Source organism: Lactuca virosa, chromosome 2, assembly GCF_052849685.1.
Source record: "Lactuca virosa cultivar CGN04683 chromosome 2, Lactuca_virosa_CGN04683_v6, whole genome shotgun sequence".
In the NCBI taxonomy this organism is placed as follows: domain Eukaryota; kingdom Viridiplantae; phylum Streptophyta; class Magnoliopsida; order Asterales; family Asteraceae; genus Lactuca; species Lactuca virosa.
The window spans coordinates 64,382,245-64,454,333 of NC_136427.1; the positions used below are offsets into that span (position 1 = coordinate 64,382,245).

General features: G+C 35.9%; 1 protein-coding gene across 1 annotated transcript; it reads right to left on the minus strand.

Annotated features, from left to right (window-relative positions):
• Window positions 1–16,487: 16,487 nt before the first annotated feature.
• On the minus strand, window positions 16,488–32,320 carry LOC145159140 (glucomannan 4-beta-mannosyltransferase 9-like). Its single transcript, XM_079078057.1, has 10 exons — window positions 31,658–32,320; window positions 31,465–31,563; window positions 30,389–30,641; window positions 20,481–20,591; window positions 20,263–20,399; window positions 20,066–20,179; window positions 19,785–19,984; window positions 19,511–19,705; window positions 16,974–17,098; window positions 16,488–16,801 (listed from the first exon to the last, which is right to left on the minus strand). The coding sequence occupies exons 1-10, from the start codon at window positions 31,985–31,987 to the stop codon at window positions 16,716–16,718; spliced, it is 1,650 nt and encodes a 549-aa protein (XP_078934183.1). The 5' UTR covers window positions 31,988–32,320; the 3' UTR covers window positions 16,488–16,715.
• Window positions 32,321–72,089: the final 39,769 nt, after the last annotated feature.

Consider the following 72,089-nt stretch of genomic DNA (forward strand, 5'->3'; position numbering starts at 1 on the left):
CAGAGAGTCTGTTGATCATAAGATATATCGAGGAATGATTTGATCATTGATGTACCTCACTGCAAGCCGACAGGATATTGTGTTTGCTATGGTTTTATGTGCTAGATACCAGGCCGATCCCAAAGTATCTGTGACAACCGTCAAAATTTGAGACAGTTCTAGATTTGGATAAACTTAGTTGCACGTATAGGCACGACACATACTAGACATAGTAACTAGAAGCTAAGTTATAACCTACTAGAAAGTTGGAAACAATTAGAAACGATGGATAGTGTACTTAGATTTCACATTGATACCTGACTTATATAGTTACTTTCATTGTAACAACTATTCAAATTCAGGTCATGCCTTGACTTGAACACCTTTTCGTGACTCATATATACACATCATGCACTTGACCTAGTAGTAGAAATTAGGTCTGAGTCTCGTAAGAGCTTAAGTAAAAGTTGAAACTAGGACTAGTGTACTTGATTCTTCAATTTCTCATGAATCTCGGAATCACTACATAGAAATGCCAATAAATAGATAAAAAAAATATAAATTACACATATTATTTCTAACTTGAAGAAGAGTTATGCAACTCTAAAATAGTTTGAAGTCTCAAAATTTAATTAATTTTGATATCCAAAGACTTACAAACTCCTTCAAACCCTAAAAGCCTAAAAATTCTTAATTTTTATAAATCTGATATCAAATTTTATAAAAATGGTTATGAAACTTATAATAACATCATAGAAAAATTAAAATTTGGAAATACAATCAAGGAAGATATAAGTTAAGATATTCAACATATATCCCTAATTATTAGTCTAAAAAAATCAAGAGTTTTATGCATAAAAACATGGTTAAGTTGCATCTTTTATAAATATTTGATATTTTTATAAAATATGTAAATTTTATAAAGATAATAGAGAAAGAAAAGGATATTACACCTCATAAATTCGGCCTCTCTCCTCTCCATACATCTCTTCCCAAAATCATAATCACATCCCTCATTTCCCACACTCCACCCTTCTCTTTCTCTCTTTAAAAACTTCTCTCCTCATTCTCTCTAGAAAATACGAAGTTAGAAGCAGAACTTGTGGATAATTCATGAGTCTACATGGATATCGGTATTTTGGTGGATGATTTTGGTGGAGTATAATCCCAAAGAGATGACGAGGGAGATGAGCTATCCAGAGAGATAGAATCTCTCTTTTCTCTCTTTTCTTATCTCTAAAACCCCCATTCTTTCCCCCTCTCTCTAACCCACAAAAATAATCAGTCAAGAACATCATTTTACTCAAAAAAATATTCATCTAGTGTTATACATCAAGGTAAAATCAAATCCCTCACATTTCATTTACTTTACCTTCAAATATTACAAGTTTTCTTGCATTTTCTTGTTCTTCTACACCATTCTTTATGAACCTTCATGTTCATAACCATGAATGTCACTTTTGATAATGATGATGGTAGGATTTCACCCAAAAACAACATGCATTTTGTAAATGGTGAAGTCCCATGCAAATTTTCAGAAGATAACTTAATTTTCTCAAATTATTATAATTATTGCAAAAAAAATAAAGCAATAATTCACATAAAATACTTTTTGGTCAATAAATTCTGGAAAAATTCTGATATTACTCATACACTGATTAAAGATGTTTCATTAAGTTTCATGCATTTATGTGGCTATCTTCTATTGATTTCGAATTTATTTTTGTGGAAGAAAAATAAATAGTAAATTTACGTTATCAATATCCAAAGCCATATTTAACAATTTTTAAATCTTTTGGACATCGTAAAGACTCCATGCAAAAATTTACAGATTTTTCCATGAGTATTTATTATTTTTCCCGATTTAATGAAGGTTTAAGGGGTTAAATTGGTAATAAATAGCTACACTTCTCTAAAACTTATAAAACCTTACGAGAATATCTTATAATACATATTAATCATGAATAAAAAATTTAATAACTTTCTCTTACTGTTTATTAATTTTTCATGAATTAATGCTTATTTATGATAATAAATCTGGGACAAATAGTGAAACTATTCTAAAAATAATAATAAATTTCCATAACATCGCAGTTTACCCAAAAATAAAAAGTTTGGGCAGTTTTCTAAATAGTTTAGTATTTATTTTAAATTTTTAATAGAATAAATACACAAGAATCATAAAAATAGGTTAAGTTGTTCAAAAACCAGTTCTGATAACTATCCCAGTTTGCATACATCAAATAAAAATTTTACAAAATTTTTGAAGAATTATTGAATCATTTTGCTATTTATGTTATATTTCTTACTTTAAATGTACATAAATCCAAACTAGTACTCCAATATATGAAAATCAATTTTGATAACTTTCCCAGCTTATGTACACTGTATATGAATTTTACAAAACATTTAGTAATTTTTATTTACTGTTTAATAATTATTCATGAATTAATCCTTATTTAAGTAAATAAAACAAAGAAAATATTTACACTGTTTGGAAACCAACTTTTATACTTTCCCAGCTTTTATATGTCTAATAACGCTAGTACAAAATGTTTGGGAAATTTTAGAAGTTGTTTTCTAATTATCTCTATTTTTGTTAGAATAAACACACAAAAATAATAAAATGAGGTTAAACTGTTTGAAAACCAATTTGAATATTTTTCCCAGTTTATATACGTTGTATAACAGTTTTACAAAAAGATTGCGATTTTTTATTAATTGTTTATTATTTTTTACGGTTTTATGATTTTTTTCAAGGAATTAAATGGTGGAAAAATAGTTAAACATATTTAAAAATCATGAAAAATTACAAGAGGGTTCTAAATTATAGTTAGAACTGAAATGTAAAGTTTGGAAATTTTTAGAACTGATTTGATTTAGTTTTGGATTTTTAGCTTGTAAAGCATTTCCAAAAGTGCTAAAATGCATTACCAACAATAACACAAAATGGGATTTGTCACTTCCAAATATTAATAAGTCAATTGGTATATGGAAATCTGAATTTTCATAAAAGTATTTGCAACTTATACAAAACCTAACTTTGACACAATATTAGCATAATTCTATTGTAGAAGTTAAGTATACTAGTATTAGATTTCGATTATAGACTCATTAGTGTGTAACATCGTTGTCGGAATCGGTATTGGCACAAGTGGAACTTAGTTCAAGGCATCATTTGCATCATCTTAAAGCATTGTAAGTATTCACGACTCCCCTTATTTTCGGTTTTTATGTTTTGGGGTGGAAAAGCATGTCGGAAAAACTATTTATTGTTCGTTGTATTAAAGTTGATTTGTATCAAACTTGATTGCTATATTTTCCTATGTATGTCTATGCAACTTGAAACATGAGGCCTTATCGTCTTAAGTCCCTTCCCTTACACTTTACTCCAACCATTAACTCTTTGAGCCAATGGTTATTATGGGTAGTGCTATTACGAATTGACAACTCCTCACTCGCCCGATTGCTTGAGTGCATGATACTATATTCATCTATGGAACGATAAGCATAGACCTTGATAGGGCATCAATCATAGGCTTGGTTGTGAACTCATTGTTTTCTCATATACATACAAACTTGTTTATTAATTATAGCAATGAACTTTGTTTCTTATTATAGCAATAAACTTTTTTTCTCATTATAACAACGAACTTTTGTTACTAGAAACTTATTTACTTGTTTTAGCATCGAAAGTGTTTGCTCCTTGTAGCAACGAACGTGTTTGCTCCTTGTAGCAATGAACTTGATTGCTCATTATAGCAATGAAACTTGTTTACTTGTTTTAGTAACGAACTTTATTTCCCATGATAATATGAACGTTGCATCTCATTTGGGCAACATACTTTATCTCTCATGATGACAACGAACATTGTTTATGCAAACTTATTTACTCATTTTTGCTATATATTTTTATTTATGGAAACTTTTGTCAGAACTTTGATTTCGATTCATGAAACCAATATTGTTTTTAATCTGTGAACTCAATAACTATTTTTATAGTTGACGCTCGTTTTACATGCTTTTTCAGGAATCATCTAGTAAGAGGCACGTAGAGACACAACACTTGTAGGAGCATTTTCATGTGTTGTTTTTCAAATAGATTGTAATATATTTTAAAAAGTTGTTCAAAGTCATTGTACATTGTAATTCTTTTTAATGCTATGGTTGGTGTTGTCTTTTAACTTTTGCTATGAGACCCTTTGTACTGCCGTGTCCCGTGTTTCCGCTTTAGCGGGGTGTGACAGTATCTCACTTGACCACATTCAAGCAGATCTTCAGGTATCTCAAAGGGAGTAAGGCCTTGGGTCTCTGGTACCCTGCGGGTAACTACTTCAGTCTGCAGGAATTCACAGACACAGATCATGTTGGGTGCATACTTGATCGAAAGAGCACTTTGGGAGGATGCCAATTTCTGGGTGGAAGACTAGTAAGTTGGTCTTCAAGGAAACAAAATTGCATCTCTCTCTCAAACGCAGAAGCTAAATATGTGGCCGCAGCCATTTGCTGCTCTCAGGTCCTCTGGATGAAGACACAACTTTTGGACTACAGGTACAGGATGTTGCGGGTGCCAATGTATTGTGATTTGGAAAGTACGATCGCCATTTCACACAATCCTATTCACCACTCGAAAACGAAACACATAGAACTACGCTATCACTTCATCAAAGACCATATCCTCAATGGTAATATTGAAATCGTCTTTGTTCCAACTCATGAGGAAATAGCAGATGTTTTCACCAAGGCACTCGACTCCACAAAACATAAAGGATTTTTGGAAATGTTAGGGATGATGAATCTAGACCCGCAGTACTTCTTGAAAGGGTAAATAAATAAGACTTTATAGTCTTCGGGTGTGAGTAAAATTGTTTCTTTTCTTTTATCAAATCAAAATTCTTAAAGCACTTTACTCATCTTTATCTCGTTCTAGAATAACGGATGCAATATATACTTCATAGATTGATCCTCGGTACGCGTTGTATACTGATGTCACTTATGTTCAATATACTCCTCGGGTCTCTTTATTTCTTGTATTTCTAACCTTTATGATCAAGTTGCTCTTCAGTTCTCATCTCCCGCAGACATGTTAATCAACCCGATGTCATCACTCCACAGACGCTTTAAATGTTATTGTGTGCTACTTAATGATGTTGAAACATTCTTCAGCATTCAATTTGTCGCATACGATAATTCAAATGTCACAACTAGCATTTTTAGCTAGGAAATTCTATTTTCATGTAACCATCAATTCTTGTAAAACTTGTAATCTAAGTGGATATCATGTTCTATGCTCAATCAAAATCAACCATTTGAATAAAAACTCCTGAATGAAGTTCAAAACCTAATTCAACAAATCTCATATACTAAACTATGGGTTTGAAAACCCTAATATCCTGGCTCAAACATTTTAACGAGTCATAAATCATTTATTGGGCATAATAGACCAATAAAACTTCAACTTGATTCTTTTAAGCTAAGAGTCTTCATTTGGGCCCTAATGGGACCCATATTCATTAAGTAATAGCATTTTGGGCCATAAGACTTCTCATGGGCCGTATTGGACCTAAAATGTATCACTTTGTCATCATGGGCCTTTTGGGTCGTAAACTATCTTCTCGGGCTTCATTGGGCCGTAAACCCTCATAAGGGCCCAATGGGCCGAAAATTCTCAGCTTGGGCCTCATAACTTCGAACATAAGCAAGCATGGCCCAAACCTTCCTTTCTCTTTTCCTCCTCTCTCATTCTCGGCCCATTTTTTTTTAAAAAAAGGGGGAAAGACTTAATTTACTCAAGAGCTTGACACCTCACTATTGTTTAGAGGTTATCTATACAATTGTCTCACATATATCCATGATCACCTCCCAAATCCTCCATGTAGCAACCAACTAGCCTCCTCTCCCTTCCTCTTTAAGATTCTCGGCCTCCCACCCTTCAATTCAACTTCAACTCATGCCTAAATTACTCTCTCTAAATCTCCAAGAAACTCCTCCACATTTCCTTCAAGAAAACCGTGAGGTAGTGAGAGTTTTTCAACAAGATGTCACCAAAGTTCATCCCTCTTGGTAAGTACATCATATTCAAGATGTTAAACTTCCTTTTTATGCTAACATCTTCCTCAAGACAACACCATTCTCGTGTTTATATTCTTAGGGTCACCTTGTTTTCGAAGATCCTTCCCAAGGAACACTCCAGACCGAAATCTCTCTCATTCTTCTTCCAAAACCGATCCATCAACCCAAATGTGAGTTCATACCCCCTATTTTTAGTTTTTACTATGTTTTGGGAGAGAATACAAGTTATTTTTTGTATATCTATGTGTATATGCATAACTATGTGTGCTTTCATGACATATTTGGTGATTATGTGTTGTTTACTTCATAAATTCGAAAATATGTTAAAAATATGAAGTTTATCACTTAGATCTTTATAAAAACTATGAGAAAAGTATGTGTTGTCTTATATATTACATGTAGACTTGTAGATATGAGATCTTATACACTCAAAATAGCAAAACAAGTGTTGTGTTCAAAAATCTATAACCTAAACTCAAAACTCTACTTTTAACAGAAACGTTTTGGTCTAATTACAGACTGTTTTGACCAGCTTGCTTGTAATATTTTTCAAAACTGTTTTACATGCAGAACGTCCAGGTTCATACCTTTAAAATGACTACTCTCACGCGTTCATACGATTTTTCTACAAGTTTTGGCGATTTTTACAAAACTGTCTATCATTTCAGGAAGGATTTCGGACCAGTCTGTGAAGATGAATATTTTCACACTAGTTTGATATCACCAAAAATTATAATAAACATTTTGAAGAAATTAGACTCATTTTCCAAACACTCAGAGTTTACGGATCTAAATTTCGACTTACGATGATTTTTTTATAATTTTTCTAAAATAGGGACTGAAAGGCCAAAAATCAGAAAATTGTTTTAACTTACTAAAAGTACTTATAGTTTTGTTAGATGCAAGTTTATATGACTTATGTATACTTTTAAAACATCTAGACATGTTAACTTATGTGTAATTATATATATATATATATATATATATATATATATATATATATATATATATATATATATAATTACAGAAAGTGGTCTTTTTAAGTCAATTTGGCAATTAATTGGGCTAAAATTTACAAAACAATAACAAACGGGATATACATTCACATCCTTATTGGGCCTGGAAATAATATACATGTTTAGTGGGCCTTAGTTGTCCGCTTACATGTTTATTGGGCCCGGAATATACCTTATATGTTTATTGGGCCTTAGTGACCCATTTATATGTTTGATAGGTCATGTATACTCTTTACATGTTTATTGGGCTTTGTTGACCCATTTACATGCTCGTCGGACCTTGTATACTCCTTATATGTTTATTGGGCCTTAGAGACCCATTTATATGCTTGATAGGTCCTGTATACTCTTTACATGTTTATTGGGCTTTGTTGACCCATTTACATGCTCAACGGACCTTGTATACTCATTATATGTTTATTGGGCCTTAGAGACCCATTTATATGTTTGATAGGTTCTGTATACTCTTTACATGTTTGTTGGGCTTTGTTGACCCATTTACATGCTCGACGTACCTTGTATACTCCTTATATGTTTATTGGGCCTTATTGGCCCATTTATATGCTTGATAGGTCATGTATACTCTTTACATGTTTGTTGGGCTTTGTTGACCCATTTACATGCTCGACATACCTTGTATACTCTTTATATGTTTATTGTGCCTTAGTGATTCATTTATATGCTTGATAGGTCCTGTATACTCCTTACATGTTTATTGGGCCCTGTTGACCCATTTACACGCTCGACGGACCTTGTATACTCTTTACATGTTTATTGGGCCGTGTAACCTAAATACATACACGGAAACAAGTCGACGCCTGAAAAACATCATGACAGGCAGTTCAGTAATATCTAGTACGGTTATAACGACTCACTTAAAGGAATTAACATTTACGGGAAACCATTCTCTTTTCTTTTTGGATAACACGGTAACATACTCGCGCTGTTACTCAACTTTGGGGGTTGTGATACCAGCATACTCTTTCGCAGACAACATCGGGTTGTCTGGGGTCATTCTCTTTATATTCTCTTTATATTCTCTTTGTCATTCTCTCCATACTCTCTTTACATTCTAGCAAACAGTAACACACATGCATTAATAAAAGATTGGACACAAACATATCAAACTGTTTTTCTTTTCAGAAAATATCGGATTTTCTGGTGCTTACAAAGTAATACAAATCATTTTCTCAAACATGCTTATGAACTCACCAACATTTTTATGTTGATCTTTTAAATTAACTTGTATTCTCAAGAAACCGTTGAACAGGTTGGGCAGAATGAATTCATGGATATTTTGTTTCATCATACTTGGACTATTTTGGCATGTAATATTGAAATACAATATTTGATGTAAACCAATGACAGTTGTAATATTACATGTGTGATGATGATCATGTTATGTTTCAATTATATACTCTGTGATGATACTACAAGAATGAAGTCACCCAAGCCCTCGGACGTTTCCACCGTCTGGTTCAGGGGTGTGACATCAGATTACCTTTCAAAAGACTTTCCTCAATCAGGCCCATTTTTGGATAAAGGATAAATAAACTGATTTTCCATAAACGAAATCCTTTTTGAAAATCTTTTTCGCTCAACCAATCACATCATGCAACCGTTGTGGTCACATCCGTTCCACTTTCCCACTTTATTCGACGAACCACAACATTTTCACCACATGATTGTACGACATGTCATAATGGGCCTACAACTCATTAAAAGCTCCTCTTTTCCCGAAAAAACATTTTTGTTTATTAATTTAATTTTAACAGATAATGGTAAAAACCCAAAGGTTTTTTGCTTTAACAGTTGTAATTAAATTGTTCTTAATTAAATTTGAAATATGGAGGTATAAAAAACCCCTTTTCTTCCCCAATAAAGCTTTACGCTTTCTGAAATCTTACAGACGAACTCCTTCTTCTTCACCTTCTTGCAAAAAACCCTTTTCTAGCAAGTTCTTCAAAATCTTTTCCTGCAACAATGGTGAAATTTGGTGTGTCGAAGAAACAATCAAAGGCTTTTGGATCTGCAAGACCAACTGCGTCTGGATCAACAATTAAGGATCTCACTCCTTCAACTGCAGCTAGTAACTACAGAGGGTTTTTTTGATGAGCATGATAACTACAACGATTCAATCAAGATCATGATCAAGTTTCTCCCAACTCATTCTCTGTTTGGTGCATTTGACTCATTCATTGAATCTGTTCCTCAATTTGTTCTCTTCAAATGTGCATTTTATACTTTTAGGCCCAACGACAAACCCTAAGAAATCCATCTCCATTTAATCAATGATTCCCTGGTTGTCTTGACCAAGGAAAAGTTCCTTGAAGCTATTAATTTGATGGTTTCACCTTTAACGGAGTTCTACTCTCCGAGTACCAATGAAGTCTTCTTTGCATTGTACCAAGTGGGGTACCATGCCAAGCTCAAAGGGATTGCTGAGTTCAAGAAAGGAAAATTGCATGCGGTTTGGCAATATGTGTATGTGATTAGGTGTCTATCAGGAAGAAACGGAGGCACAAACAACATAGGAAAGCCTCTACTTGACATTGTTTGGAGCATCTTTATAGGCAACCCAGTGAACTATGGGCACATCCTCTGGGAGGATTTTCTTCAGTACGTGTCTAAAGGGGCCCCGAAGGAAGGAATGACTGAACTCACTTTGCAAGGTTTTGGTCTCTATCCTTAGTGGATCTTCATAAGGATTCCAATCTCAGACTTGGAAATGACACGAATCTCTTCTATGCAAGAGACCTCAAAAGGTACAATCATTCTAAGGACCAATCTGTCTTCGGTCCTATTCGTCGTCTTCCTATGTAAATTCTTGAATCAATTGGACTTACTAACATTGAGGTAGCTGACCACATATTGGCTACGACTGATATTGCCCCATATCACTCTTCCCCGCCAAGGTCCTTTCAGCCTACCGAAGTCCAAAACCCGAAAACCAAACCAAAAAGGTTCAAATCCTTAGTTGTCACAAAACGAACACCCGCAAATGTTTTCATAAAGGGTGTTGGTGCTTCGAAGAAAAGAGTAACCAAAACCGCAAAGTCTACTCCTCAGGTTCAACATTCTCCATCCAAGGCTCATGACCCACCACTAAATGTCATCGATGTAGTTTAAATGAGCCTTCGGAGTCCGGAGATGTTTTTAGGAGGAAAAAGTTGAAACTTACCCACAGTCAAGGCCAACAGCGAAAGGAGGAAAATGTCAGAGTCTCTCCAAAGACTCCCGCAACCGTTCGAGTCCCTGCTAACTCACCTGCAGTTACCCAATCTAACCACTCTAATACAGTAAATGTATCTGTTTCATCTCAACATGGAGACAAAAACCAATGTGGATTCCAAGTGGATCCAGATGATGTTTCTCTCCCTAAGGTCTCCATGGCTTCACGTCTACACTTTCTCTCTCCCGAGGAGCTGAACTCCATTTTCCTTCGTGTCACACATACACAATAAACACAAGTTGCACTACATGGTAACTTTGTTTTAGACCAAGAAGACCGAGGAAGCTCTGGAAATCTTGTTCCGCCAACATTACACACAAGCGCTTTAGGCAAGGTGAGCAAAAATATGCAAGGATCCATGAACCCGAGGGACATTTTGGTGCGACAAGGATTTGACGGTTATGCATATGATGACTCATGGTCTCGTTACCGCCCAACAACAGAATCTGGGCTGAGGAAATTTGAAGCCTTCTAAAGGGCTCCTCAGGAAAGGAAAGCTCAACAAGGGCAACAACAACAACAACAGAAAGAACAATTCCTTCTCCATGTGGCCAAGTATTGGGCCACTATGATCAACAACGCGAAAACGGTGCATGATATCCTTTCAGTTCAACAATGGCTTTTAAGATATGGAAAACACCATACAAAAGGTTCAAGAGATGGAAAATGTTGTTGGTCCTTCAAATCCTCCCCCAAACAACGAAGTCCATGATTCAAATTAAGATGGCACTACCATTGAGATCAGCTCTGCACCAACCTTTGCCTTAGATGAAAACAACATTGATGAAGTCCAACAGCCTCTCCCTTCAGATAACTTCATCATGGTTATAGATGATGAAGAGTCCAGTTGTTCACAACACTCCACCTCTAAGCTGAAACAAAAAGAAGAAGAAGAAGTTACTTCTACAAACCCGCAGTCCACCGATGTCCCCACTACACAATCTTTAATTGATCGAATTGAAGTATTGGAAACCAGAGAACAAATTACTACAGAAAGAACAATTCCAAGTAGCTCATTGAGGAAACTCACTAATGATCACAAAGAGTTTATCTACAAGGCAACGAATCTTATCGCAGTGGTGAAAGAGCTCAAGACTGAACTTCTACAAACCCTGTAGACTCAAGAAGGCAATTCCAAGTAGCTCATTAAGGAAAATCACACTGCTTATGAATCAGGGTTTTCGGTTCTTCAAGAAACAATCAAAGGGTTAAGGCGCTCCTTACCTTCCAAAGCAAGTGTTGATGAAATTCTTCGTCTCACAAAAGAAATTTATCAAACACTTTCTAACCCGGAGATTCCTACCAACAAAGTCATGTGTGCTCAAATGAAAAGACAGTTCAACACAACCTTTCAGAAACTCGATGATTTGAAGCATTAGTTTGAGGAGCAGATGGAGCCTTCTTCCTCAAAAGGGGGAAGTGATTAAGATAATGAAGGTTCATCCTCCTCAGAGCTCTTCAAAGACCCAACTCCTCAGGGTTCTCCTCGGCAACCAAATCCTCAGGATTCTCCTCAACATCCAACTCCTCGGTCTTCTCCTCAAAAACAAACTCCTCCTCACTTGTAGAATCTAGAGGAAGAGATGTCATCCTATCACACCGATGACTCCCCCGCAACAGCTCAAAAGAAACAAGACTGGAGCGCTGTGAAATTCACAGACGAGATTTGGATAGCACAAGGTTTTGATACAACCTTTGATGAAACATTAATCAACTCATGGGTAAACACTACCTGCAGACTCCTAGACTTCGATTACATTCCAGTTCTTAGATATGTTGAACCGCCTTCTGATGGCTACTGAGATATTACAATCTCTCCAAGCTCCAAATACTTCTCAGTATTCCAATCCTTTGAACTCACCATAACCGAAGACAAAAGGCTCCCCAGGGAATTTGAGCGACTGAATCTCTTTCATGCTAAACACGGTGGAAAATTCCAAGACATCTGGTCCAACGACAGACCAGAATGGGAGAAAAAAAACAAGGTCATGAATTTTATGAAGAGTGAATTATTTCAATACACTCTGTCCCGAAGAGGATGTTATTATGTAAGATCACAAGCAGACTTCGTTTTCATGAATCCTGAAGAGATCTTCCTAATTCCTCGGGTGTTCCAGCTGAAGGCAGGAAAGTATCCCAAGATGAAAGTTGCTTTTGAAAGGGCATGTGAGTTCCTTAAGACCCTTGTGTGTGATTTTGGAAAGATAGATGCAGAGATTCATCCTATTCTTGCTAACAAGTTTGATTTTCCTCCCTTTGATCATGTTCCAACTATCACTGAAGGATTTCAAGAGATAAACCTTGGTGCAACAATTTTTCCAGAGCTCGGGATGGTATACAAGAAATCTGAAGATAGTCCAAAATTCTTCATTCTAGTTACAACAATTCATCGTTTAACTAAGAAGAAACTGGAGATCACCTTGACCTCAGTGAAAAAGTCCAAACACACCTCTGAAGAAGTAAAGTTTGAAATTTCAAGGAGGATCAAATGGCTTTTTGAAGTCAGGAAGTTTTGGTAGATCATCATCAAGTTCCTCAAGATGAATCAATGAAGAAATTAGCTGAGAGGTCACTTCGGGGAAAATTTTTTAAACAAGAAAGTGAGCTTCTTCAGCTAAGATGGACCCGTAGACCTCATGCCTTGTGAACCGAAGAAGACTTACCCGGAGACTACTTTTGTCAACATGTGAACCCGAAAACATGAAGATGACCCGCAGATGAACCTTACATGAAGACTGTTATAATTTACCTTTTTACTGACTTTTCTTGTAATCATAGTATTATCCGGTGTACCATTCAAGGTCACCGAAGCCATTTGCATTATGTTATTTTATTATTTCCATGTAACTTTTGGGACTCTATAAATAGAGCTTCCCACTTCATGTATTCTTACCGCTTCAGAGCTTATCAATATAAGATTGTTTAGCTCTATATCTCAAGTTATCTTAACTAATACTTAAACTGATTCCTTCTTCACTTATGTTGTTCATCATATGCTAACTTGTGTTTACATGCAAACCATGTTACGATTCAACTAAGTGTCTACTTGTGTAATGGTTATTGATATAAACTTGTTGCTATTTACTTTCCTTACATTTCCGCAATCTAACTTATCTAACTTTTACTGTTGATCTAACAAGATCCATTGAGATTAACTTATTCTGCAATTTATTATCTCGTTACTAACTTTTATCAAGTTTTTCTCTCAACATCCTTTCTACGAAGACCTCGTAATGACGCCATGCAAAAGGATGGACGAAGTTAGGAGTAGAGCATTAAGGTTCATACGGCTCAAAGAAGATAAGGAGATCCAAAAGAGGAGCAACCCACCAAACTCATACGATCACCCTAATAGGAAGGCTGACTCCTCGGACCAAAGATCCTATAATTCAAAACAATATTCCAAACCTGATCATCATAGGGCTAATGCTCTTGAAGATCAAGGACAGTAATAATACTTTCTTAAGATTATTGACTATTGCTTTTCTGTGGATATTTCAGGTATAATATTTGCTATGTAGGATCTTGGAGACAAAGCAAGATGGCCAAGAAAGGGAGAAAAATCCACCACATGGAAAGACAAATCCAAATGCTGTTTATACCATGAAGACTTTGGTCATATCACAGAGGATTGCATAACTCTTTGGAAGGAGATCAGCTACCTCTTAGGCAAATGATACCTCAAAGTAATCCTTGGAAAAAGAAAAAAAAGATCCAAAGATAAATATCAGGATCCTCAGAAGATCCTCGACAAACCAAGATCCCCTCCTACTAACGCCAAGGTAATCAATGTGCTCTCTAGAGGATCGGACATTTGTGGTACCTCTTATTTTATAGCAAAGAGTCACGCCAAGGTGTTAAAAACAGAAAAAGAAGAAGGGTCATGGAAGAATACGTCAATCACAAACGAGAAAGAGATCACCTTCGACGAAGCAGATAGACAAGACATCCAAGATCCTCACCATGATGGATTGATGATCACTCTTTACATCACCAACCATTTCGTCAGAAGGATCCTTGTCGATGGAGGATCCTCAGTAAATATTATACTCCTAGAAGCGTTAAAAAGAATGAATATCCCGGAGTCTGAAATAGTTAGAAGATCCTCAATGTTGATTGGATTCAGCGGCGAAACCAAACACACAGTCAACGAGATGAAGCTACCTATCTACATAGAGGGGGTAAACTCTATGCAAAGTTTTTGTGTAATTGATACGTTGTTCTCTTATAATGTTATACTAGGTAGACCATGGATCCACAAAATGAAGGTTGTCTCGTCGACGTATCATCAGTGTGTGAAGATGCCCACCCTATGGGGGATAGTAAAGATCAAAGGATATCAACAAGAATCCAAAGAATGCTACAAGACTTCGATGAAATATTCAACAATACCACGACAAGCATAGCAATTAAAGCAGTGGGCACGAGATGTGCTAGAAACAGGAGAACAAGTTGTAAAGGAAGTGCCCCTGAACCATGAGGATCCTGAAGACAAAATTCTCATAGGATCCTTAATGCCTAAACAGATTGAACAATATCTAATAAAGTTCCTCAAAGTTAGAAGCAATACATTTGCATGGATGCATGAGGACATGACAGGTATAAACAAAAATATAATAACCCATCAACTTAACATTGATCCATCTTTCAGACCAATACACCAAAAGATAAGGAAGTTCGCACCAGATAGAAACCAAATTATACAATAAGAAGTAAAAAACTTCTTAAAATAGGAATGAAAAATTAGGTGAAATTCCCAAGGTGGCTAGCTAATGTGGTCGTGGTACCAAAGAAGAATGGTCAGTGGAGATGTGTGTAGATTACATCGATCTTAACAAGGCTTTTCCCAAGGATCCTTTCCATCTACCACACATAAACTCCATGATAGATGCGACAGTGGGTCATTAATTATTAACATTCATGGATGCATCTGCGGGATTCCAAAAGATCCAGATGGAACCATCCGACCAAGAGGATACAACATTCATAACTCCAATAGGTATCAATTGTTATACTGTCATGCCATTTTGTATTAAAAATGCAGGTGCAACATACCAAAGGCTAGTAAACAAGATGTTCAAAGAGAAACTGGGGGACACCATCGAAGTCTACATCGAGGACATGGTGGTCAAGTCTAAGAAAACTAAAGATTATATCAAGGATCTTGAAGAAGCCTTCGACATACTGGACGAATATAACATGAAGCTGAATCCCTCCAAGTGTCACTTTGGAATCAGATCAGGAAAATTCCTTGTATAAAAAGGCCCCTTCTCCTCCAAGAGAGGGGACCGATACTCAACATTAACCTTTATTTACACACTTTCTCGCCCTCTCATCAAAACCTAGAACTGACTTGATCGTCGGAGCATCATTCTGGGACATCCTCTCGAACGACGACTGACGATCTTGTTTCCTTTGCTGTGATTCTCAGGCCCCCTTTTTCCATCCCTCATGAAGCAGGAGACGAGTCGGAGACATATCACAACAATATATATGCATGAACATATAGACGTGCACTAATACAAGTGCATATTCATGTGCAGTTAGTCATGCCCATATGTATATACATGAACATATACATGTACTTATAATGAATCATCTATGACTTAACCATACTTGGTGTATACATTTATGCACCATTAGAAGTTCCTAAGAATTTAAACATTATAAAATTGAAAATTCAAAGAAAAAAATGAACCTTTATTTAATATTTATTCGAATAGTTATTTAAAACAGATACTCAACATTAACCTTTATTTACACACGTTCTCGCCCTCTCATCAAAACCTAGAACTGACTTAATCGTCAGAGCATCGTTCCGGAACATCCTCCCGGACGACGACTGACGATCTTGTTTCCTTTCATGTGATTCTCAGGCCCCCTTTGCCATCCCTCACGAAGCAGGAGACGAGCCGGAGACATATCACAACAATATATATATATATATATATATATATATATATATATATATATATATATATATATATATATATATATATATATATATATATAGACGTGCACTAATACAAGTGCATATTTGTCTGCAGTTATGCATGCCCATATGTATATACATGAACATATACATGTACTTATAATGAATCATCTATGACTTAACCATACTTGGTGTATACATTTATGCACCATTAGAAGTTCCTAAGCATTTAAACAATATAAAATTGGAAATTCGATGAAAAAAATGAACCTTTATTTAATATTTATTCTAATAATTATTTAAAACAAAAAAATATATAAAAATGGACATGAATACATATTGAAAAAAAGATACATAATTTGATAATTACATATAAAACCTTCTCCTTCAAATCTTACTTGAAGCCACACTTAGCGTTTTCTTCATTCCTTGTCTCTTTTTATGCTTATTTGTACTTTTCTTCTCTGTATGTAACTATCATGATTTATTTTTTGGATACCGCGAAAAATGTAACAATCAAATGAAGTTGTGTTTTCTGCAGCCGCATTGTTTTTTTGGATTCAAAAAAACCTGTAGAAATTAAATGAAGGAAATGGAAGTTTTGTTTTCCCTAATCCCATTGTATGGTGCAACTAATAAACTAAAGGATCAGGTAAGAAAGACCAAGTGAATGTCGGTCAAATGGAATTGACAAAGAATGTAATCTAAGAGTTGGGAACTTGAATACCAACATAACCCATACCCATTATGACGAACGCTATAGATTGAAGATATAGATAAATGTAGTAATAATACTTGCCAAATGCAAGATCATAACAACCAGATACAAAGAGGATAATGCCCACACAAAGCTCTAGCATAAGAATCCTGAAAGGATACAAAAAATATATATTATTAATGTGTGTGTATATATGTACATATATACAATCAAGATCAATTGAAAACCAATTTTCTTCTAGTGGATCAAATTTTATCAAGAGATATGGTTAAATCAATCATTATCCAAATTAAATCCTATTATTTAGTAACTTAATAATTACAATTAATTTTGAATTCCACTGTTTGGGAAACTAATCAATGGTTTGTATTTGGCCGTACATTCACACAGTAATGATAGTCTATACATGAACCTATATATAAGTAGAGATGTCATTATAATTGTCAAGAGTCACATTCGAAAATTAGTTTTCAATGTATATGTCCAGTGAGTAGTTATTGTCTTGAAATATATTTTAAAGATAATTTCATGTCTTGTTAGTGGGCTATTATCAGTTTTGAGAGTCATTTGAAGCATGCCATTAGATTTTGTATTATAGGTCTACTAAAGGACAATAGTATCAAAGATTTTCTAAAAGTCATTGTTTTTAAAAGAATCATGTTCATTTAAAGGAGTCTTTGATCTAGAACTTTATAAGAGCGATTATGAATTTTAAATAGCTCTGCCCATGAATTGTATGAAAACTAAAATTCATTACGTTGCTTACGGTATGAGTCAAATGAAAACCATTGGTTTTTTTGGTGGGTGATTTGTGTATTGCTTTTTAGGAATCATGTAATTTGTCATTAAGTAGGATCATTTGGTGGTTTAGAGATGGATTGATATTAATAGATTTGATAAAGAGAAGGATCATTTTATAGTAGTGATTGAATGAAGGAAGGCATAGGGTAGGATGGTTGTGAATGAAGAAAGAATTTAATAGTCCAAGAGATCTAAAATACCTGGTCAAGAAATAAAAAAGAATAAAATAGGTGATTCGCAGAAAAGGGAGTAGGGATTGTTGATATATATATATATATATATATATATATATATATATATATATATATATATATATATATATATATATATATATGCAGTAAAGATGATGAGAGCATTTAAAGATGAAAAATGAGAGTTTTGTGATGATTTTCCAATGAAATATAATTAATGATATTGTATTTGTTTAATCGATATTGCACTAGTGTGGAGTGTTTACTATGGAATTAATTGTAGGTTAAGAATTGAAGGGTTGGGTCATTGATGGCATAGGTGGTGGGGTTATGGTTAATGGCAGAAACCTCCGCCTCTTACCTTCGGAAACCACCGACTTTAGAGTGCAGTTCATTGAGTTCAAGGATGGAAACCTCCGCCTCTTAACTCAAATACTTTCGTTGAGTTGGTTCAGAAATGTTTGACGGATTCTCCACAAGTTGTGTCTTCAAGACATCGGTCTCAATCCAGATTTCTGCTTTAGGGTTTAGGTTTGATCACTGAAGTTCTAGGTATTCCGTCACCACTAGGATTTCAGATCTTGATTTTGATTCTTACTATAGTTTTTTCGACTCCATTAGAACACATCTCGCTATCAGTTTGTTAATAAAAACCCAAATATTGATTTCAATTTGGTAAAAAGGAACACATGCGTCATCTTGTTATGTATGTACTGTTTCACCTTCATACCACCAATCATTATCATCTTTAGATAATGGGACCGACGATTGAGGTTAGAATAAGAGGAATGGGTTTTTATGTCAAGGTGGTTACGATAATTTTTTTTTTATCATGGTGTTCTTGCTGAGAATAGATTCATGGTGATGTGGGCAATAGATTCTCGTCGGAAACCTACCCATATAGGTTTATTTTTTATGTCATGGGTGCTTTTTGTTTTGGTCATCTACAAAACTAAGGGCCAATATGAATGTTTGACTTTCAAATTACATCTTCATGGAGTGTTGATCGTGTTTTTGGGTAAATGATCGAATGCAATGACGGTGGAGAAAAAAAGGTGAATGAGAATTGGGGTATTAAGCAAAATTCTTTGTCAAATGGATGTACTCCCACGGTGAAGATGAAGTTGGTTTTGATTGTTTGTAGATGGTGGTGGAAGTAGGCAGACGATGGTAGTAGCACTAGTCGGATGGTGGTGGTAGATTCTTTGTATCGGTGGTAGTGGTCTTAAATGTTAAGAGATAAATAAGGGAAAAGGTATAGGATATAAGGGTATTTTTATCATTTCATAAACATTTAACAAAATTTTGTTAGCAAAGTTGGTCACAAGGACAATTGATATCTTAAGTTTTATCGAAAGGGACTACTAAATGAAAGGTTTGCTCCAAATGGACTATCTATGCAAAAATTAACTCTAATAAGAACTATATTAGAGAAAAACTGAAAATAATTAGGACTATTTCTGAAATTTTGAGCTATATATATATATATATATATATATATATATATATATATAATGATTCTTTAGTTTAGTCATCCATATAAAATTTACTATTATTAAGATTGTGCACCTTTCACTTAGTTTGAAGCCTAGTCTTCCATGTTGCCTGGTTACAGTTTTAGCCTTGGAAGCACCCCCATGCTTCTCAGTGACAACCCATTCATTCACTCTTTGAGCCTCCAAAATTCCGATGAATGTAGCCTTGGTTCGATGGAGGGCCATGACATTCTCAAAGACTATCCAAAATACCACCAAATAAAAAGACCTGTAAGGTAAGAATAAAAATGGAAGTAAGAACAACCATAGCCTTTTAGAAAGGGTACTACGAATTATAGAATGAAAACCTTGGAGTTCCAACAGCATTCAGAATGGTTATGACGGTTGGGATATAAATCGTACCCCAAGTCGGAACCTCGACTTCAGGTATCCACACACTCGCAGGAATTACAACACAATAGAGCACGAAAGTAACAATATGAGCCACTATCTTTCTTACAAAGAAGAAACTATATATCACATGTAGCTTCTTCCACAATGTAACTTTCTGAATAAAGTAGTAAGATATTCACAACAATATCCATTGAGAGAACTAATCAGTTGCGGAACTAATGGAAAACAATATTACCTCATTTATCATGATCTCGTAAATCATTTTCCTGAAGAGGTTTGCTGGACCGCAAGACCATCGATGTTGTTGGTAACGATATGCTTTCAATGAACTAGGCAATTCGTTCTTAACCTATGTATCAAACATAAAGATGTATTTAACACAAAGCATGGTTGTATTATGTCGTAAGTCATAAGATTTTAATCTTTCTTTACCTTTATTGAACCAAGGTATAAGAACTTCCAACCTTTAAGACTAGCTCTAACTGCTAGATCCATATCCTCCACTGTGGTACGATCTTTCCATCCTCCAGCCTCGTTAAGTGCTGCCATTCGCCAAACTCCAGCAGTCCCTACGAAAACGTAGGAGATTAAACTTGGTTTTAAAACCATACATATGGTGCTTTGAAATCCTATAACACCTTTTTAATTACCATTGAAGCCAAAAAATGCATGTGTAGAAGAACCAACTTCTTGCTCCACTTTGAAGTGGTAGTTAAGTGACATCTCTTGCATTCTTGTCATTAAGCATTCATCAGAGTTCACTAAAACATCATAGCATCATAAACTGTATTAACTTTTATGCGTTGATATCAGTTTCTTGGAACTTTATATAATTGATACATAACTATAAAATGTTGGAATATGTTGACTAGAAGATTTCAACATAAGATAACCAAAAGTTGAAACACACTAATAAATAAACGTAAGCAGCAAAACATTAGTTTCAAATATTCACATTTATTATAATAGAAGACTAATAGTATTTGAATTCCAATGGTTATTTTTTTTCAATAAGAATGAAACGATAATTTGACTTTCTAGCAAGTACAAAGATAATGAATGGAATTCAATTTATCTTCCTTATCTTATAAATGATAAAATTATTGAAATAGAGATTTTGGTGGATTTTATTGGAATCCAAATTTGTTGATTTGTTAATTTCTCCATATCCCTTCGGATCCCTTCGACATACACATACGTATTAAGGATGAGAGGGAATAGAACTCAGCCCTACAAGTAATGGTATTATGATAAATATCTCCTTAACTTACTAGAGCTAAAGAGTAAGAAAGGGCGTGTCTCTCAAAAGAAATTGCTCTGCATCCTCCTTAACTTATAATGTTAGATTCATCAATCTTCTATAGGTTTATAAATTGCTCTTCATCTGCTTGGCTTTTTTGTTTTAATATATTTTGTTGTTAAAAATTTATTTATTTGTTGAAATATAATTATGTATTGAACCATAAAAAAACATTTTTTCTGTAAAGTCTACTCATAATAAAATTGAAAATAAGATTTTGACAGAAGTTGTTACTTGTTTACGAAACTAAAGATAAACTTTAAATTATCAGACATATTGATAAAAAAATTTAACAAACATAATCAATATAGTTCTTTTATAAAATAAGATTTATGGTAATTATTTTTGACAACTATATATATTTGATGAGAAATTAAATATCGTTCTACTTTCCTTCTGACATATCTTTTAATCTATTTGAAATGATGACAAATATATTAAAATATTATTAATCTTATCTAAATACGACACATGTCACCGTTTCACATATGTAGAATGATAAATAAGAAGAAAATATATGAGGATATTTAAATTCTCATATTTGATACTAGGTGTAAGACTCATGTACTACATGGGTTAATTAAAAAGTTAAATTTAAAAGTCTAAATATTTAAAAACTTTGGATTTATAAGAAAATAAGAAAAATAATGAATTATTAAAATTGAATTTTCTTTTAAATTTAAATAAATAAACAAAATAAACTAGTGAGCTTTAATTTAGGAATTTTGAAATAAAAAGTTAAATCCATTATTGAAACTGATATTCATTTATTAATACATTTATTGTAATTATTATTACATTAAAATATTATGTGGAATTTATTAAAATAGAAAAAACCATAAAATGATAGGTGGAAAAGAAAATTAATTCAAAGTAATCACAAAATGACATTTGACAAATTGAATGAGAGTGTGACAAGTGGCAAAAAAAACCTTCATTTATTAAAGTTGATTGACCTACTCATTTTAATGACACTGATTTAGAATATGAACAAATAGTTTAAAAGTGTTACTAGACTCATTTTAAAGTAATGATATTATGATAAATATCTCCTTAACTTACTAGAGTTAAAGAGTAAGAAAGGGTGTGTCTCTCATAAGAAATTGCTCTGCATCCTCCTTAACTTATAATGTTAGATTCATCAATCTTCTATAGGTTTATAAATTGCTCTTCATCTGCTTGGCTTTTTTGTTTTAATATATTTTGTTGTTAAAAATTTATTTATTTGTTGAAATATAATTATGTATTGAACCATAAAAAACATTTTTTCTGTAAAGTCTACTCATAATAAAATTGAAAATAAGATTTTGACAGAAGTTGTTACTTTTTATGAAACTAAAGATAAACTTTAAATTATTGGACATATTGATAATCTTTTTTAACAAACATAATCAATGTTCTTTTATAAAATAAGATTTATGGTAATTATTTTTGACAACTATATATATTTGATGAGAATTTAAATATTGTTCTACTTTCCTTTCGATATATCTTTTAATCTATTTGAAATGATGACAAATATATTAAAATATTATTAATCTTATCTAAATACGACACATGTCACCATTTCACATACGTAGAAAGATAAATAAGAAGAAAATATATGAGGATATTTAATTTCTCATATTTGATACTAGGTGTAAGACTCATGTATTACATGGGTTAATTAAAAAAAGTAAATATAAAAGTTTAAATATTTAAGAACTTTGGATTTACAAGAAAATAAGAAAAATAATGAATTATTAAAATTGAATTTTCTTTTAAATTTAAATAAATAAACAAAATAAACTAATGAGCTTTAATTTAGGAATTTTGAAATAAAAAGTTAAATCCATTAATGAAACTGATATTCATTTATTAATACATTTATTGTAATTATTATTACATTAAAATATTATGTGGAATTTACTAAAATAGAAAAAACCATAAAATGATAGGTGGAAAAGAAAATTAATTCAAAGTAATCACAAAATGACATTTGACAAATTGAATGAGAGTGTGACAAGTGGCAAAAAAAAACCTTCATTTATTAAAGTTGATTGACCTACTCATTTTAATGATACTGATTTAGAATATGAACAAATAGTTTAAAAGTGTTACTAGACTCATTTTAAAGTAATGGTATTATGATAAATATCTCCTTAACTTACTAGAGTTAAAGAGTAAGAAAAGGTGTGTCTCTCATAAGAAATTGCTGTGCATCCTCCTTAACTTATAATGTTAGATACGTCAATCTTCTATAGGATTATAAATTGCTCTTCATCCTGCTTGGCTTTTTTGTTTTAATATATTTTGTTGTTAAAAAATTTATTTATTTGTTGAAATATAATTATGTATTAGACCATAAAAAACATTTTTTTCTGTAAAGTCTACTCATAATAATATTGAAAATAAGATTTTGACAGAAGTTGTTACTTGTTCATGAAACTAAAGATAAACTTTAAATTATCAGACATATTGATAATTTTTTTAACAAACATAATCAATATAGTTCTTTTATAAAATTAGATTTATGGTATTATTTTTGACAACTAAATATATGTGATGAGAAATTAAATACCGTTCTACTTTCCTTCCGACATATCTTTTAATTTATTTGAAATGATGACAAATATATTAAAATATTATTAATCTTATCTAAATACGACACATGTCACAATTTCATATACGTAGAAAGATAAATAAGAAGAAAATATATGAGGATATTTAATTTCTCATATTTGATACTAGGTGTAAGACTCATGTATTATATGAGTTAATTAAAAAAAATTAAATATAAAAGTTTAAATATTTAAGAACTTTGGATTTATAAGAAAGTAAGAAAAATAATGAATTATTAAAATTGATTTTTTTTAATTTAAATAAATAAACAAAATAAACTAATGAGCTTTAATTTAGGAATTTTGAAATAAAAAATTAAATCCATTAATGAAACTGATATTAATTTATTAATACATTTATTGTAATTATTATTACATTAAAATATTATGTGAAATTTATTAAAATAGAAAAAACCATAAAATGACATATGGAAAAAAAAATTAATTCAAAATAACCACAAAATGACATTTGAAAAATTGAATGAAAGTTTAACAAGTGGCAAAAAAGAAAAAACATTCATTTATTAAAGTTGATTGAACTACTCATTTTAATGACACTGATTTAGAATATGAACAAATAATTTAAAAGTGTTACTAGACTTTTATTTATTATGTATCGACAATAAAATATAAAATATAAAATATAATTATACTATTGTTGTGCAGTACTTAGCAAGTAGAGGTGCACATAAGTCAAGATTTGAAAACGATCCTAATCGAATCAAAATCAGATCAGTTTTTTTTATTAATGTACGAACTGGTTTGATTTTGGAAGAAAAAACTATATCCTTAGCAACCGGTTTGGGGAAACCGGTTTTCCGGATTATTTGATTATTATTTTCTTCCCTTTGAATTCATACCAAAAACCAAGTGTAGAGGGATATATGGTAATTTATGTGTAGAGGGGAATTATGGACAAAAACTTGCCACATTGGATCACCAACACCAGAGATAAAACATTTAATTTTGAACCACAATTTTTTTGTATTTGATCATCGTATTTTTTTTTTTCATAAAAACAAATTACGTCTTTTTTTTGTTAAACAACACGTGAAATATGAAAACATGTTGGAACTATTTATATAGATGAACTTGACATCCCATGGAAAAATTAAATAAAATCGGTACTAAACGTGCGAGGTCCTATCCACATCATCTTTTTTTTTTTTTTTTTTTTTTACTATTAAAAGATTAAAACAAATCTTAGAGATCTAAAAAAACATAATTTAAAAAATATATATAAGCTTTCACTTACGTATAATTTTTTTTTATTAATAATAATACAAACTTAGATAATGAGATCAACTTTCATTAGATACTATTTTGGCTGGAATTCTACTTCCAGATAATTTAAAAAGTAAAGAAAATGTTAGTTATAATTTTCTTTTATATAAAAGACATATTTAGACATTAAAACAATAATAAATTCTGTGAGAACTTGGACGAGAACTTTAGAAAATTCTTAGATGCAAATTACTATAAGGCCATATGCTATACTCTCCACGACAACGGTCGTGGAGAGCTTCCAGATCGATCACCACCACCCACCACAAAGCCATAGAGTACCCTCCACGACCACGAACAGAAGAACGAAGAGAGAGAGAGAGAGAGAGAGACAGAGGAAGAAGAAGAAGAACTGAGAGAAGAAGAAGCCCTGATTGGGCGTTGTCGATCGTCTTCCCCACCACAAACCACCACGAAAACGCCCGACCACGGTAGGCTGGGGTGGTGTGCACGAACAACACTCGTGGCCACGTAGACCACGAGCCTCTTCGTCGTTGGTATACCAGAAGGCCTAAGTTCTAACGGTATATCGTATAGATCTACCATTCCATGTGATGAATGAAAGTGGCAGTTACAATAATCCAGTGAACACTACACCTTGTGATATGCGATTGTTCACGAGTGAACTAATCTCCATGCATCACTTTTTTCCTATTTTTTCTTCTTTTTTTCTTTTATAAATTATTATTAAAACATACTTTTTTTAAAAAATTATAAAAAAAATATATCAAATGGTTTTAAAATTTTTAAAAATAAAGTATACTATTGATATATTATTTATAAATATTTGAACATTAAAAATATGTTTCTTCTATTTTATCCTTTACCTATTTAATGATTCACATGTATAATATATATATATATATATATATATATATATATATATATATATATATATATATATATATATATATATATATATATTCATCTTATCCTTTGATTTTGACTCAATCTAATAATTAGGAGGATATGGTTTTGACTCAATCTAATAATTAGGAAGATAAGTAAAAATATTTAGTAGGAAGAAATTAAATATTTATTTTAAATGACAAGAGTAGGAGATCCAAAGGTGACTAGGTTAGCATTCTATAGGATGATGAGATAATGGTAAAAAGAAAATAAGTGGGTGATAAATTGATAAAAGAAAAAAAAAAGTGAAAGGAGATGATAGAACCCGTTAGTTCATATAGATACTTGAATATTTTATAATATTTATTTGGTACTTTTTAAATTAAGTGTATCGTTTCGGTAGTGTAGTTGTTAACTTAGAATACTACTATTTAGTAATTAAGACATTTAGAAAACAACACGTGAAGCATCAAATCATGTCGCAACTAATTATAAATATTTTTTAAATGATTATACGAGGACCAATGGAAAAATAAATTCAATTGGTATTAAGAAATTCATACTTTTAAAAATTTAAATAAACTTTTAGAAAGTCATATCATTAAAAAGCCATGCTCTTAAAGAATCAATAAACTATTGTTTTATGTATAGTTTTTTCGAAATTAATTACAATACAAAGTTGGAATGAGATAAACCTTGGTTATAACTTATAATTTTATTTATATAAAGAGGCATTTAAATATTTATAATTAAAAGTATTTATATTCGTATTCTATTTACCTCTCCCCGCTAGCATATGGGGGACTCGGACGGGAGGTTTGTAGAAACTGAGCGAAAATTTATCTAAAATATAATATATAGATGTTATAATTTGGTAAAATTGAATTTAAAAAAAAAATCATTAATATTCTTTAAATTTTCTAGTTCTTAAATTATTTATCATTTATCAATGTTATTGATTAGTCAATTTCATGAAATATTTGAACATTTAGAAAATAAGATAAATTAAAAAGTTATAAAAATAATTAAAAATAAGATACTAATATGACAGTCAACTTATATGTTCACAGTTGAATGCATTAGAACCTATGTACAAGATAAACTAAGGTTTATTTTCCCTTCTAGTGGCAAAATAAAAAATTACTTATATATTCTGAAAAAAAAATACTAAGAAATAAATGATAATAAGTTATTAATTAATGAATATGTCTATTCACATATTTATTCAGTGATGGACAGTGTCTCTTTTGTATTTTTAATATTTTTATTTGTTTAAAAATAATAACAAATGTAACAAATTTATCAATTATTTTATGATTAAAAAATTGTTAAAAAATATTTCTGCAAAAACATATTAGCTCTATTATTTATTGATAAATTCTATTGTATTTTTTAAGTTTCAAAGATTGTTTTTGCAAAAAAAAATATTATAAAAAATTTAAAAGCTTTATAGTTTATAAATATATCTTAATATAGATATTAATAATTGAAATTGTTTCTCATTTTATAGTTCGATTAGGGGTGTTAATTGTTTTAATTTTCACTATTTTCTCAAAAAATATTATTATCCCAAAAGTATATTCTATTATCTAATAATAATATACTTATTGATATAAATAATATAATTTCTATTTTTATGTTTTCATGAGAATTATCATTATTATTTAAATCATTTATGGTATGTCTCTTTCTCTTTTATCCATGAACCCGAACTTGATGAACATGAGGGCACAAGATTCCATCGACCTGCATGCTCTCCTTATGGCAATCTTGGTGCGAACGAAAGTCCAGATCTCTATTCTTCTAACAATCTTGATGTGATGATATATATATATATATATATATATATATATATATATATATATATATATATATATAAGAGTTGGCCCTACATAATTGTTTATTTGCTTACCAAGCCATTGTGGCAAGCTCTACCGGTTCAATTAGGATTTTTGATTTGACTTCTTATAAAAACAACTACCTATCCAAATAAAATACGATCGATTATCTACCTAAGAAGATAAAGAGTCCTGAATACGATAAATTGTCATAAATAGGATTGAACTATGTAACATTGCAAAGACATAATGATATAAAGTCAGGATAACCCAACCCTCCGAATAGGACATGGGAGTCTACCTTCATTTGACTATCTGTAGGGGAATCTCCACTCACAAATTTCCATAATATCCTTCCTTTACCCCATCATGGGAGTTTATAAAGAGATCTAGAGGCTCGCTCGAAAAGGTTACTATAATATACATTTTAATTTAACTATACTCTAATAGTCACTAGACTAACTATAGTTGTTCGTAATGTTGTTACCGAAACCTTTACTCTAACTGAAACTCTTCATTCTCTAGTGCTCTAGGACTTGCACTCCCTAAAACATTGCCATGTAGTTAGGTAAGGAAATCAATCTAGAAATATAGGAATGAATGGGGATCCTTATTAATATCAAGATGAAGAAAATAGAATGAAGTATATTACTTTTTTCTTACTCAATTGACGTATACCGAGAAAATGAAATGTAACAAGATTGATGGTAGAGGAGTACATGTTCCTAAAAGTGATAATTCACTTGCCCCTTGTCCATAAGGACCTCATGGCATACAATTGAAATGAGTCCCACAAGATAGTCGCCCCTTTCTCTCATTTTACAACCTCGTAGATTGATGAAAGAAGGTATTTTACAGAACGGGACAGTGAAGGGCCACGAAGTAGATAACATGCAAGTGATTCTCAACCCTTATTCTCTCAGTCAAGCAGTAGCCTCCCCCTCCCCCCCCCCCCCCCCCTCCCGCTATTCTCACGAAGTAGTATATATATATATATATATATATATATATATATATATATATATATATATATATATATATATATATATATAGGAGTTGGCACCTACATAATTGTTTATGTGCTTACGAAGCCATCTTGGCAAGTTCTACTCGTTCAATTATGATTTTTGACTTGACTTCTTATAAAAACAACTACCTATCCAAATAAAATATGATCGATTATCTACCTAAGAAGATACGAAGATAGAGAGTCTCAAATACGATAAATTGTCACAAGTAGGGTTGCACTATGTAACATTGCAAAGACATAATGATATAGAGTCGGGATATCTCAAACCTCCGAATAGGACATGATAGTCTCCATTCATTTGACTATCTGTAGGGGAATCTCCAATCACCAATTTCCATAATATCCTTCCATTTACCCCAACATGGGAGTTTATAAGAGATCCAGAGGCTCGCTCGAAAATATTGCTATAATATACCTTTTAATTTAACTATACTCTAATAGTCACTAGACTAACTATAATAGTTCGTCTGAATGCTCTTACTGAAATCATTAACTAAAATCATTACTCTTCATTCTCTAGTGCTCTATGAATTGTGCTCCCGAAAGCATTGCCATGTAGCTAGGTAGGGCAATCAATCCAAAACTATAGGAATGAATGGGGATCCTTATTACTATCTAGATGAAGAAAATAGAATGAAATATAGAATTTTTTCTTACTCAATTGATCTATAATACGAGATAATGAAATATAGCAAGATTGATGGAAGATGGTTGCATGCACCTAAAAGTGATAATTCACTTGCCCCTGGTCCATAAGGACCTTATGGCGTAAAACTGAAATGAGTCCCACAAGATTGTCGCCCCCTTTCTCTCTATTTACAATCTCGTAGATGGACAAAAGAAGGTAAGTTACAGAACGAGACAGTAAAGGGTCACGAAGTAGATAGCATGCAAGAGCTTCTTAACCCCTATTATCGGGTTCGTAGAGTCGTGCTTCCCGTTTAACTACAACGGAGGAACCGCGCACACCAGACGACCACGGGTGATAACGCAATCTTCGTACAACAAATCCACTTTCAAGTTGACTTATTTGCTCGACCAATCGTCATAATTTGTATGAGAGACCATAAGGGACTAATATCTTAATAGCATTACATTATGGAAGCTCTATACCCAAAACTTATAAACTTACAATCAAATTAGAAAAACAAATCTTAAATTTTAAAAACTCTCATTATGATTTTTTTTATTCAGGTATTCTTTGTGTGGAATAGTAAATAATTCACTATTTTTGTTTGATACTTTTAATAATTTTATTTTATAGTTAATTAATAATTTACTAATGTTATGAAATTAAACCGTATACCAGATTGTTGCAAAACCTTTTTAAAAATGTATATATACATAACACCGATAAAAGATTTTGTTTGTTGCGTAAATTGATAAAATAATAGTAAAAGTTTGAAACATTGATGCATAAATTGCTAAGTACTATAAAGCTTATTGAGTAAATAAATCATCAATCCTTTATTTTACGAACTTTTATATATAATAATTAAGTTTTTATGGATTAGTTTAAGCTTTTAAGGTATCCATCATGTACCACTAATACGTAGATAGATTTTTATCAGTTAATATAGTATAACACTGAATATTAAGTGTTGATCGAAGAAAACACATAAAACAAAAAAAGATCAAGTTTCATAGGAATGTTTACCGAACTTCCAACGAGCTTGAACAAGACCAAGCTCAGAGTTATGATGAAGAAACGGGATAGTTTTCCAAAGAAAATCAGGTTCAGGTTGGAAATCGGCATCAAAAATAGCTACATAATCGCATTCATTGGCATACTGATGCTTTAGACCCTCTTTAAGTGCCCCAGCTTTGTATCCTTTTCGATTGTCCCTCACTTGATAGTGTATATTTGTGCCTTTACTTGCCCATTTTTCACATTCCACTTTCACCATATCCTATTCCACCAAATTGAACAAATCTCGTTATCCGAGTGTAATTCTAAATTATATGTAAATGGTTGCTTTTAATTTTCATAAAAGAACATATAAAAACCACATAAATAATTGTTTATGCAATGACGTTTACCTATCTTTATTCCACCTTATACAATATATCTTGTTTTTTAGACTAAAACATACAACCACCTTTTATTTTAGAAACAAAATATACAACCACTTTTGAACTTTTTTTTTATTATTTTGAAGAAAAGAGGAAAAAAAATCAAAGAATCTTTGTGATTTGTGCCCATTTATGTGAAAACCTCATATTTCCAAACTCATAGTAATAAACAAATGTTATAGGTTATAACATAACTTTTCTTTATTGAAGGCATTACATGCTATTAATGCCAACTTGTGTCAAAAACCAAGATAAAACATTTTACTTTTATTTTTGGTATATAACGGGTGATTGTAGAGCGGATAAGATGGTCCTTGAAACAGAATGGATAATAAAATACAATTATTTATATGTATCTTTACCGACGCAATTACAGTTCACATATGCAGGTGCTTACGTGTAATTTCCATGGCGTAATATAAAAAAAAGTAAATTTACCATTTTTATTTTATCTTAAAAAACATGCTGCTGTTAACAACATAGTCAGCTTATAAAATTACTAAATCTTACATAAAAAAACAATGAAAATGAAAATATTTAATCTGTAAAATGAAAAAAATATCGTTTTTTTTTATATTATCTACACCATGCTATAAATTAACAAAAAAAAATGGAGTTATTTGCATGTTTTAGAAAATTCGTTTGTATTGAATTATCTACCTTAATGACAGGATCTGTTGAATCATCAAGAACTTGAATTACAATACGATCAGAAGGCCATGAAAGCCCACATGCAGCTCCAATTGAAAGCTGATAAACCTGTGTACATAATAAAATACATTAAAAACAATACCAAACACAAAATCCAAAAAAAAAAAAAAAAAAAAAAAACAGAGCAATCGTGAAAACAAACCTCTCGTTCATTGAACATTGGAACTTGAATAAGAACAAGAGGATAAACAGAGCTCCCCAATTCAACATCATCTTTAAATTCCTCCCATTTGTAACGTTTTTCTGTCTTCCTCCCAAACAAACAATTGAATCCAACCACCACAGACATATAAACCTTCTCTACGAACAACATTATCGACATTGCAAGAGAAACATACATCAATATTCTCAGCAATGGCGCCAAAACTGGGACTCTGAATTGGACCCAGATCTCGATTATTTTCCCAATGATGTCATCTCCACCACTAGTAAACGATTCTAGTGTAACTCCGATTGCAGAAAGCTTCCCCATTTTCACTGGTTTTCTTGTTTGTAAATGAATAAAAACAAGAATCTGTAAAGAGTGAAAACAGAGGATGATGATGCTCTGTTGTTTTTACTGTTTCTAGGCTTGATTTCAACTGTAAAAAGACAAAAATGTGGACTTTAAAGAAAACCCATTTGATTTAGAACTGAAAAGACAGTTCCGTTTATGGGATTATAAAGATTTGTTAAGCAAAGATTATGTGGAAAGTTTTGAGCTTCTGTAATGAATAATGAGTACAAAACAGCTCTCCACTCCCAACAATGGAAAGTTAGTTGGAATGGTGAGAAGACGGGGAAAGAGGCATGGGACATGTGTTTATAAAGATAGAATGTTTTGGTTTTTAGGAAAATACAAATTGTGCTCTTTTATATATATATATATATATATATATATATATATATATATATATATATATATATATATATATATATTAATGACATGGACCTACGATTTCAAATCACTTAATGAGTTGGGTTTTTACTTATTTATTTTATTTTTTTTAACCGGCAAATCTACTACTAAACTAACAACACCTATTACACTTATATCCACGACGGGACTTGAACCATCGACTTTAAAGAGGGAGGGCACCACCTGATACCGCTGGGCTACAAGCCCTTTGGTGGGTTTTTACTTATTAGTTGATGAAAAGTTCATCTCTTGTTTCATTGGGACTTTATAAAAGTTATATTATATGATAGTGATAGATCGCGAATTTGCATTAACATATGGATAGATCTTAATTGTAGAAAAAAAGTAGAAAAACATGGGTTTTAACTATTTGACACATGAGGATTATTTGTTTTCTGTACTAATTCCATCGAGTGATGATCTTGACATGTTCACAAATAAAGGATGGGGGTTCATCCTGTTCATTTATATTTCGACTATTGAATTAGGTGTTGTTTGGGGAGTAATATAGTAGGGTGATGTTGGATAATCATATTCCTTATGGATCGTGTAAGTTTATTTTTGAGCTAATATTTTCATCTTATGTTTGGGTGGGTTACAAAAAATTCAATTTAGGATAATCCAAAAGGACAGGGTGGGTTCCAGAAAATCCAGTTTAGGATAATCTAAAAGGACACTTGTGTATCTAATCACAAAAACACAAAGCCAAATCATCAGAGAATTTTGAGTTCGTTCAAGAAGAAGAAGAGATAAGAAGTGTTTCTTATACGAATCAAAAGAGGAACTATATATATACATGACAAATTAGGGTTGTTATCTTCTAAATTAGTTAGGAGAATCTCGAAATTAATGACATAATCAATGGTTTCCAAAACTAACAAGATTAGTCAATCTTACCATAAACACCCACTAGAATTTGGTGGTTAGTGGGACCACCGCAAGGGCTTTGCCCCTTGGACCCCACTAAGGACGCTGCCCTAGGATTCTGCAATGGGCGCGACCCACTTGACTGTCAGATTAAAGTGACTAAGTTCATAACTAAATTGGTATATACTTGTAATTAAAAGAAAAATCGTTTTTAGTTTGCCCTCATAACCAGAAATAGCTAGAAATGATATTAGGATGTAGAGAAAAACGATTTGTCGATATATTATATGATTAATATATTAATTGGAAATAAATAGATGATATGTTAATTTATTATGTGATTAATAAATTAATATAAGATCAACAGTAAAACAATTTTTTTGATGCTTTATATGATTAATAAATTAATAGGAAATCAATAAGAAATAATTAATTATTAATCAGAATTAATCTAGAATTAATTTGGGATTAATTGAAATTAATTAAAGATAGAAATGGTGAATTGTAATTGCTCAACAGTTGAATAACATATGCAATTCAGGAAAGGTCTATGGCATCGACATTTTTGAGCTCTTTAGAGTTTCCAAAAGACTCTTAGTGGCAAATAAGGAAATGATTTGAACTAAGATTAAATTTATTATTTAATCAATTCAAATCTGAATTTGTCTGCAAGTTACATAAACTATAAATAGGACCCATTGACTCATTATTTTTATGCACAACCTTTCTAAGAGGCTTATGAACACAAATTCTTTCTCCTTCCTTCTTCTCCTATTCATTCTAGAGTTTGTAGGGTTTTAGATACGATCCATTAGAGGTATCATACTCTTGGTGCTTACTTTCAAAAGTTCAAGGAATTGTTCACAATAACAATTGAAAAGGTATGTTATCCTAAACTTATGATTTTTGATTATAACCTAGGGTTCTAGAAGTTTCATAGTATGTTGCTATCAATTGTAAAGACATAGATCCTTAGGTTGTATGTAGGGTTGTAAATGTGACATCTCCAAATTCACAGTCATTTTAAAAATTTTATTTATGCTTATTTGAAAATCAGAGTATTCATTTTTAAAGAATAATATTGTGGAATTTGTTTCCAGAAAACATGATAAATATATTATCAAAGCATTTCCGAAGAAATGTATTTTGTTTATATTAAAACTTTGGGATGTCATCGTCAATACAGAAACATAAGTATAGACAGACCTTACATTCATTTACACTAGTGATTTATATCTCCTTTAGTTATCTACCCTAAGAATCATCTATCATTCACTCATTCATTTATAAGGATTGTCCTAAGGAATAGGTACAAAGTCCATCACTGCTAGAGTTTATTTAAGAGGCACTAAGTCAATAGTTTCCGATGTTATTTGTTAGGCACTTAGTCCATAGCTGCCAGGGTTTATCTCTTTTATTGACAATATTATTTTAGGGAGTCCACCCACAATACATGTCAATGGGTTTGTAGAGTACATCTGGTGAACACATCGTTCCTAACACCTACAGGTTGCGAGCCTGCTAGTGTTCCACTAGACTATCTAGAATAGTCTGTGGTTGTCATCTATACTCTGCTAGATGATTGGGCCATCGCTTGGGTTATCGCTTCTCATCATCTTTCACCTCTCATCATCTATATCATCTTTCATCTCTCATCTCATCTCATCTTTAATCTACGCATCTTTACCCATCATAATTATAGGTATAATATACGTATACAGTTTAAATCGAATAAAGCATGTATATTTTGTTCATCCAGCATAGATATCAAGAACACAGATAATATGCACACATAACACGTAATTTATATTAAATACTTCATATATATGTGTAAGATGAAAGTAACTATGCAATCACTTGTTAAAGTGATGATTCCAAACTCAGGCAGCGCTTCGCTTCTAACAATTCTATTTTCCTTCGGCGAAACGAAAAATTGTTTGCGATCGGGTTATCATCAGATGCACGTTAGTAAGCGAGATATATACCTAAGACAACATTCATGACACTCTATGGACAATATGAGTTCTTAGTGATTCCGTTCTAACTGACGAATGCTCCAATGGTTTTTACGGACCAAAGGAATTAGATATGTCGACCATTTTGGACAATTTTTTCGTTGTTTTCATCGTTGACATGTTGGTGTATTCTCGAGTGTCGAAGATCGTCGGAGAAATCCTAGACAAATTTCGGTGGAAGAAACTGTATGCAAAGTTCTTGAAGTGTGAATTCTGGTTGAGGGAGGTCTAGTTCCTTGGATACATAGTTGGGTCAGATGGGATTAAGGTGGACCACACAAACATTAAAGTGGTTAAGACGTGGTTGGTACCGAAGACTCCTACTAATATTTGGAGTTTCTTGGGTTTGGTAGGTTATTACCGAATTTTCATTAAAAATATATCCAAGACTGCAAAACCACTGATCAAAATGAAGAGGAAAGAATAACCATTTGTTTGGATCAAGAAGAGGGATGAGTAATTTCATACCTTGAAGGCCCTTCTTCTGATAGGCTCTTATTCTTTCTCTACCTAAGGGGAATGAGGACTTAGCGGTTTATAGTGAACCATCTTACGCTATGTTGGGATTTGTGTTTACGCAGAGGGGAAGGTAATTGCTTATGCTTCCCAACATTTGGAGAGTGCCAAGATGAAATACTCGATACATGATTTCGAGTTAGCAGCAGCGGTGCTTGCACTCAATTTATGACGTCACTATTTGTTTGGGACAACATGTACACTATAGACTTCCAACACATCTAGAATCAAAAAGAGTTGAACATGAGGCAGCGGCGTTGGGCAAAGTTACTAACTGATTATCTAAGTGAGATTATTTACCACAATGGGAAAACAAATATGGTAAGTGACACTCTGAGTAGTAAGCATCAAGGTATTTTTGAGAAAATTTAGGCTGCTTAAGAGGAGGGTTTAATAGAAGAGCATATGAAAGGGTAGTTTATGGTTAAGCATTAGGAATTATTGGTAGAGGATGATCGTGGACTTAGGACCATTCAGGGGCGACTATGGGTCCCTAATGTGGATGGTGTTCATGACACCTTATTGCGAGACACATATAGATCAAATTATTTGAAACATTCGGGAGTGAGAAAGATATGTTGGTTCCTAAATCTAATTATTGGTGGCCAGGAATGAAGAGTTCTTTCGTCAAGCCTAATCACCAGAAACCTTCTGGTGAGTTGCAACAATCTGAGAGTCCATAGTGAAAATAGAACAAAATTGCGATGGATTTTATCATATAATTGCCTAAAACGACACCAGGAAATGATATGATATGGTAATTAGAGATAGCTTTACGAAAAGCATGCACTTTTGGTAACCAAGGAGAACAAAAAGTTAGAGAAATTAGAAAAGATGTACGTCAAGCAGATCATCACGAGGTATGGTGTACCATTATTAATCATTTCTAACTGTGATAGCCATTTTTCTTTAAGGTTTTGGTAGACACTCCAAGAGGAATTAGGTATGAGGTTGCATTTGAGTATAGCCTATCATCCTTAGACTGATGGCAGAGCTAGAAGACCATTAAGACTCTCGAGGATATGTTACGTGCATGCATGATTGACTATTGGGGTTGGTGGGATACTGACTTACCCTTGGAGGAGTTCACCTACAACAACACATAGCATGATAGAATTGACATGGCTCTGTATGAGATGTTTTATAAGAGGAGTTATCGTACTCCTACGTTTTGGTTCGATACAACGAAAAAACCAGTTCATCAGTTGATAAATCGTGCAGATTACTGAGGGTAAAGTGAATATAACTCGTGATCGTTTGTGAGTGGCTCGTGAACGTCAAAAGAAGTATTCTGACAAGAAGCATCGACCAAAGACTTTCTAGCTAGGCACAAAGGTGATACTAAAAGTCTCATCTTGGATGTGAATGTTCCGGTTCGGCTAACAAGGCAAGTTAGGACGACATTTCATATGCCCACTTGAGCTGTTGGAGCGATTTGGAGATTAGGCGTGCTGGTTGGAGTTACCACCTGAGTTGGAGGGAATTCACAATGCATTTCATGTTTATTATCTGTGAAACTACTTAGCTGAGGAACCTGGTAATCTACCGCGAGACGAGTTACGAGTTGAGGAATTGAAAAGTTTGGTTGAGGAACTCGAATTTGAAGTTCGATACCAAAGAGATACACAAGAAGAGAGTGAAGCTTGTGAAGGTTATTTATAAGAACAACCATGGTAGAGATATGAATTGGGAGCTTGAGGATGACTTTAAGGCTCGTTATCCTCATCTATTCGTTCCCGTTGCTGATTACGAGACGAAATCCACCTTGGGGGGGGGGAGGATTATATCAACCTATTTTTTCAATACATTGTGCTTTCCATTTAATCATAATTTTATCTTGTTATAGTCATGTTTTGGGGACGAAAAGTGTAAGAAAAACAATCATTAATTATGTGTATGGGTCATAGGTCATTTTCACACACTTGGAGGTTTAGTTTGTAACTTTTGTGGTATTTAGTGACACCTAAATTATGGGTCATAGGGTCATTTGTAGCCAAAAAACTCTATCTACATCCTCCATCTCACTTTTATAAGTGTTCCTAAGTGTGTTTTCCATTTTTGAATACAGTGGGCGAATCTTGAGAAAAATGAGTGAAGATTGTAGCATCTTTGGGGGAGTTCTTGGATTTCTTCCCTTCTTGAAATTCTCTTGGAGTCATCTCGTATTTTACATGAGGTATAAATTACTTTCTTACAATCCATTTCTTCTCAAAATTTTAAAGTCATGTATGTGTTAGTCATGATTTGTGTGTGCAGTTTGGTGATGTTTGGCAAAATAAGAAATCTAGAGAGATTCATGAAATGTATTGTGAGGGCTGTAGATGCCATTCTGCTGCGAATCAGAGAAAATCATCAAAAGAACAACGTTATGGGAAATAGAATCTAGTTTTTAAAAAGTCCGATAGCATCCCATTTGGAGATGTGGATTCTGTTTTATGCTCAAAACACTAAACAATTGTCAAGTTGGGAAATAATATGAAATTGCATTTTCTATTCCCATTTTATAAAAATTATACAAAAATCACAAAAGGTAAGAAGTTAGCCACATTGATATCCTATTTTGTAAAATCTATAGTAAATTGTAGAAAAATCGTCTGGACCTGTATAAATATTCTCTAAAAAGCTAAAAGACTCGACCTTGGAAATTTAGTCTAGTAGTTCATCTATATGTTTAGGGTATAGAATAATCATTTTGAATCTTGAAAACATCTAGTAATATACTTGTTTGTGTTGTATTAGGGGAGATCATGATACCTGAAGTACTTGCAAGATTCGAAGTAGGGAAGGCGTGTTGCTTGACAAAAGTGAGTCAATCATTGTGGAACGTTTAAGTACTTTGTTAAGGTATTCCACATCTTACAGGGATTGGAATGAACCTAGATTGTATAGGTTTCATGTACTCTATTTATGAATGATATGCTACTGGAAATGATGATTTCTTTCTATAAATGAAATTTTTAGGGTGTATCACATGCTAGATGTTTGAATTAAAACCCTAATAATGATTTGATGAATAAAATGCAGAAAATAAGAACGAACACAATTATGAAGATATGTCGAATGATCAATCGATTTATTCCTGAACATGGGGAATAAATTACACTTTCAGTATAGTTTAAAAAATCTAACTCTACATAAGAAACCTCATAACATTTCAAGGCTACATTTTGCCTCAATCTTAACCCTCATTGTGAATAATACATGACTATTTATAGGGAATAAGACAAGTCTTGGGCTTTTAACCTACACTTCATCGAGGGGGCCAATTTCCATAATCCATGGAGTACTTTGAAGCCTAAAATCTCCCCCTCAAAGTATGAAATGGATGACAAGGCTTCAACTTCCAAAACATGCATCTAGCAAATAAGAAAAGATCTTGCGACGAGGAATATCAAAAGCGTTCCACGAATCTTGATTCTTCAATATTCTTCAAAAACGGGTTCTAGGATATATATAAACCAAGCACTGAAGTAATGTTTTTAAAGTTCATTTTCTAATGTAATCCCAAAGATCTTGAAGAAATTCAGACCCGCCATAAAAACCCTATTAGGTCTAGAGTGTTGCGTCATATGGGCTTAGTGTCGATATTTTGTTTACCCGGTTTGGGCCTGTCCAACCGTGGTTTATCATTAGGGTTAGTGTATATATTATGCATGCATGTATAGCTTTCAGGTTGTCGTTCTTATTAATTGATTTTGCATTTTAACCCTAAACACACCTCTACAGTCGAAGTTCTTCATCGAGCTCTTATGAGGTGTGAGTTATTAATCATTCGAAACCATTTGATCCATTCTTGTGTTCTTTGATTACTTCATTCTTGTTTTTCTGTTTAGAATCTATCGATCAATAACTCTTTATTCCCATCAATTGGTATCAGAGCAGGAGACTGTGTAATATATACGCATCTCTTCTGTTTGAAGAATCCATTAGGGTTTCCGCTTTTATTGAATATATAGAAGTCATCTTCTTCTTGTCGACGGTGTATCTGGTGTTCGATAAAACCCTAGTTTCAACTTTACAAGTCTGATTCAAGCAGATTAAAAGAAGAAGTTTATCATCATGTCTCACGACGATTCTCAAGTCAATCCAATCAACATCTCCAACAGTATAGGATCCACTACGAGGGTTCCCATTCTCTACACTCAAGACTATGAAGTATGGGCGCATCACTTTGAGGATTATGTAGTTGGAGCTGAAGACAACGGTTATCTCATCTGGGAAGCAATAACATTGGGTTCGTTTGTTCACTCTGGAACAAACCGAACGGTCAAGACTCAAAAAGAGTATAACCAACTCTTGGCGGACGTAGATAAGATCACTCAAGATGAAAAAGAGAAAGTGTTATGCAACGTTAAAGCCATGAGGATGATAAGATTCGCTTTGTAATCCGACACTTTTTGTCTGGTAAGTGCATGCACAATTGCTAAAGAAATATGGGATAGGTTGAAAGAATTATATTCAACTGATGAGGATCTAGAGCACTCGATCCAAACCCTATTGCTTTCTGAATTTGGTGCTTTCGTACAAAAACCTGAAGAGAAACTCATTCAGACATTCGATCGTTTCAACCATATGCTCAGCAAGATGATAAAGCACGGTATTGAAAGGAAAGTGATCGAACAAAAGGTTACATTCATGAATGGCTTAAGGCCCGAATAGATGGTAGTGGTCTCAACTGTGAAAGCTCATGAGCAATTTAAATCATATTCGCTGGGGAAACTGATGGGTATACTCAAATCTCATGAAAGTGAGGTGACAAAGGAAGCGAAGATAGTTTCGGGTGTGGGTTCACTGGCCCTTGTTTCTAAGAGCAAGAATGTAGCAGACGAAGAGGAGGAATCTGATATGTCAGAGTGTGAATTGTCCAATGAAGAATATGCAATGATGGTTACAAACCAAAAGAAGTTTGTTCGCAGAAAGTTCCCAATCAACAAGAACCGAAACTGGCAGGGAAGCTACAGCTCTTCTGAGAATAAGGTGAAAGAAGAAAACAGAAACACCTCTCAAAAGGACGATGAAAAGAAGGAGAGTAAAATTGTGGGAGACTCTGGGTACGATTGTAAGTACTATCATGGCAAGAACCACTTTGCCAAGGATTGCATGCTAAGGAAGATGGCTGAGAAGAAGGATGGTGAAGATGACGAAGCTTACTACATGAGAAAGCTGGAGGAGATAAGAAGAAGAAAGCAACTAATGTTTCTATGAATGCTTTAATTGTGCAGGAACATGTTATTGATGATGAGTTTGGTGGAGTAGAAGTCTGGTCTACAGAATCTGAAGATGAAGAGGTTCGCAGACCCTCGCATGGAAGAGCTTTTGTGGCGAAAGAAGGAGTTGCTGAGTCGGCTGGGAGATGCTTAATGGTAACAACCGAAAGTAAGCATGAGGAAGCGAAGCTTAAGGAAGACAAATGTTTCGCTGCCAAGCCTGTGAGTGAAAAGATCAACGATTGCAATCACTTGATCAAGAAGGTACAATCTATCCTAGAATCACTCAAAATACCAGTAACAAACTACGAAAAAGAACTAAATGAATTAAAATTCAAGTTTTCTAACTTAAGTGGAAGTCTTATGCAAAATCGCTTAGCAAATTCTAATCTAACTGACCAACTCAGCAGGGAATCTTCCAAGAGTGAGGAAAGAAGGATCTGGATATAGCAGAAGGAGTTAGAGTTAGTTAGGGCTAGGGATGAACTTATTTATGTGGAACGAGACAATTTGAAGTTTTTGAAACAAATAAATGTTTTCTGTTTGATTGCTAAACACTTATATACTAACATCACCCAGTTACATCTAGATTGTGAGATAGGTAAAAAGATTCATAAAATGATTTTGCCCTTCCTTGAATTTAAGGAAGACGAAGTCATTGCTGAATGTGAATCAATAATGTCCTCAGATGAGATTTCAGTAACCTTCAAATATGGACTGGACAAAATTGAATCTTTCATTGAGTCCAAAGAACATAAATGCATGCTTAAGAACTTACTGGACGAAAACGATAAATTAAAAATCAAGACCGAGACTGTACAGAAGTTTGACTCGTCCAACGCCAAATTAAGTTCAGAAAATAAATTAAATTTAGAAACCACTTCTGAATTTGATGAGGATAGTGAGATGAGCAAAATCTCCGTAGAAGACGAGGTCGATTGTTCAGAATTTCTTAAAATCGAACCTGAAGCAGCAAAACCACTCATAGCCGAAAATTCGGTTGAATACGCTCGGGTGTCAAAGGACAAATCCAAGAAACTCAAAGAAAAGGCTGTCGTTTATCAGAAAGTGCAAACTACACCAAACCAAGTATATGTAGTCACTGGAGTAACTAAGAAACAGACAGCGGTGTTGACGTCCATGGTTGACAAGGATAATGCTGAAGGTTGCGATAACCACTTTTGGTCCGCTCCTATCGACAACGCAGATGAAACAGTTGGTTTGTCAGAGTAAACCTCATGGAGAGTTAAGGGACGATACATTCCTGAACCCCTTAACAAACCCTCAAGCTTTGATAAACCTAGTACAAGTGGTACAAAAGATATACCAAGAGAACCACTCAAAGTCTCCAGCGAATCATCAACAACAACCGAAGCTCATGAGAAGAAAACGAAACCAAGGCCAACATTCACTTAACTCAGGAGCAACTTGCTGAACAGAAACGCCAGAGGAACAAAAGATACATGAAGAATCTCAGTGAAAGAAAACAGTTTTGGCAATCCCAAAATCACAATTATGTTCACTCTGAAAAAGCTTCTAATCTCAAGATGAAAAAGGAAGCACATGTCAATCACTGCCACTCATGCAGTCAGGTGAACCGAACGACCTGTTTCGGTCCCAACTTTTACTACGCCATGAACCGAAAGTCCAGTTTCGGTCCCAACACAAGAGATCAGAACCGAAAGTCTAGTTTCGGTCCCAACCCAAGAGCTCAGAGCCGAAAGTCTAGTTTCGGTCCCAACCCAAGAGCTCAGAACCGAAAGTCTAGTTTCGGTCCCAACCCAAGTGCTCAGAACCGAAAGTCAAGTTTCGGTCCTAAATCTCATCCTCCTCTATCTCAACCAAAGTCCAACTCTGTAAAGGATATCAAAGGAAAAGGAAAGCTGCACTCAGATTCTGAAGTCCAAACTACCAAAAAGTCAGCTAACCCTAGGACACCAAATAAAACCTCAGATGAGAAACCATATAACAATAACACACCACAATTAAAACAAGATAAAAATAAAATCAAAGTTTACACCATCAAACGAAAAGATGAAACCACTTTAATAAAAAGAACATATATGGTTGATCTTTCGGTTGCAATTCCCTATTCTATAAAAGACTCACCAGGGCCCAAGAGACTTTGGGTTCCTAAATCTGCTTAAATTTTGCAGGTTATCAGTGACGAGCAGTTTGACGACGAATGATATATTGACAGTGGCTGCTCTCGTCACATGACAGGAAGGGGGGAAGAGCTTAGGGAGTTTCGGTCCCTTAAGGATGGTGGATGTGTTAACTATGGAGACAACTCATATATAACGATCAAAGGGTATGAGATGATCACCAACGGAGAGTTCTCTATACGAAAAGTAGCCTACGTGGAAGGACTGCAGCATAACCTCATCAGTGTTTCTCAACTAGTCGTGGGAACCGGTTTGAAAGTCTCATTCGATGATGAGGGATCAGAAATAGTTGAAAAGCAGACAAAGAAAGTTCTGTTGAAATCTGAGCGCAAAGGGGAGATGTAACCTCTAAATCTCAACCCGATAAAAGGAAAGCCGACAATATGCTTACTGTCGAAGGCGAACTCAGATGAAAGTTGGTTGTGGCATCAAAGACTATCGCATCTGAACTTCAAAGATATTAATAAACTGGTGCTTGGTGATCACGTGCGTGGACTCCCTGTTCTCAAATTTGACAAAGAGCACATGTGCGCAGCATGCGAGATGGGAAAGCAAAGCAGAAAGAGTCACCCTTCTCGTATCAATACAAAAATCATCGAACCTCTTGAACTACTGCACATCGACCTATGTGGTCCTTCGACTATCGAAAGCATTGGTGGTAGTAAGTTTATACTTGTAATTGTAGATGATTTTTCACGCTTCACCTGGGTTTTCTTTCTTAAACAGAAATCTGAGGCGACTCCCAAGCTGAAGGTTTTTCTCAAGCAGGTGGAATTGCAGCTGCGAAAGGTGGTAAGAAACATAAGAAGCGATAACGGTCTGGAGTTCAAAAATAAAGACTTTGAAGAGTTTCTGGCTGAAAAGGGAGTAACTCATAACTTCTCTGCTCCTTATACTCCACACAGAATGGGATCGTTGAAAGGCGAAACCGTTCACTGTGTGAAGTCGCCCAAACCATGCTGAGTTTCGCTTCCCTTCCATTATACTTCTGGGCAGATGCTATAGCTGCTGCATGTTACACACAAAATCGGTCCTTCCTTAACAAGCGATTTTCCATCACTCCATACGAGATTTTGAACAATCGCAAGCCCAATGTAAAGTTTTTCCACGTGTTTGGTTCAAGATGCTTCATGTTCAACTCCAAAGAGAACCGAAACAAATTTGATGTTAAGGCAGACGAAGGGATCTTTCTTGGCTATTCACTTACCTCAAAAGCATATAGGGTTCTCAATAAACGCTCAAGGAAAATTGAAGAAACCTACTATGTAACTTTTGATGATAATTACATGAAGAAGATTCAAGCAAGCGAAGGTTCAACAGAAGAAATTTTTCCAGAATCAGGTAAAGTCTCAATTCCCATTTCCAATCTGTTTGAAGAGTACATGCTGCTCTTTGATGAACCAGAGAAGGCGATTCACTCAGAAGCAAAAGCAGCAGATAACAAAATCGATACATTGAAGAAAATTATCGATGAAGCTGCTAAAGACATGGAAAGTGAACCTCAACAACTAACGGAGAAGCAGACACAAAGCGAACCTACTGTAGCAAGTGATCATCCAGCTACTAATGACCCTCCAAGAGAAAGCACTAAATTCCAGGGGGAGGGTTCATCTACACCAAAAACAACCGACATGCCTTTCCAGGGGAGAATCCTTCAAAAACCCCAACCCATGACGATCCATCTGAGGGGGAGAGTACTGAATCTGACATAGGATTCGGTTCGCCATTTGAGGGGGAGAACGAAAATGCAAATGACGAAAGCAATCTGTAAGAACTGGAAGAAGAAGTCAATGCTGAGTTGCATCCTGCCTATGATCCAAATTACCCTCCTCTTATTAAATGGACAAAGGATCATCCTAAAACTCAAATAATTAGTGAATCATCTGAGGGTGTTCTCACACGCTCCCAAATGAAAGCGAAACAAACTGCTCTATTCTCTCAAGTAGAATTCTGCATGTTTAATTCGTTTGTCTCTAAAGTCAAACCGAAGACGGTAAATGTTGCTCTTGATCACTCTGATTGGGTGCAAGCAATGCAAGACGAACTCCATGAGTTTGAACGAAATCGGGTTTGGAGGCTAATTCCCACACCAAAGGATGTATCAGTAGTCGGTTTAAAATGGGTTTTCAGAAATAAGTTGGATAAAGAGGGTAACGTCATTCGAAACAAAGCGAGGCTGGTGGTAAAAGGATATTGCCAAGAAGAAGGAATAGACTATGAAGAGACCTTCGATCTAATAGCAAGGTTGGAATCAGTGAGAATCTATTTGGCATATGCTGCACATAAAAACTTCGAAGTTTTCCAAATGGATGTAAAATGCGTTTTCTTGAATGGAGAACTCGAAGAAACGGTATACGTTGAGCAACCACCCAGATTTGTGAACGAGAAGGACCCTGATCACTGCTAGATACTGGATAAAGCAGTCTATGGATTGAAGCAAGCCCCGAGAGCCTGGTATGAAACTCTAACACGATTTCTCAAAATATCAAAATTCAAACAAGGTTCGGTTGACCCAACCTTCTTTCGCAAGAAAGAAGGCGAACACTTAATGATAGTTCAAATTTACGTCGATGACATCATCTTCGGTTCCACGTATCCTAGCTTAACAGCTGAATTCAGGAAGTTGATGGAGACTAAGTTTGAAATGAGCGCAATGGGTCCGATTAACTTTTTCCTTGGACTGAATATAAGACAGGGACCAGAAGGCATCTTCATTAATTAGGAAGCATATTCGAAGACTCTGTTGGCAAAGTTCGGCATGATGGGAGATTCCAAAGTAAAGGTTCCAATGGCATTTGGCATGAAGCTGACTCCATCTATTGAGAAACCGGCTGTTGATGTGACTCTCTATCGTCAAATGATAGGGTCACTAATGTATCTAACAACTAGTAGACCAGACATAATGTTTTCTGTCTGTTACTGTTTCAGGTTTCAAGCAAATCCAAGAGAACCTCATATGATTGCAGTGAAAAATATCTTCCGGTATTTGAAGCGAACATCGTCTCTCGGTCTTTTGGTATCCTGCAAAATCCGGCTTCTGTGTTCAAGCTTTTTTCTGACGTTGATCTTGGTGGATGTGGATTAGACCGAAAGAGCACAACCGGCGGGTGCCAGTTCCTTGATGGCAAACTTCTCAGCTGGCAGTCAAAGAAACAAACTTGTGTGTCTCTTTCCACAGCCGAAGCTGAGTACATCGCTGCAGCATCCTGTACATCATAGGTTATATGGATACAAAGCCAACTTAGAGATTATGGCTTAAGCATGAAAAAGATCCCTCTTTACTATGACTCTGAAAGTGCGATTCGAATATGTCACAATCCAGTGCAACATTCCAATACTAAGCATATTGCACTAAGATACCACTTCATCAAGGACCACGTTGAAGATGGAAATGTTGAAGTTCACTTCGTTCGGTCCTCAGATCAACTGGCTGACATCTTCACTAAGGCCTTACCAGAAGCAAGCTTTAACAAAATACTCCAAGGCTTGGGAATGATGGAAGCTGAGTCAGTACCGAAACCCCTTTCGTCTCACTAAAAATGCACAAGCGAAATAGAGCGAACGCTCGGTCTATTTCGGTTCTAGAATTTTTCGGGAACCGAAATGAACCGAACGCTCGGTCTATTTAGGCTCTAGAAATTTCCGGGAACCGAAATGAACCGAATGCTCAGTCTATTTCGGCTCTAGAAATTTTCAGGAACTGAAATGCATCGAACGCTCGGTGTATTTCGGCTCTAGAATTCTTCAGGAACCGAAATGAACCGAACGCTCGGCCCATTTCGCTTCATCTTTTCTAAGGTATGGTTTCAGTTGTATATTTTTGTAAAGCTTTTATTTATTCGTTCATGTGTTTGTCAATAAAATTTATTTTTTTTCTCCTGTTTTTATTATTTTTCAGAAATTCCAAAAATCCAAAAATATTTTTTCTTTTCTTCTGTTTTTATTACTTTTCAGAAATACCAAAAATCTAATTTTTTTTTCTCTTCTGTTATTATTATCCAAAAACTACAAAAATATTTCTGAGTGTTTTTAAGTTTTATCTCTCAATTCCTAATTCAAGCTCACAGATGCGAAACATAATGACGATGGGGCAGGTATAACATTCTTATCTATGTACTAGTTAAGTGTCCCTAGAAGCCTGCTGCTGCATGTAGACCGAAGTCTCCATGACTCTGAGTGAAGCCTTAATGATTCGATAAACACCAATCGTTTCTTCCCAATCAGGCTGCTTAAATCCCTCAAGTCACGAGCTACCTTACTCTTCTCATAACGAGTTAAGAGTTTTCTGCTTTGTCATTCTAATATAGCAGAGGTACTTTCGGTTCCTTCACCATCTTCTCACATTTCTCCATCAAGTTTCGCTTCATAAAAGTAACCCTTGAGACTCTCAGTAATTACCACTGAGGTTTATGGTTACACAATCTCTGTGTTGATGATCTTAGTTTCGTTTACCACGTGCTAAGTGAAACCCAAAATCCAACACCTTAAATGCATTGACGGTGGACACTCTAATGTTCAAGCTATTACTTGTTACCTCACGAAATCTCCTTTTATTTATATGTGATCTTTATGAAACTGTCTAACACCAGGACGTTTCTTCCCATAAGATCCATTTTTATTTTTTTGAGATTTCTAAAATACATCCAGTTACTGAATATTTTATCAAACCTACTTGTTCAACAGGCCACATCGGTCTCACAAGTACTTCATCCAACTTTCGGTCTTATTTTAAGTATCGATGTTCGGTTGAAGGTAACCTACCCACTAAAGCCTATAATTGAAAAGATGCCTTTCAATGTTTCTTTACAAACATTTGATCGTAATTCACGGGAATCCATATAGACACTTCTCAGTCTCTCTTGACTTTGAAGGAAGAGATTCGTGCCCGGGATCCACAGTTTCGTGTCTAAATAGACACCACTTAAATCCCACATATGTTTTGCTTTATTTCTTTTTCTTTGGCACACTCTTGCACGAAGATCTTTATGATTTTCCAAACTCTTGTTCGTGGTACTAATGGCACTTTTCAGCTTTGTGCTTTCGGTTCTAACAGATATGATGGTTCCCTTTCTTAAGGAGGAGCGACAATTGCTTAACATGAAGCGGACGAATGATTCTTGTTTGTGGCTGCTTGTATTTTCAAAATTGAAGAACCGGTAATTGGATAAGCATTTGACTTGGGCGCGTGAATTTGAAACGGTTCCTATACCCACGCCTGCTGACGTATATCTAGGGAAACCAAGCTGTCAAATCGCGCTTTTTCAGGCGACGTTTCAGAGATCGTATCATCATCACAGCGGATATTTTCTCTCTCCTGGCAATGGTATAAAAGGGGGTTCTCACACCTAATATACCTCCTTACCCTCTTCAACCTCTCTCTTGCAAACAACCGGCGATATCGACTGTTCATCTTCTTCTTCACTACAACAATGGCGGAAGCATCCTCTCATCAAGATCAAACTGATTCATCAAATTTTCTAACGATAAAACCCAATCAGAATCTCATAATTCAACTGGACCCTTTCCTTTATGATTCGTACATGGTTCACGTTGTCGAGTGTCTCAATTATTCTCCATTAGTGATTGCTCTTACCCAAGTCGAATCAGTTCCGATGTCCCTTCTATCACAGGTTTATTTCACTGCTTCCTACGACAAACGCAAGGAACAGATCTACTTTGATATCTTTGATCAACGGACATCTGTCTCAAAAGCCCGCTTTTGTTCACTACTACAGCTTGCTGCAGATGCTTCTGTCATCTCACCGGATTTCATAACAACAACTCAGTTGTTTTCGATGTTCTATGACATGGGATACACGGACGTTCTAACTACGATAACAAAATTCAAGAAGTCCTGTTTACCACCTCAATGGAATGGTCTGCTTACACTTCTTTACAAGGGGTTAGCAGAAAGGGTTGCAGGGTCCGATGGTGAAAGTAAATGTTTCATGACCATCCTTTATGGTCTCTACAATGGCATCAATTTGGATTATGGTTCTCTCATCTGGTCTCAACTGGTGCAGAGCCTCAACTCCTCAACTAGAAATTCTGAGATTTCATGTGCTCGTTTCTGGACTTTAGTCACTCACAGAGCTATTGAGACTTTTCACATTCCAGTCATGGCAGATGCTCTGTTGTCTTCTATTGGTACTTTTCACATGGTCAAAATTATTTTTGCTGGCCCTACTAAGTTCCACTACATCGGTTCTATTCCTGAGTCAATGAGCCGATGTGTCTCTAAGGAAAGTAGAGTCATGGCTGAGTACAGAAGATTGCCTCCTCCGGGTCCACGACAAGTCACTCCTGAGATGCAGAGTGCTTTGGAGATAGCTGACAAACCTGCCAAGAGAGGAAAGAAACCGGAGACTAAGAAAGCTGGGACCGAAGGTCCCTCATCTCCTAAAAAGCGTAAGGCTGATAAAGCTGCACTTTCGGCTCCCAAAAAGAAAAAGGTCAAGCAAATGGCAAAGAGATCAAAGGCACCAACGCCTTCTATTTCCAGTGAAGAGGAGCAACAAGACAATGAAGAAGAGGAAGTTCAACATGAACATTCACCAAGGGGAAATACCCCTCCCCGATCTCCAACTCCTAATGTACAGGTTCATGTTTCTACTCCTCCTCCTTCTCCAAAACAAACCACTATACCAATCTCAGTTGCTCCCATTCCCCCACCTGTCACTTCTCAACCTACTACTTCTGCTCCACTACCACCACTAATCTTTTCTCAAGCTACATCAACCACAACCACTGGCCCTTCGGTTTGTGTCAATGTATCTGATACGGGGGCACATACCGCTGGCATTACCACTCCTGTTACCACTAAACCTCTCTCACCATCACCTTCAACAGATTCTGAGCCCATTCTGGGAGGTGAAGAATTTGATTTTGATTCCACTTATTACAGTCCTTATCGATTTCCAAGTGAAGATGCTGATGATGCTCCGGTGACTAAGCTCCATTTACAAGATATTCATGATAAGCTTTACAAGTTGATTGGTTCCTCCACAACTTAGTCCAAAGTTGTTTTAAAAGCTTTTCTTGATACTGCTCTTCAGCAATATACAGACTCTATTGACAAATCTACAAAGGCTGTGGATGTTTCCACATCTTCCTGCAAGAACGCAATAACAGAAGTCACAGATCTCGTTCGTGAGTCAAAGATCTTTTTGGAATCACTCAAAGCCCATGCCGATTCCAATGCTGCAAAGGTCAATGCTTCTGTTGATTCTCTCTCCAAGTCCCTTCAAGAAGAGAAAGAAAAATTCGATACTGTTTGCACTGAGTTCCAAGCTGATCAAACTTCTCTTCTCACTTCGGTCAACTCTCGCCTTGATAAGTTTCAGGTTGACCTTGCCACAGAAAAGAAGCTTATGGACGAATTTGCTCAAAAGACTACACAACTTGAAGTCCAGTCAACTCTTCTTTCTCAAGCCCAGACTAAAATTGCATCCCTTAAGACTGAGCGTGCAGTTCTTAAAAGTTGTGCTGGGGATGTTCTATCGATTCTCAGTACTGTTGTCAATGCTCATGATCCTGTTCTCACCCTTACTATCCGAAATCACTTGACTGCTAGACTTCTTCCTGCTATTCAGATATTGAGTCAGATGCAAGGTGTTACGGAGTCTGTGGTCACTCCGAAACAAGGGGGAGAAGCTGCTCAAAATCCTCCAAATCCACCCAAAGTTATTATCGAAAAAGAACCGAAGGTTAATGTAGCTTCGGGTTCTGGTGGACAAGAAAAATTGAAGGGTGTTGTGGAAAATAGTGATGACGAAGAAGAAGAAATGATTGCTGAGGCTTTAAAGAGGAAGAAAAGGGATAAAGAGCTCAATGAAAATATGAGGATAGCCAGAGAGGAAGAAGAGAAAGAGCAAAAGCAGAAAGAAGCTCAAGATGCTCTGGTTTGCAAGCAAGCTCTCTTTCCCCTTTGGACCCGGGAAAGATTAATCAAAGAAGCGATTGAGTATCCCAGTACTCAGTGGCTGGAACCTGTTGCCTCGTTTGACTATGAAAACTCGAGGGATTCTCAATTTGACATGACCATAACCTGTAGGGCATTCGTGTTCCATTGTTTTGATTCCACGGTTGAAGTCCCTTCACCTCATCCACAAGTTGATCAAGATCTAATCGACTATTATCTTGAATTTGCCCAACCCCAATACTTGACATGGAGTGCTCAGAAAATAACCTCTGTCAAGGTATTGAAACCAACTGTTGCTAGAAAATTTATCAATGTGAAGTTTAGGGTGACCCGAGGTTTGGATAACTCGGTTCATATGATTTTGTTCCAAACCTGAATCCACACGATTGGATTTTGTTGTTCAACATTCTGCTTACCAATCAACATCAGTATGAGCCGATCCTTGATCATATTAAAAGAATGTTGGCTTCCTATATCTATGAAGTTGCTAAGTTGGATCAGGAGATTGCAAGTGTTATGAGAAAGAAGCCTATTGTGAAGCCTATCGGGAAGCCAAGTGATCTAAATAAGATGAAAATGGGCAAGATAGATCCGATTCATCAAACTGTAATGTTCACAAGAGGCGAGGGTGAAAAATTCCTTTTTGCTCTTGTTGACAAGCACCTGTTCTCCACAACTTGCTTAGAGCACGTACTTGATATAACTCACAGGTGTAAACAGAACAGTGATTCGGATAAGAAGAACTTCTCTGACGTGCTTCGGTGGTATATAGCATTTCGTCACACTCTTTTGGCCATTATACAGAATGTATTCAAGACAGTGAAGAAGTCTACACTTACTCAACCGAAATAGTATCTCGCCTCTATTGACGCAAAGGGGGAGATTGTTGGGTCTATTGTGTTACGTCATATGGGCTTAGTGACGATATTTTGTTTACCCGGTTTGGGCCTGTCCAACCGTGGTTTATCATTAGGGTTAGCGTATATATTATGCATGCATGTATAGCTTTCAGGATGTCGTTCTTATTAATTGCTTTTGCATTGTAACCCTAAACACACCTCTACAGTCGAAGTTCTTCATCGAGCTCTTCTGAGGTGTGAGTTATTAATCATTTGACACCATTTGATCCATTCTTGTGTTCTTTGATTACTTCATTCTTGTTTTTCTGTTTAGAATCTATCGATCAATAACTCTTTATTCCCATCAAACCCATTTCAGAATTAAGAAACAAAATCACTTCTTGTCTTTGAAGAACCCCCCCTCCAAGTCACAATGATCTTCAAATAAGCTAATGATATAAGTCACCAAAAAATATCATGTAACAACCCAAATTTAAGATTCGTAATGTCACTTGATGGAGAAAAATACTAGAAGTCGGAGATATATCAAGGACTTAGAAGAGCTCGATGAAGAACTGCTACTGTAAAGGCTACTTCTCTGTAAAAGCTTTAAAAGAGCTCGATTAAGAACTGCTAGTGTAAAAGCTACCTTCATATAGCTACCACAAGCTCCATAAAAATTCTTCAAATTTGAAAAGTCACAATCCAATTTCGAATGGCCATATCAAATTCTCCCCCGATTTATAATAAAAAACGTGATTATAAAACTGGTGGGATGTCAAGTCCACCAAGCAAATTACACCATTTGTTTGCAAATAAAATGTAATATAATGGTAAAAAGGGGTATCGATCATCGGAGAAATGGTTGTATTCAATCACCAATGTAATCCAATAGAACTAGTGTAAATAAACTAACTAACTACAATTAAACTAAAATGAGGGGTGTTGTGATTGCTTGAAAACTAAAAGACTTGAATAACTAAAAAGCTTGCAATTAAAAAAGATGGTGAGATGCTCAAATATTGGAGAGAATTGGTTAACCAAGACAATTCAACACAATGAACATATGTGTGTTTATCATTAGGGTTCTATATGAAGCTTATCATTCGTCCCAAATTGGTTATAGCAATCATGAAGCATGATATGCCAAGATTCCTCATAGGTAGTATGGAGGTTGGGGATGCCCACAACACACCTTCTTAATCAAAATCACGGATTCAATTGAAGCAATTGAACCCAAGAAATTGATTAGCCTTAAGAATGAAGGAATCCCCAATTCTTAGAGGATGTCAATGCTTACACACCCATAAAGGAGTCATGATTCATAAGCTATAGATGATTTCTACCATCATAAAGCCCTTGTTCTAAGTAAATTCAATGATTAATGCTAAACCAAAGAAATAAACCAACAATTGCTCATTCAAGTACCAAGCTCATGATCAAAGTATTAAACAAGCATAAGAAATATGAACTAGAATCATAAACATAAGATAAATGACAATTAAGCATGAATCCTTCAAAAAATCACAAATATCCAAGGGTTTTAGCCAAAGTTAACCAAAATAGAGAAATTAGCCACTCATGGCAACAAAATAACAATCACAAAAGTATAATTGCATCAAGAAACTACCAATTACTTAGAAAGATGAGAAGAATGAGTATCAAGCTCCGAAAATCGCCTCTAATGCTCTCCAATGGTGGAAAATCGAAGTTGTTGCTGAAAAATCCAACCCCCAAGGTAAATGGTAAACAAAATGACCAAAATGCCCAAAAGTGTGCAGTTGCGCGGGTACCCGCGCACCTAATATTCCACCCTCGCAAGTGTTGCTGGAATGCTATTGGTCTATTCTTCTCCACTAACTATTCCGCTACCCAAGATTCCCTTGGTCCCCTCCATAACTCACATGATTTGAAATTGGTCAATCACCTTCAAGCTCTAAATATAGATAGTCCATGCTCAAAATAAAAATCCATGACGCATCTTCAAAAGCCCACTTCATCCAAATCTTCAACTTTTTAAGCCCAAATCTCATTTGATGGATCCGTAAAGCCCAATAATGCATCGAAAAGCCGACCAAGCCCAACTGCAGTCAAACCGCAACGAGCTCCAAATCCCTTCAAAATAAGTACTCGACACGATCCATGATAAAGAAAATAAAGAATATACATTGCAATACTAATAAAAAGAGCTAAAAATATTAAAATTAAATAATAAAAAAAGGAAATAAAATATGCTATCAAATCACCCCAAGCTTAAACCTAACTTGTCCTCAAGTTAGAACAAGACTAAAATGAGCTCTGGATGAGCTAAACTAAAAGGGAAAAAGAAAGATACCATAGAACTTGGTCAACATCAGTCAACATGGTCAGAATCAGTCCTTCATGGACCCTACGCATCTTCAAAATGTTCCCCGATTTAGAGCCATAAACCACATTCTCGAACCACTTGAAGGGAGAATAGATGTCGTCTAGATATAGTCGCGGTGTGCAAGACAAAGGAAACAGAGGATGCGCCCAGTAGGGGCACTTTAAATCACCAATGCAGACCATAATGCATGAAGGAAAGGCGTCTCTTCACACACGTTGATTCCTACATTTGTCAGGCTAAAGTGTATAGTAATGAAATAGGGTTTTGCAGCACAGCCTCCGGGCAAACATCCGGCTTCAAGGGCTTCTCCCTTGTACTATCCTTTACATTTTATCGTCTCATCTTCATTGCCATTTTCTCACAAAAATCAAAAATAAAATAAAATAATAAAAATTCTACTTAACCAAAATATAAACCTAACAACTTGAATCTTCAATCTTGAACTTCTGTTATTTAGTCTTTAGCCTCCTTGTTGCTCGATCTTCTGTCTTCTTATTTCTCTCCTTTTTTTTGTTTTTTTGGAGAGAAGCCTTGAACTTGGATTCTTGTTCTTCTTTTTTTGTTGCTCCTTTTCTTCATTTTTCTTCTTCCTTTTTGTTGATTTTCTTGAATGTTCTTTTATCGTTTCTTATTGTCTTTGCTTTTCCAATTTCTTCATTTTTTGTGTTTTCTTCTTTTCTTTCTCCTTGGAAGGTCTAAGAAATTTCACCATATAACATAGGACTCCAATAGTGGAAATTGAGCAATAGATAGAGGCTAAAATGAACACTTATTGATCATTGACAATGTGTCAAGATCTACTAAAAAGGGTGGGGAATGACTCAAAAATGGGTGTTACCGAAAAAACTTGGTCCCAAAAGATGTGAAATGGGGGACCCACTTCAAAGTTCATCGAGCACCTCAATGCAAGGTGTGATAAACAAAATCTATCTAACTATCTACTTTAGACCCCTAGAAAAATGATGACATATACTAAAAAGGTGGTGAGAATTTAACTAAGTAAGGCTCAGACGAGACTAGGGAGTACTAAGGGGTATTCTCCCCAAAACCAAGATGCGAGTCTTCAATGTCTTCAAAATACTTTACCGGGCTAATATTTGCTCGCACACATCGGTTTGACCAACCATATCCCCCGCACCTAGACCCAATCAAGCTACCTACATCTGACCCCCACACAAGCTGTCTTAAAGTGGTCTGTGAGGCTCAAAACGTGTCTCATTTGTCCAATACAAAGAATTCCATATCAAGACCCGGGACCAATCTATGATTCAATACTTATGACTCGACGCTATGGTACCCGTAGGGATGAGAAGAAAAGAGAGAACAAAAATGCATGAACTTAAACTAAAATGCATCTAAAAAGTATGAAAATTAGAAAAGAAGGAAACAAAATATGCAATATTTTTGAATTTTTTTATGCAATTTTTTTTATAAAAGGCCTAAAGGAATTAATCTAAATGCAACTATATACAACCCAAATGCCATAAAAATTGAAAGATAAGAATACCTCACCCCAAGCTTAACATTAAGCACTGTCCTCAATGCTTAGGATGAGAGTAAGGAAAGATCATACCGGGATCAAGGTGGTGGAGGCCCGCGAGGACGGTACGGAAGCAACACAAAGGTCGTACAATGATGTGTGGGTGGAGTTCTTGGCCGCCTAAATACACATGGGTGAAAGCTTGGTCGCACAAAGGAAGCATATGAAATGGATCGAAATTTTCTTATGAAGTGGCATATTTGCGCGGGTACCCTCGCAAACTTTGTGCGGGTGAGGGGGCAGTCTCGCAAGCTTTGCGCGAGTGATGGTTAGGTCACGCAACAAACTGCGAGGGTGGGAGGCAGGCCGCGCAAGGATCTATGAGGGTGGGTATCAGGTCGCCCAGAACCTGCGCGGGTGGGGGAGCAGCCGTGCGCACACATCAGAATGCACCTCGTGTTGGGGGAATTTTAAGCTCAGATTTGCGCAGGCACCCGCGCAAATTGCAGATTTTTGACACTTTTTTCAAACTTTACCAAGATTATTGCTAAACCTCAAGATGCTTATTTTTGACCAACTTCAAACCTAGAAACACCAAAACATCAAGCGAATATTATTTATGTACAATGCATTTATTTAACGTCTTTGCCAAGACATAGCCTCGCTTTCGTCAACCTTCGTAAATCGGAGTTTCCAATGTTACGTTGTCGAATTCTCCCATGTCAAAGCCTTCATAAAATGTTTTCAAACGTTGCCCATTCACTTTGAATATTTGATTCGTTTCCAAACTCTTAACTTCAACCGCACCATGATCAAACACTTTTTTAACAATAAAAGGTTCGTCCCATCAAGATCGCAATTTTCCCGGGAATAGCTTTAAGCGTGAATGATAAAGAAGAACTTCTTGACCCGGAATAAAGTGTTTTTGGGTTATGTTCTTGTCATGAAATGCCTTTTTCTTCTCTTTGCACCTTTTGAACCTTTTAATTATCTTCTTCTTGATCACTTCTATCATCGGAGGATGTGTAGGTGGGTGGATTATGGAATGGGGCATCTTGTTTGGAGAGTGAGATAAGGCAAGTTGAGAGACATCTTTCCTTGTTAACTTGCTTACTTCCAAAGTATTCACAATCTTTTCAACTTCGGAGTCCAATGTAAACATTTCCAGTGTTTTCTTCAAACTTTCACAATCAAGGTTCATGTTGAGTATCATCTCCAAAATATCCCTCATTGCTTCAAAGATGTTGAAGTGAATGGTTTCTCCATCAAACTCCATAGTTATCTTTCCTTTATGGACATCAATGATTGTGTTAGCAGTATTCATGAAAGGTCTTCCAAGGAGGATCATAGATGAGTTGGAATGAGTCATTTCTTCAAGATCAATGACATAAAAATCCACGAAGAAAACAAGTTGATTAACTTGTACTAACATATCCTCCAACACTCCTCTCGGAGACACACTTGACTTGTCCGCTAATTGGATGATTACTCCCGTTTCTTCCAAAGGTCCAACATTGAGAGATTGAAAAACCGAATATGACATCACATTGATCGAGGCTCCAAGATCTAACATGACACTTTCGACATGCAAATGACCAATGGTACAAGGGATAGCAAATATTCTCGGATCCTTGCATTTGGGAGGTAACTTATTTTGGATAACCGCAGACATATTTGCATTGACTTGAATCTTTTTATTTGCCTTGAATTCTCTCTTATTGGTGCACAAATCCTTGAGGAATTTTGCATAACTTGGAATTTGCTTAATAGCATTCAATAGTGGAATGTTGATTTGGACCTTGCGGAAAATTTCAAAGAATTCATTTTCTTCCTCTTTTTTCTTCGAAGCGGCTAACCGGGAAGGGAAGGGTGGTGGTGTGACCAATGGGTTTATAGGCTTGTTGGATGATTCAGGTTGCTCAATGTTGGGAACAACTAGTTCCTTTGGACGAACTACAAACTTTGTAGGTTCAACAACAATAACCTCATCTTCTTCTTCTCTTGAAACTCTTTTGGTGTTACTTTCTCCAAGTGTTTTCCCACTTTTTAAGGTGATTTCACTCACATTGGGATTCTTCTCGGTTTGAGATGAAAGTTTACCCCTTTGTTCTATCTTGTTGAGAGCGGTGGCCAAGTCTCTAATTTGTGTTTGAATGTTTGAAAATGTGTTCTTGGTCTCTTGTTGAAATTGGGTTTGTCTTTGAGTAAGAGAAGTAACGAGTTCTTGAAGACTCATTTGATGGTTACCACTTGATTGGCCTTGTTGTTGAGGTTGTTGGTAATTTGGAGGCGGATGAGATGATTGTAGATATGGAGGTTTTTGATATAGGTATTGGGAAAATTGGGGTCTCATCATAACATTTGTTGGGTTTTGCTTTGGTGGGTATGGGCTGTTTGGGTTATTCCTCCAATTAGGTTGTATGTATTTTGAAATCTCATGCGTTTTGGTTGACCTTGATATCCTCCCATTGCATTAACATCCTCCGGTTCACTACCAAGTGTGGGACACTTATCCATATAATGCCCCGTCATTGCACATATACCACACACCATCAATTGTTGATCACTTCCCACCACCATTTGACTTAACACATTAGTCAAATCCAAGAGCTTTGATTCCAAGTGTTTGGTGTTGCTAACTTCACCAACCACTTGTGGAGAATTTCTCCTCATTTCATTTTGAGTCCCAAAGTTCCTTTGATTTTGAGAAATGGTTCCAAAAAGTGATCTTATCTCTTGAGGTGTCTTGTTGAAGATGTCACCACCACTTGAATCATCAATCATCCTTCAATCTTTTTCATTCATACCTTCGTAAAATTGTTAAAGAAGTAGTTGTTCAGGTATGTTGTGTTGAGGACAACTTGTACACAAGTTGTTGATTCGCTCCCAAAAATCATGAAAAGTCTCATTCTCCCCTTGACGAATCCCCAAAATGTCACTTCTTTGACTTGATATCCGGGAAGTAGGGTAGAACTTGCTATTGAAGGATTTGAGTAACTCTTCCCATGTGTGAATAGATCTCGGTGGTAAGTTGAATAACCACTCTCTAGCTTTATCTTCCAAGGTGAGAGGGAAGGCGGTTAGCTTGAAATCATCTAATGTCACATGTTCGGGCAATATGCTAACACATATCATATGAAAGGACTTCAAATGCCTTTGAGAGTATTCTCTATCCAAACCATGGAACTTGGTGAGTTGATGTATGAAACTTGACTTCAATTTAATCCATCGGCGGTTTGTGGGATAAACAATACCAAGGGGTGTGTGAGTAACATCCGTCTCTATCATTTGTCTAAGTGTCAACTCTTGAGGGGGATTGGGTGGATTGGGGTTATTGGGATATTGTTGCATGTTATTGGGAGGTTGTTGGTAAGGTGGGTATGGATATTGTTGGTGATTGTACATTTGTGGTGGATAAGGTTGGTAGTTAGGATATTGGTTGTAGGGAGGTTGTTGTTGTGGGTATATTGGTTGTTGGTACATTAGAGGTTGTAGGTAATGAGGTTGATTTGGTTGATGTGCTTGTGGTTGTTGAACTTGAAAAGCATTGTTTTGAGGTTGGTTGTTTTGATGGAAGTTTTGGTTTTGTGGTTGTGGTTGTTGATAATTGGGTTGATTCCAAGGTGGCATATCTATGAGAGGCTCTTGGTGTTGTTGTCTTGGTTGTTGGGGTGGGGTATTGGCATCTTGATTGTTTGGGTTTGGGTTGGGATTGTGAGGTGGAGTGTGATTCATGGCTATGTAGTTTTCAAACTGAATGTCTTCCAAGGAATGACCAACAATTGGAGAACTCGGTTCGGTGTCGGTATCACTTGAAGTATGAACTTGATCTTCTATGTTGATTAGTGGAGAAGAGGAAGAAGCTTGAACGAGTTGTTGTTTCTTTGCTTGTTTGGCTAACGTTTTCAACCTTTTTGCTTCTTTTTCAATCTCCAGATTATAGAGCAGTTCACCGGATCTTGTAGACCTAGGCATAAACAATCAAATAACAATAACCAAATTTCCCCGCAACGACGCCAAAACTTGGTGGGATATCAAGTCCACCAAGCAAATTGTCACACCCCCAAACCAGAACGGCGGAATCGTTCGAGGGCGGATGACTTCATGTAGTATCATAATAGTTGAGTAAATAGTAAAGAAAGCAAACACAACCATCATAAATATAATTTAAAAAGTTACATTGTTGATAGTATTACATGTTTCAAAAGAAATTACATTATGATGATATATTAAGTTTGAAATTGACGCCTTAGCGTCCCTTCCCCAAAAGCTGTTGTTTACATGTATTACTGAATCCCTGAGAAATACAAGTAGTTTTGAAAAAGTGTCAACAATTAAGTTGGTGAGTTCATAACCGTTTTTGTATTAGAATTGTATGCCTTTCTGTAAAAATAACTGTGTTTGTTTCTTAGAAAATCCAATATTTTCCATAAATGTGTAGTAGTTTTAAAAATTCCAAAAACCCGAAATACATAAGTAATTATCCATACCTAAAAGCAGTGTAAGTAGATTTATATATGGATATATAATCACTAAGGTGCTTAATAGCCTCGTAAATCAAAATATTTTAATACTTCATGTGAGTTTTATAATCGTGCTAATGACCCAGACTGCCTGTAACAACGTTCTTCAGGCGTTGAAATGATATGACGTTTGTCACCCCAGACCTGCCGGTCCAACTGTAGCTAACAGTTTAGGTGCGGGATTGTCAATCCCGTATAGATCTATACACAAGTATCACGCTCTCCCTACAGGAGATTATGGTTTATAACACAGGACTTGAAATGCGTACTTGAAAGTACGTGAAGCTAAATGTCTCACAAAAGTTTGTATCAAATAGATATACGTATGAAAAGTCCATTTTTCTTGTAAATGTAAGTATTTCCTTTCTATAGTGTTCATAGAGTGTAAAATATCATGAATATCTCGTAAACTATACCTATTATAGTTTTTCAAAAGTGTGTTTCATTTGAATGATAAACCTTAGTGTGCTACCAACTTTGCATGTAAAGTATAACATTTTTAATAACATTATTTTACTTATTTAACATTTATACACAAAATGTAGATAAAGCATTTGAAACTGTATGTAATGATTTGCATTTTAACATAAGTTTTTCTTGCGTATCACTTGTATTTCTCCCCCTAAAATATAGTAGAAACGTGAAAATATAAGGGTATGAAATCACTTGGAAAGTGTGATGATTTGAAGAAAACGAGACTTTTCTCGGGCAGCACTTCGACCAGAAAGTGGAAAAGTTCTCGGGAGTTTCGGACCTTCGGACCTTCGGACCTTCATCGAAGCTTGGATACGTAACCAGGATGTCGGGATAGTCTCGACAGGGTAGAATTATGAGATTTGGGAGAGAAGGTGGTAAATTTGCAACTAAAAGTCGGAACCCTCGCATCCTTTTTATAGTGCTGGATGAGGTCTCGAACGCGGGGCGTTCCCTAGGAACGCAGGGCGTTCCCTTCGGACCAGCCTCGAAGTTTGTGCCCCAATCTTTGAAATTTCGTAACTTTTGCGTATGAGCTCTGTTTTCGACGTTATTTATATGCACGCGAAGGTGAGAATATACTCTACAACTCTTGTTTAGACTTCGTCGGCTATTTTGACTTTATTTTTAATACTATATTTTTAATAGGCCGGGACTGGAAAAGTCTGTTAAAAATCCATAACTTCCTCATCCGACGTCCGTTTTTGTCTGTCTTTTCACCGTTGTACTACTATCGTCGAGATCTTCAATTCTCATTTAGGTTGTGTGGACTAAATATCGTTCGATCTTTATTTCGAGTTTTTAGCTGTCTACTGCTAATCTGAAACTTAGAAAAATCATAACTTCCTCATACGTAGTCAGATTTGGACGTTCCTTTTAATGTATGTTTACGGTTTAATGATATATACGACTTTCATTTAGATAACTAAGGCTAAAAAGTATTTTATTGAAATTTTGCGTTTTATGCTTAACAGTGTTTTACCGGTTTTGATGCAGATCTTTGATTGGTCATAACTTCTTCGTTATAACTCGGATTTGAGTGTTCTTTATGTTTCTGAAAACCTTGACACGATATCTATCATTTTATATATCCCAATTGAGACTTTTGAACATTTCATTTTTAACGCTATTTTTATTTATTTATTAATTCAAAAATAGATTACAATACTTGACTTAGGTTATTACATTGACTTGAAATATCGGGTTGTCACATCATCCCCCCGTTAGTGAGAATTTCGTCCCGAAATTTATTCTAAGATAAGTATTTATGGACTAGGGAAAAGATGCAGGTATTTTTGTTGCATCTGATCTTCGCGCTCCCAGGTGTATTCAGGTCCTCGCTTTGCATTCCAGCGGACCTTTACAATGGGTATGCGACTTTGTTTTGTTATTTTGATTTCCCTATCCATGATCTCTATTGGTTCTTCTACGAATTGGAGACTCTTGTTGATTTCGATTTCGTCCAGAGGGACGACGAGGGTCTCATCGGAAAAGCACTTCTTTAAGTTTGACACATGAAAGGTGGGATGTACATTATTGAGCTCCTGCGGTAATCGAAGCTTGTATGCTACCGAGCCGATCTTGACAAGGATCTCAAATGGTCCGATATACCTTGGATTTAGTTTCCCACGTTTTCCAAAACGTATTAATCCCTTCCAGGGTGAGACCTTCAATAGCACTCGGTCCCCAACCTGAAATTCCAAGGGCTTCCGTCTTTTGTCCGCATAACTCTTTTGTCTGTCTCTTGAAGCTTTTAGTCGTTCCCGGATTTGGAAAATCCTCTCGGTCGTTTCTCTTATGATTTCTGGGCCTGTGAGAGTGCTGTCGGGTATTCGTCCTCTAGCTAGTTGCATGACACCCACTTCAGCCCAACACAGAGGTGATCTGCACTTGCGGCCATAGAGGGCTTCGAATGGAGCAACCTTCATGATAGTGTGATAGCTATTGTTGTACGAGAACTCGACTAATGGTAAATGGGTATCCCACGCTTTACCAAAATCGATCACACAAGCTCTTAGCATATCCTCCAAAGTTTGAATGGTCCTCTCACTCTGACCGTCAGTTTGTGGATGGTACGCGGTGCTCATGTCTAGTCTCGTCCCTAGAGATTTTTGTAGTGACTGCCAGAACCGTGAGGTGAATCTACTATCTCTGTCGGAGATAATGGATATTGGTACACCATGCAGTCGCACAATCTATCTGATGTATGTTTGAGCCCGTTTCTTCATCTTGTCAGTTTCCTTTATTGGTAGGAAGTGCGCGGATTTGGTTAATCTATCGACGATCACCCAGATGGTGTCAAGTCCGCCCGCTGTTTTGAGTAACTTGGTTATGAAATCCATTGTTATCCGCTCCCACTTCCACTCGGGTATTTCAGGTTGTTGCAACAATCCTGAGGGCTTTTGGTACTCTACTTTGACTTTGGCGCAAGTCAAACACTTGCCTATATAGGCAGCAATTTCGGCTTTCATGTTCGGCCACCAATACAATTTCTTAAGGTCCAAATACATCTTGTCTGAACCGGGATGCACGGAGTATCGAGTCTTATGAGCCTCATTCATGACAATGTCTCTGAATCTACCAAACTTCGGTGTCTAGGTTCGATTCATGAAGTAACGAACTTCGTCACCCTTGACTTCAAGATTCTTATCCATTCCTCTTAAGGCTTCGCCAGCCACGTTATCGGTTTTCAAGGCCTCCATTTGAGCTTCCTTGATTTGTGTGAACATGTGTGAGTGAATCGTCATGGTTAAGGATTTCACTTGGCGGCCTGAGTATTCCTTTCGACTAAGAGCATCAGCTACTACATTAGCTTTTCCCGGATGATAACGAATCTCACATTCGTAATTGCTTAGTAGTTCAACCATCGTCTCTGTCTCATGTTGAGTTCTTTTTGGTTGAGAATGTGCTGAAGGCTCTTATGATCGGTGAAGATTGTGCATTTCGTGCCGTAGAGATAGTGCCTCCAGATCTTTAGGGCGAAAACGACTGCTCCCAGTTTTAAGTCGTGGGTAGTGTAGTTGACTTCGTGCGTCGTGAGTTGTCTCGAGGCGTATGCGATGACCTTTCCTTGTTGCATTAGAACACATCCAAGACCTTGTTTTGATGCATCGCAGTAGACCATAAAGTCTTCTGTTCCTTCTGGCAGGGATAATATAGGTGCACTGCATAGGGCTTGTTTCAGTGTTTGGAACGCAGCGTCTTGCTTTTCTTCCCAGTTGTAGGTTACACCCTTTTGAGTCAGGGTGGTGAGTGGTTTGGCAATTTTTGAAAAGTTTTGTATGAATCTTCGGTAATAGCCAGCAAGGCCCAAGAATTGTCGGATTTCCGTTGGAGTTCTTGGAGCTGGCCAGTTCTCGATTGCCTTGATTTTGGAAGGGTCCACGTGTATCCCTTCTTTGCTGACCACATGACCAAGGAAATCTACTTTTCGAATCCAAAATTCGTACTTTGAGAATTTTGCATATAACTTCTCTGCCCTTAATGTTTCCAAGACCAGCTGGAGGTGTTGACTATGTTCTTATTTACTCTTCGAATATATGAGTATATAATCTATGAACACGATCACGAAATTGTCCAGGAAAGAATGAAATACTCGGTTCATTAAGTCCATGAACACTGCCGGTTCATTTGTTAATCCAAAGGGCATCAGTACAAACTCGTAGTGACCATAACAAGTTTGGAAGGCCGTCTTGCGAACATCTCCTTCCAGGACTCGCAGCTGATGATACCCGGATCTTAAATCGATCTTTGAGAAGTAGCTTGCTCCTTGGAGTTGGTCGAACAGATCGTCTATGCGCGGTAGGGGATATCGGTTCTTGATTGTGAGTTTGTTTAGTTCTCGGTAGTCAATGCACATGCGAAAAGATCCATCCTTCTTCTTTACGAATAGGACTGGTGCTCCCCAAGGTGAGAAGCTTGGCCTGATGAATCCTTTATTGAGTAGCTCGTTTAGTTGGCTGGATAATTCCTGCATCTCTGCCGGGGCTAGACGGTACGGCGATTTTGCTACTGGGGTAGCTCCGGGAACCAAGTCGATTCTGAACTCGACTTGACGTTCTGGTGGAACTCCTGGAAGATCTTCAGGGAAGACGTCGGGAAATCACGGACTTCTGGAATGTCTTTGATATCCTTCGTTTCTTTTTCCCTATCTACCATGTGGGCTAGGAAAGCATGGAATTCCCTGCGCAGGTATTTTTGGGCTTTGACGCAAGAAGTGATTTGTAAATTGGTACCGGGTTTATCCCCATAAATGACAAGAGTTTCGCCGTTTGGCAGATTAAGGCGAACGACCCTTTCGTGACAAAGTATATCAACATGGTGAAGGCTTAACCAATCCATACCGATGATGATATCAAAGCTTCTTATAGTGATCGACATTAGATCGATTTGGAACGAGTGTTCATTTATATCTAACGTGCAGTCTATGTACATATCGTTCGTGCTTTCTGTTTTACCGTTTGCCATTTCTACTGTGAATATCTTATTAAGTGATTGGGGGTTTTGCTGAAGTAAGTGTTTGAATTCATGGCTCACGAAACTCCTCTCCGCACCACAATAAAAAAGTATGCATGCATAAGCGCCATTGAGGAGAAACGTACCCGTAACCACCGTGGGATCAGCTATTGCTTCGTTCTGCCCTATTGCCAGCACTCTTCCTACACCGCTATCATTCCTTGCCTTAGGGAAATATCTCTTGTAGTTCCCCGCTTCACCACACCCATAACACGCCTGGCCCACACCGATTCCAGGAACTTGGGTGATTGGTCGTGCCGGTGCCTTACAGAATCGGGCAGTGTGCCCTTTCCTGTTGCAGTTATTACAATGCATCTCTTGACAATTTCCGTTGTGATGAAAATCGCATTTGCTGCATTTTGGTAGGTTTCCAGCATATTGCTTCGCTGGTGTAGGGGTAACAGGAACAATGGTGGGAGTAGTAGCGGCGTGGCCTGCCACTATCTGTTGTTTCTTGGAAGGTTCTTGCAAAGATTGACCCTTCCTTTTGTTCCAAAAATTCTTCTTGTTGTTGTTGTTGGTATTGTTGTTGTTGTTGTTGTTGTTGCTCTCTATGGTTTGCTTCGGAACAACAGTCATGAATCCTTGGCAGACAACATGGTCAACGAGGGACTGTGCCAGCTGTTTGGCGCTATCGAAAGTAACTGGCTTGAAGCTAGTACACTTCCTTGAATCTGGGGTGACAGTCCCCTGATATACCTCTCGATCTTCTTTCTCTCTAGAGCAACCATTCCCGGGAAAAGTATTGCTAAGTCACTGAACCTATTGGTATAGGTTGTGATGTACGAGCCTACCATAGTACCCAAAGCTCTTGCTCGAGCTTCTGTACTTCGCCTCTCGGGCAATACTCTTGCATGAACATTTGTTTCAGGTTTTCCCATCCCAGGGAGTTAGCCACTACCAGAGTTAGTGACTTAACGTGGCCATTCCACCACGTTAGGGCTTGTTCGGAGAAGGTACATGCAGCAAATTTTACCTTGCTCCCTTCTTGGCATGAGCAGATCTCGAATACTGCTTCCGTTTTCTCTATCAATTGGGATAGAGCCATAACTCCTCCAGTACCATTAAAGGTTATGGGTTTGCTGTTGGTGAAGTCCTTGTAAGTGCATTCCCCGGAACGAACTTGGTGTTGACCATTGGTAGAGCTATTTATTCCTCCTCCCGACCCGTTGTTACTCATTTGTGCTATTGCTGCTGTCACGGCAGCTGTCACCGCAGCTTGAAAAACAACACTGTCCATCGATGGGGGTGGTGGTGGTGGTGGTGGAGGTGGTGGTCCCGTAGTATTGAAGCATTAGAGATTCCTTCTTGGCGGCATGATTCTGCCATGAGTTAAAAGACGAATTTTTGATAAGTCTTCAGAAATGGTTATGGAAAATCTTAGTATTATATGCGTTACGTTCCGAACATTATCGAATTTTGTAAGTTAATTGCGAAATGGAAACTTACAAAAATAAGTACATGATTTCGTTAGTATTTTAAGAACTAAATGAAATATCCAATGAAATAATAAATGCGTTTCAATCTCATTGATATTAATATTCGATACATCGATCAGGAAAATTTGACCTTAACACAACTCTAGAGTACATCAATGAAAATGGGAAAATTTGACAGCATTCAGACCCTCGAATTGTGTACTCACAATCCGTCGGGTTTACATACATAAAGGAAAGAGTAGCACCAATGGTCATTCGATAATTATGTACATAGCGAAAGAAGTACACGCTCTACTCCGAGCGGGTGGTACGATGCGGACCCTGATATGTTGTCGTGGAAGTCCGAGTTCGAGCTAGTTGACGTTCAGCCTCGATGATGCGCCTCTCCATTGTGACTTGGATTTTCCGGAACTCCCTCATCTCGGCTTTAGCAGCGGTAATGTATTTCTGAAGGGAAAAGGTGTGCTCTATCATTCGCTCATGATCTTCGTCCAGGCGACGAAGGCGTACTGCCGTGACTTGGGCGGTGGCACCAACGTCCGTGATCTGGTTCGCATTCACTCTAGATTGCTCTTCTTGGTTGGCGATGCGACAAACCATAACAGGGAGTGCTCTGTCAGCCGAACCCCCGTTACTGAGGTTATAAAAGCCTTGTCCCATGTCGTAGGGTGGGCGCTGTCCTTGTTCCCGACTCCATTGTTTCAGATCTACAGCCCAGCGGGGCGTCGGGCCCTGAAAGTTCCATCGAGGGTTTGGTGCTTCCTGGGGAGGATTGTAGACCTCCGGTTCCGAGTCAGTGCCCCCATCAGCTTCGTCCTCTTCTTCCTCTTTGGGATCCTCTTCTGGATCCTCCTCGATGATCTCTTCAGGATCCTCTTCTGGATCTTCCTCGATGATCTCTTCGGGATCCTCTTCTGGATCTTCCTCGATCCAGCCTCCATTTCCCTGGTTTGGGTAGTAGGGATCCCCGGGGATATGAAATCCTACCATTTCGTCTGGTCGAGAATAGAGATAAGAGGATTATATATAGAATTTGAGTGTAAAGAGAAAATTTTATGATAGGACCTACACCAAGTCCTCCTATAATTACCTAGTGTATACGAATTACATACAATTGAGATAGAATGGACCGTTGGATAAGTAGCTTCACTCCAAGCCCACATCCAAACAAGGAAAAGAGCCTAAAGCGAAATCATAAATCCTAAGTCCATGCAACCTCACTCATGTGTAACCTTAAAGTATGCACTTTGCAATTATAGCCCTGTCAGTGAAGGTTTTTAGTTTTTTTTATAAGCTAAATTTTTATTTTAATTGCAATCCTAATCCTAACGAAATGTCGGGGTTTACTCGCTTGTTATAGTTTTTATTGTGTCATAAATACTCCTATAGTATTTTAATTTGAAAGTTTGATTCTAGTGTTACTTTGGTAAGTTTTTGACTTGTTGCTAACTACAACTATTCCCCGACACACATTGGTCACATCTTGGATAAATATAGTTGATCAGGCTATATTCGTCCCAGATCTGATTACATATCCCGAGGCCTAGTCGTAGTGTCCAACTTGTCTTAATACTTTTGTATAGTTCTAACTATGAAAATAAATCGTTGCATGCATGTATTATACTTTTATGAAACTAACAAATTATGTTAATAAAAATATGGTTCGGGTGTAAAACGTTTTGACATAGATTTTTAGTCCCTAAACATTTATAGTTTGTATATCTTATGTGGTTCGATATACTTAGTTCACTATAAACAATGCTCTGATACCAATCTGTCACACCCCCAAACCAGAACGGCGGAATCATTCGAGGGCGGATGAATTCATGTAGTATCATAACAGTTGAGTAATTAGTAAAGAAAGCAAACACAACCATCATAAATATAATTTAAAAAGTTACATTGTTGATAGTATTACATGTTTCAAAAGAAATTACATTATGATGATATATTAAGTTTGAAATTAACGCCTTAACATCCCTTCCCCAAAAGCTGTTGTTTACCTGTATTACTGAATCCCTGAGAAATACAAGTAGTTTTGAAAAAGTGTGAACAATTAAGTTGGTGAGTTCATAAGCATTTTTGTATTAGAATTGTATGCCTTTCTGTAAAAATAACTGTGTTTGTTTCTTAGAAAATCGAATATTTTCCATAAATGTGTAGTAGTTTTAAAAGTTCCAAAAACCCGAAATGCATAAGTAATTATCCATACCTAAAGCAGTGTAAGTAGATTTACATGTGGATATATAATCACTAAGGCGCTTAATAGCCTCGTAAATCAAAATATTTTAATACTTCATGTTAGTTTTATAACCATGCTAATGACCCAGACTACCTGTAAGAACGTTCTTCAGGCGTTGAAATGATATGACCCTTGTCACCCCAGACTCGCCGGTCCAACTGTAGCTAACAGTTTAGGTGCGGGATTGTCAATCACGTATAGATCTATACACAAGTATCACGCTCTCCCTACAGGAGATTATGGTTTATAACATAGGACTTGAAATGCGTACTTGAAAGTACGTGAAGTTAAATGTCTCACAAAAGTTTGTATCAAATATATATACGTATGAAAAGTCAAATTTTCTTGTAAATGTAAGTATTTCCTTTCTATAGTGTTCATAGAGTGTAAAATATCATTAATATCTCGTAAACTATACCTATTATAGTTTTTAAAAAGTGTGTTTCATTTGAATGATAAACCTTAGTGTGCAACCAACTTTGCATGTAAAGTATAACATTTGTAATAACGTTATTTTACTCATTTATACACAAAATGTAGATAAAGCATTTGAAACTGTATGTAATGATTTCCATTTTAACATAAGTTTTTCTTGCGTATCACTTGTATTTCTCCCCCTAAAATATAGTAGAAACGTGAAAATATAGGGGTATGAACTCACTTGGAAAGTGTGATGATTTGAAGAAAACGAGACTTTTCTCGGGCAGCACTTCGACCGGAAAGTGGAAAAGTTCTCAGGAGTTTCGGAACTTCGGACCTTCGTTGGAGCTTGGATACGTAACCGGGATGTCGGGATAGTCTCGAGAGGGTAGAAGTACGAGATTTGGGAGAGAAGGTGGTAAATTTTCAACTAAAAGTCGGAACCCTCACATCCATTTTATAGTGCTGGAAGAGGTCTCGAATGCGGGGCGTTCCTGCGAGGAACGTGAGGCGTTCCCTCGTACGCAGCGCGTTCCGGAGCCTAGTGCGTCACTGCTTACGAACCTCAGATTGGATGTGCGATGGGACTGACTCTGGGGTACGAACACGGGGCGTTCCGTAGGAACGAATGGCGTTCCCTTCGGACCAGCCTCGAAGTTTGTGCCCCAATCTTTGATATTCCGTAACTTTTGCGTACGAGCTCCGTTTTCGACGTTCTTTATATGAACGCGAAGGGGAGAATATACTCTACAACTCTCGTTTAGACTTCGTCGGCTAATTTTGACTTTATTTTTAATATTATATTTTTAATAGGTCGGGAATGGAAAAGTCCGTTAAAAATCCATAACTTCCTCATCGGACGTCCGTTTTTGGTTGTCTTTTCACCGTTGTACTACTATCGTCGAGATCTTCAATTCTTGTTTAGGTTGTGTCGGCTAAATATCGTTCGATCTTTATTTCGAGTTTTTAGCTGTCTACTGCTAATCCGAAACTTAGAAAAATCATAACTTCCTCATACGAAGTCAGATTTGGACGTTCCTTTTTATGTATGTTTACGGTTTAATAATATCTACGACTTTCATTTAGATACCTAAGGCTAAAAAGTATTTTATTGAAATTTTGCGTTTTATGCTTAACAGTGTTTTACCGGTTTTGACGCGGATCTTTGATTGGTCATAACTTCTTCGTTATAACTCGGATTTGAGTGTTCTTTATGTTTCTAAAAACCTTGACACGATATCTATCATTTTATGTATCCCAATTGAGACTTTTGAACATTTCATTTTTGACGCTATTTTTATTTATTTATTAATTCAAAAATAGATTACAATACTTGACTTAGGTCATTACATTGACTTGAAATATCGGGTTGTCACACAAATTACACCCTTTGTTTGAAAAAAACGTAATATAATGGTAAAAAGGGATACCAATCCTCCGGGAAAGGGTTGTATTTAATCACCAGTGCAATCTAATAGAACTAGTGTAAATAAACTAACTAACTACAATTAAACTAAAATGGGGGGGGGGGTGTTGTGAGTGCTTGAAAACTAAAATACTTGAATAACTAAAAAGCTTGCAATTAAGCAAGATGGTGAGATGCTCAAATATTGGAGAGAATTGGTTAACCAAGGCAATTCAACACAATGAACATTTTTGTGTTTATCATTAGGATTCTATATGAAGCTTATCATTCATACGAAATTGGTTATAGCTATCATGAAGCATGATATGCCAAGATTCCTCATAGGTAGTATGGAGGTTGGGGAAGCCCACAACACACCTTCTTAATCAAAATCAAGGATTCAATTGAAGCAATTGAACCCAAGAAGTTGATTAGCCTTAAGAATAAAGGAATCCCCAATTCCTAGAGGATGTCAATGCTTACACACCCATAAAGGAGTCATGATTCATAAGCTAGAGATGATTTCTACCATCATAAAGCCCTTGTTCTAAGTAAATTCAATGATTCAATGCTAAACCAAAGAAATAAACCAACAATTGCTCATTCAAGTACCAAGCTCATGATCAAAGTATTAAACCAGCATAAGAAATATGAACTAGAATCATAAACATAAGATAAATTACAATTAAGCATGAATCCTTCAAAAAACCACAAATATCCAAGGGTTTTAGCCAAAGTTAACCAAAATAGAGAAATTAGCCACTCATGGCAACAAAATAACAATCACGAAAGTATAATTGCATCAAGAAACTACCAATTACTTAGAAAGATGAGAAGAATGAGTATCAAGCTCCGAAAATCACCTCTAATGCTCTCCAATGATGGAAAATCGAAGTTGTTGCTAAAAAATACACCCCAAGGTAAATGGTAAACAAAATGACCAAAATTCCTAAAAGTGTGCAGTTGCGCTGGTACCCGCGCGCCTGAGATTCCACCCTCGCAAGTGTTGCTGGAATGTTATTGGTCCATTCTTCTCAACTAACCATTCCACTACCCAAGATTCCCTTGGTCCCCTCAATGACTCACATGATTTGAAATTGGCCAATCACCTTCAAGCTCTAAATACTGATAGTCCATTCCCAAAATAAAAATCCATGACCCATCTTCAAAAGTCCACTCCATCCAAATCTTCAAATTTTTAGCCCATATCTCCTTTGATGGATCCATAAAGCCTATTAATGCATCGAAAAGCTCACCAATCCCAACTGCATTCAAACCGC

What these genes read in the sequence shown, in the direction of transcription:
- LOC145159140 (XM_079078057.1), bottom strand. Translation starts at nt 31,987, where the DNA reads ATGGGGAAGCTTTCTGCAATCGGAGTTACACTAGAATCGTTTACTAGT. An exon ending in CAATGTTCAATGAACGAGAG is followed by an intron (nt 31,564 to 31,657) that starts GTTTGTTTTCAC and finishes TTATGTACACAG; the next exon opens with GTTTATCAGCTTTCAATTGG. An exon ending in TCAAGCTCGTTGGAAGTTCG is followed by an intron (nt 20,592 to 30,388) that starts GTAAACATTCCT and finishes ATGATGTTTTAG; the next exon opens with TGAACTCTGATGAATGCTTA.